The following is a 72,089-nucleotide window of genomic DNA, read 5'->3' on the forward strand; positions in this document are numbered from 1 at the left end:
ACCACATAGAGCATGCATCATGATGGTGATGTGTTTCCGCCATTGTGGGATGAACTTCTTGTGAAGAGTGGCTTTATTTATGAGAAATTCCAACTCTTCCGTAGAAGAAGAAACTTTACAATCATCCATTGAATTCTTCTCTTCTTGGCAATGCCAATTCCTTCATTTTCAGCCTCTTTTGGTGCTTGTTGATGGCAAGCTTCCTCGGCTGCGCACCAAAAACATGGAGCCCCGAGAGGAACACCAAAGAAAAAGGAATTCTCTTGCAAGAAAATCTATCTTATAACATCAACAAGCTTGTTTATCATATTTCATATTATCACAATGAAGAAAAGAACACCAGGCACAACAAATCTTCATGCAGCATCATGTAAATCTCCCACGGTTTTTAATAGAATCAACCATATTCTTCAACATCCTCATAGAATCCATCAATGGAACAAAGAAAACAAAGAAGTACACCATCTTAGAATGGAAATACATCACATAGTATTCATCTTCAATATCTTCATATAGTCTTCTCTCTCAATCTCTCATATACAATCACTCTGTTTCAGTAGAATTGGCTATCTCTGACTCTCTCTCACACACTCCATCAATAATACATCATATCCTCACTACAATCTCTCAAAAATTACTCTCAATCATCACTCTTAGGTCGTGGATACCCCTCCCAAGAGGTATGTCTGATATGAAGGGTCACCAGAGCCACTACAGTGTCTCTTCACAGCTCACTACTGTCACTTCACTCTAGTCTTCTCTTGAGTCTTCAGCAGCTACTTCTTCCACTTCCTTCAGCTCTTTTGCACTTGTATTCACCTCTTTCCAAGGCTAGAAAACTTTCCCAAAATCACACATACATTCCACAGAACACTTACAGAACAGTCTACAGAACAGTACCAGAACAGTTATAGTACAGAAACAGAACAGAAGCAGAAGCTCTACAGAAGACCTACAGAAGGTTACAGAAGGTCATCAAAACCACATAACTTATACTCAAACCATTCAAAACTCTCACAAACCATTCAATAAGCTTTCACAATATCTCATTCTTCATCAATCAATACTCCTTCCCTCCTTACATAAGACAATCAGAACAAAACAGACCAAAACAGAACAAAACAGAAGGTATACAGAACCTATCAGAACCTATCAGAACATCACAGAACCATCAACAAACATCATAATCTTCCAAAACACAATCAATATCATCCAAAACACTCTCAAACCACTTCCAAATCAATCAATCATCCCTTAAAATCAACCATTCAGCTCTCAAAAACAACAAAAATCATCCAAAAAATAAGTCATTTCAACACTCAACACCTATGGCCCGCGGGCGGGGAGGGATATTACATCCTCTCCCCCTTAGAGAACTCGAGATAAGGAGGTTTGGCCGTGAACATTTGGTTGCGAGGCAGACTCGAGAAACCTTAGGTGACGAACCCCACGACATTCCATGGGAGTGTCGGGCGACATTGCTTACACTCGTCTCTCAATGAACCACTAAAAACATGCCTGGACAGCCGATAGGTGGGCACGTTATAGTTGGTATCAGAGCAAAACTTTGTAATGAGGTGTGATTGATTAATTATTTCATTGACATAACCTAAATAGAATAAGCTAAGTGTTATGGCTTGATTGTTAAGTACCTTCTGCACCCACAAATACTGACATGCAAGAGAAGAAATTCCTTCTCAAGTAAATTTAGGCACCCGAGCTTGGTGGAGAGGGGATAGACATCGCAGCGGAGGCAGAGATAAGGATTTAGTTGATGAATGATTATTTCTCTACTTTAGGAAGTGCTTCTGCCAATCAAGCAATGATAGCACCTTAAGTTAGTTGGCCAGGCTTGGATATATCAAATACAATAAGTTGTTGGTGGTGGTCAGAGTGTCACAATGAATGTATGATGGGTCCTACCCCACCGATTCCAGAACGAAATCCCTAGTTCTTCCGAGATGAGGAAATCTTGAGTTCTCTAAGGGGAGAGGATGTAATATCCCTCCCGGCTCGCTGGCCATAGGAAATTCCCCCCTTTTTATTAAAGGAAAATTTTAAAAAAAATCATTTCCCCCTCTCATCGCCAGACATGTGGCAAGGGGGAAGGAAGAAGAAGATGGCAGATGACATGGACGAGGGGAAGATGACGCGAAGGAAGAAGCACTTGACGTGGAGGAAGGGGAAGATGGCATGAGAGGAGGGAGGAAGCCGTCAATGATGACAAGGAAGGAGGGAAGGAAGTAGGCGACGATGACAGTAGGGAGGTAGCTGAAGTAGGTGATGATGCCAACTATAGCGCCACCATGCAAAACAGACGTGAGGTGGAGGCTCCGCCACCACTCCACCTTCTCTCCACACCCCCCCAATAACACCACCCTCCTCCCTATACCCCCCCCCCCCATTGTAAAGAAAAAAGGGACATACTACTTTCTTTTCCCCCCCTTACTGAGAGAGAGAGAGAGAGAGAGAGAGAGTGTGTGTGTGTGTGTGTGTGTGTGTGTGTGTGTGAGAGTGACAGAGAGAGGGAGGGAGAAAGAGGGTGAGAGAGAGAGAGAGAAAGGAGGAATATTCTAAGGATCTCCTTCTCTTCCCATCCTTCGAGGGTGACCACACGTGATTACCCTTAGCCTCATCTCCACGAGTTTATCTCCCCCCCATTTCGCAATGGAAGAGAGTCACCTCGACACGCTATTCTCTTTGATGAGATAGAGAGAGAATAGAGAGAGAATAGAGAGAGAATAGAGAGAGAATAGAGAGAGAGAGAGAGAGAGAGAAAGAGAGAGAGATTTATAGGCTAAAGGTATGGCTCCCAAACGGAGGGAGACACACACCAATGGTAAACATGCGTCCAACATTGGAGCCACCGGTCAGGACATTACCGTTAATGTGCATACAATGTTGGGTATAGATAATTCATCTCCGAATACCCAGGTACTAATTGTCATCTTCTCTATTCGTGAGTCATAGGCTATATCACTTTGGCATGCGCATGAATTCATATAAAGGAGTAGCTTGAATTTATTCCTATTATTATGATTTGGCATATTGATTGTTCCTTTTAACCCAACTTAGTTGCATATGGCTTATTTGCTGATAGAGCAATTACAAGGAAGAATTAGTCAAGGGTTATGAATGGTATAGTCATTAAAAGAATGATATTAAATAATTGTGCATATAAGTGCTAGGTTAAAGCATCGTCAAGGATTACAAATAGCATAATTGCTAAATGTTTTGAGACAGTGACTTATCAGTTGGTTCCTCGTCTCCATGGAATCGTTTGTGGATTTGTTGGCAAATTGTGCGTTTGTTAAGGATGTATTTCTCAATTATGGTCCTAAGAGGTTATGAGAATTGTTTGATCTTATTAGCCCAGTACTACTATAGGGACTTCTTGCTGACATGTCTTGTTATGGCCGCCAATGTTAGTATGGGTGATGAGCTAGGTACCAATTGACCATCTTCCTATTCTTTCATGGACACATAGGATTGTTCAATGACATATTCTTCGGACACCCCTTGCCATTTATACAGGGGGACTAGCTAATAATTTGATGCATTTAGTGTAGGGCCTAAGTGGCCCATCCCTTAGTCTAGTTTGTGATTCAGTAGAGTTTATGTGGGGACCAAGGGTTTGCTTTCAGTAGTAGGTTGTTGCATGGTGTGCTGTATGGTTATATTTCATAAGGCCAAGAGGGCCATTTCTTTTGGCATGAAATGCTTTATTTCTTTAGAACAAGAGGGCCATGTGTCTATTTGGGTGCGGGTGCGTTTGATGGTTTTTTGTTTTAGTGTTGCACCAGATAGGTCTAAAAAAGTGCGTAGATAGAGCCTCTTGTTGTTTAGAAGCTTCTTATGGCCAAGTCTAGGTGTTATTCTTCCTTTCCAAGATTTTTACCTCTTAATTTGAATGTATGTGTGTTTGTGCATAATTTTCTTCTTTTGGGGATCGGCAAGTCAAGGCATGAAGTCCTAGGGTTAGGTTAAGTGTGTCTAGTGAGGTTTGAGTAGTTATCCACCTCCTATAAAGGCATTGTTAGACATTTAAAGATCTGTTTTGAGAGTAGTCCTTATAGAAAAACAATACCAGACACTACAACAAAAAGGCCTCATAAATGCACATTTAGACGCAATTTTTGAATATAGAGAAATTCTTACGGGCGCGTCTATCCGCACGTCTATTTGCACGTCTACCATTTTGCATCTATAACCGCATGTATCAATGAAGTTACACACACAAATAGACGCGCAATAGACGCACATATACAAGCGCATATAGACACGCTGGTAGACGTGCTTTTACAAGCACTGGTAGATGCAAACGGAAAAAAATGTCCTTTAAAAATATATATATTTAATTTCTTTTTTAAATTTGAATTATGACGCCCCTCCTCCAGCCTCCGCAGTTAGTCCCTGGCCCGTGTCATGAGGTGGGATCTTTTGTTGTGAAGCATATCCCTCACTTTTGTGCGTCCCCAATCATCCGAGAATCGCTGACCCTTAGGATTTGGGTACCTTCTATGGACTGCCCTCAACACCTCCTCCCACAAGCCTCTTTTCTGATTTTTGAAGGCAATGAAACAATCTTTATACATCGCATGCACGACGCTCCTCATGTACGCCATTACATCCCTTCCTTCATCATCATGAAAGATGCCACCAGCATTTGTAACTCTATAGTACTGGCGTACAACCTCCTCTACGTGATCTACTGGTGAGGGTGATCGTTTGCCACCTCCTAGGCAACCCCCACACAAGCCTCGCCCTCCCCCTCGACTCTCCCTCCTCCCTCTCTGTCGACTACCCTCTGCCTTGTTGGACGCACGAGCTTCTGCAGATACACGTGCTTCTGCAGATTCTTATGCTTCAGCCGATGCATGTGGAGCACGTGGAGTACCTGCATATGGAGTACCTGCATGTGGAGTCTGGGAAGTAGTGCCAGGCAAAGACGTTAGAGGCGTCCCAGACATGACACTGAACACCTCGTCCGATGTGAGAGAGCGGCCAAGGTGTCTGGTCATCTCTCCCATGAAGTCTTCCCTACTAGGAAAACCTCCAAAAAATGCATTGACCCCCCTACCAAAGTGTTAGAGTTACGGGATCTAGAGCATGGCAGTGAGTTATGGTGGATGGAAGGAGAAGTGTGGACTCATGATGGAGAAGACAAAGACACTGTTTGTTACACAAGTGAATTAGGTTCCAAGATTGAGACTTGGACTCATAAACACAATCTTGTGTATGTGGACAATGACACTGACACTTCACTGAAAAGAAAAGAGTACTATCATTGCATTAAGAAAGGGAAGTAAGTACAATGCTTTATAGGAAAGTAGGAAACCACAGTAGGCACCACTGTGCATATGGGATAGGTTAGCCTGCATGTCCTTGGCCCTGAAGCTCCATACAAAGAGGCTGTTTAGTGAGTGTGATTCCTGATTCTCGACACCCCTCCTCAATCACAACTAGAAAGGCACAAAGTGTGTAGAGGCTGTAATGAGAACCACCTGCAAAGTGTGGGCACACCACAAACATGGTAGACACCAGAGGCTGTCGCAGAAAAGAGTGTGGGCACCAAAACATGATGGACATCCACAGGCTGTAACAGGGGCCTCACAAAGTGTACAGGGACTGTAATGCCAAGTTACATGAGGAGTTTACAAAGCTTATGGCAGGAAGAATTAGGGCAAGGAAATACAAAACTAAAAAATTCTATCTGAATAGAATGACTGATGAGGTTTGCTTGGTGGTCTTCTTCTTCTTCTTCTTTTGCTCCATTTTCTTCTTCTTCTTTGACTGCGACTAGATAGGCCTTTTGGGATCTCTTTCTTGCGTGGCAGAACTTCTCGGTGTGTCGGGTCCTTTTGTAGAAGTCATAGAAGAGCTTATCCTTCTTGCCTTTGAACCTGTTGCCAATATATAATGCATGCTCATCTCTAGAGGTACTTGGTTCTTCCTTAGTTTTTAGCTTCTTTTCCTCTTCTAACAGTGATGCCTTGATATCAACAAGTTCAGGATTTGGCTGGCTGATTAAAGTTGTTGATACATTATTATATTCAGGAGGCAAACTCTTAAGTAGAACATCGATGCAAACATCTTCGTCCATTTTAATGTTGATTCCTGCAAGTTGGGTTAGGAGTCCTTCCATGTAATTTAGATGTGTGGCAAGTGATGTGCTGGACTTCATTTCAAGCCTGAAGAACTCAATCAGGAGACCATACTTTGATGATTTAGATTGTGCACCAAACAAGGTGTCAAGTCTCTTCCATGTATCCTGTGAGGTCTCACAGTTATCCACATGGTGGATATAACTGTCGTCTAGCTCCAGTTTGATAATGGCCTAGGCTCTGTCATCATTCTTTTGCCAAGTAGTTGCAAGGTCCACGTCCCGAGGTTTCTTCTCTTTGCCATTTGTGATGGCCCAGAGACCCTTTTTCATCAAGATGAGCTTGATGCGGGTTTGTCAGGTGTGAAACCCGACTCCTTTGAATCGAGCATTTGGAGAGTCTTTTCCCATGTTGAGGTTGCAAGATCAGCAGCAAATCAACACTATAATTTTGAGATTTTATCAGTAGAAGAGCAGATTGCAATGTGTCAAGAGACACAGTTAATGACAGTGTGAAAACACACTATGTCAGTGTTGATGTTGAGCTTGATTCTTCTTGTTCGGGATCGTTCGATCGTTCTTCAATCTTCTCAGGTCCTTCCCCTCCTTGATTTGATGCTGGGTCAATGGATTAGAGTGGGCTTTAGCTTGGTTTAGTGTCAGGAGTGAGAAAAATGAGGAAAAAAGAAGCTTGAGAGATTTTGGCTATGGCTAACAGTTTAGGGTTTTAGAGAGAGGCCTGGTTTTTTGCAGATTGCAGGAGCTATGGTTGATCATTTCCAAAACTTTTTTTATGGAAATGTAGCTCTTTCCAAGGCCTATCAAAGCCCTATGATCTTCATCAGCATCGCGATGTGTGCAGGCAGAATATGACGTACGAATCAGCAGCAGTGTAGTCTGGACAACGACGATGAATTTTCGCAATGCTGAAGTTACGGGTCACCAATCTTATGGATTGAGGTGCTGGGATGAAGCGCCTTGAAGTGAGAAACAATTTCTCAAAAGGAAGCAAGTGAAGATATGCCCTATAAGTGGAGATCCAGCTCCTCCAACAGAGGTAGATTGCAAGTTGGCTATGGCTACCAAGGGGTAGAGAGTGAAAATGGAGTTGGAGATAAAGTCAAACACTTGAGCTAAGCTGGATAGAGATTGTGAGAAACTGAGAGAGCAGAGAGAGGACCTGAACCATGCTAAGCCATGCTCAGCTGCACTCTGATACCATGTTAGAGTTACGGGATCTAGAGCATGGCAGTGAGTTATGGTGGATGGAAGGAGAAGTGTGGACTCATGATGGAGAAGACAAAGACACTGTTTGTTACACAAGTGAATTAGGTTCCAAGATTGAGTCTTGGACTCATAAACACAATCTTGTGTATGTGGACAATGACACTGACACTTCACTAAAAAGAAAAGAGTACTATCATTGCATTAAGAAAAGGAAGTAAGTACAATGCTTTATAGGAAAGTAGGAAACTGCAGTAGGCACCACTGTGCATATGGGATAGGTTAGCCTACATGTCCTTGGCCCTGAAGCTCCATACAAAGAGGCTGTTTAGTGAGTGTGATTGCTGATTCTCAACACAAAGGAGGCCAATGTATCATTCATGCGATCCACATCCGAGTCATTGCTAGATGAACCAGGATACGACATCTGCAAAAAAAACACAGGAAAAAGATAAATTACCTACATTTTCAAAGAGCTTTCTTTAGACATTGAGCATAACACTTAAGTGCTAATGCTTCTCTTAAACAAGAAAACTGATAAACATAAACATGGGATTGGTCACATTCATCATTGCAAAAATATATTGTTTACTATCAGAACTGGGAGACTTGGCGCGTGTATCCCCACGTCTAAATTGCAGGTTAGACAAGCCCTCAGACGTGCTCCAGAGTGAACCTTCTGTCCAGCGCGTCTATCTGCACATCTAAGATGCAGCATAGACACGCTGTCACACGCGCATTCCAAGTCAATGCGCGTGTATCATCGCGTGTAGACTGCAGCTCAACCTTCTCTGCCGCGCGTGTATCATCGCGTGTACACTGTAGAGCACATGCCCACTAAGACGCGCCCTCAGACGCTATGAGGAAATATTTTTTGTGTCTATATCTGCATCTACACTGAAATGTAGACGCGCTATCAGACGCGCTCGGTCGGTTGATTTTAGGCCGATGACCGCCATTGATGATTTACAAAATGCAATACATAATGGAATCACAAATACTAAATACACAGACAGAGCAGAGAGAGGAGGAGAGAAACAAAGAGAGAGAGAGAGAGAGAGAGAGAGAGAGAGAGAGAGAGACTCACCTTGGGTGTTTGGTGTGGTGGGTGGTGGCGCTTCTTCCTTCTCCTTCTTCCTCTCCTTGGTAAGTTACCCTCCCTTGATGCTTGCTTGCTTGCTTGCTGCTTCTTCTTGTTCTCCTCTCTCTTGTTCTCTCTTTCTTCCTCTCCTTGGCTTTCCTTTTTCCCTTCTTGTGTGTTTGAAATGAAAGAAGAGGTGAGTCATGAGGAGGTGAGGCATGAAGAGACTGCATGTCGGCTAAACTCAAGCTTCAGAACCGCAAAAAACGCAGGAAAGGAAATGCGCAGTTTGAAAAGAAATGATTTAAGTATGGTTTGAATTTTGACGTGTGCGTCTATTTTTGCGCATCTATTTTTCAGGTAGACGCGAGTATAGACGCGAACATAGACACGGAAATAGATGCCAATATAGACGTGTAGGTAAACGCGGATATAGACGCGCATTTAGGCTTTATCATAATTTTTTATTTTTAAGATAAGTTTTGATAGTGAATTCTTATCATAAGTTTTAATGTATTTATGATGATTTTTGTGTATTTAAAATTGAGATCTTATGTAAACATATGAATGATAAATATTTTGATGTTGTCATGAATTAGGTTTAACCATGTCGACGTCGTCATCACCTAGTGCAGTGCAAGCTGATGAGTCAATGTTTCATCCTCAAGTGAGGATGAAACATTGCGTCTTCATAATCGAGATGCATGGCTACGACGAAAAATTAAATGCATGTGTGATCATTGTCGAGGGTGTATTTTTCGAGCACGTTGAATTGCAATGTCACACCTCAGCTTGTATGGAGAATAGGACCGAGAAAAATCACCGGTATTCATTGTTTTTTTTACCACTAAGATTGCATGTCTATGTTATGAGAATTATATATCAACGTACATGAAACTCCCTTTTGTGTTTGAGAAGGATGCGGTGCCACATCCTCAGATGCTCCCTCCCGAGCGTCGAGAGGCTGCAAAACGTCAACACAAGGAGGCAGAGTCTTCAAGAAGAGTAGAGACTGACGACCATGATAGTAGCCCTCATGAAATGCCCCATCAAGTCGTAGAGGATGAGATTTTGGACAACAGGGTACACCATCTATTTTCGCAACCGGTTCAGGGAGAAGGTCACTCTACGAAGCTAGATGATCCACTATATGTAGCATCATCTACTCCGTTGTATGAAGGTTGTACGTACTCCGTTCTTTGTGCGTCCCTCGAGATACTTGCAAACAATTTATGGATGGAGTAATGTCAGTTTGGATGACGCGGTGCATCCCCCCACCCCACCTGAAAAAACCCCGCTCCATCCACATCACCCCACCACACCTCAAAAAACCCTGCTCAACCCACTCCACCTCACCTCACACCCCCCCATGACACAGCACACCCCCGCACCCCACCTCAGGAAACCCCGCTCAACCCACCACATGTCACCTCACCCCCCCACGACACGGCACACCCCCCCACCCCACCTCACCCCCCCATGCCATAGTGCATCCCCCCCGCACCCCACCTTGAAAAACCCTGCTCCATCCACACCACCCCACCCCACCTCAAAAAACCCCGCTCAATCCACCCCCCCTCACCTCACCCCCCCACGACACGGCACACCTCCCCCACCCCACCTCACCCCCCCACAACACGGTGCATCCCCCTCGCACCCCACCTCGAAAAACCCCCCTCCATCCATACCACTCCACCACACCTCAAAAAACCCCGCTTAACCCACCCCACCTCACCTCACCCCCCCCACGACACGGCATACCCCCGCCACCCCACCTCACCCCCCCATGACACAGCACACCCCCCCACCCCACCTCACCCTCCCACAACATGGCACACCCTCCCTCCTCAGAAACCGCGCTCCTCCACAATGACATGGCACACACGCCCCACTGCACACAACCCCCTCCCGCGACATGGAACCACCCACCCCCTGGCGGACCTCCTCAAAAAACCCCCCCATGACATGGCACCACCCAACCCCCCCACGACATGGCACACCCTCCCTCCTCAGAAAACCCCGCTCCAGAATCCCCTCCCCCAAAACATGGCACACCCTCCCTCCTCGGAAAACCCTGCTCCACCGAGCCCCCGACGACATGGCACACCCTCCCTCCTCAAAAACCCCACTCCGCAATGACATGGCACACACGCCCCACTGCACAACCCCCTCCCACGACATGGAACCACCCACCCCCCGGCGGACCTCCTTAAAAAACCCCCCACGATATGGCACCACCCAACCCCCCTGTGACATGGCACACCCTCCCTCCTCAGAAACCCCCGCTGCAACAACCCCCCCGCACAACATGGCACACCCTCCCTCCTCGAAAAACCCTGCTCCACCGAACCCTCCCACAACATGGTACACCCTCCTCTCCAAAAAAACCTCGCATAGTGAGGAGGGGGTATCACGTGAAAGCGAGGCACAGGGAGGGACCGTGCACGACGTACACAAAGACCATCGCGATGAGGAGAGGAGGCGCCATGCCATGGTGCTGCACCCTTTTGCATGCTTGTCTCGAGACATGGCAAAGCGAGGGGATTGCCATGCCATGGTCTCGAGACAAGCATGCAAAAGGGTGCAGCACCAGGACTTCCCGGGAGGTCACCCATCCCAATACTATTCTGGCCCAAGCGCGCTTAAATGCAGAGTTCTGATGGGATTCAATGTATTAGCGCTGATATGAAGGCACCAAAAACACAAAGGAATTCCAAAGAGCTCTTGTATACTCACAAAGTGGCACGAGAGAGCTCAAGAGCGAGGCATGGCAGTTGCATGCCATGCCGTTCATGCCACAGAGGATGCGACTCAATGCGAACCCTAAACCCCGCGCACATGGAGGCAACACACAAAAGATTGGATGCCGCCGTCAAATGCCATTTGTAACACGAAGGGCAAGCATCCACGTGAAGAGAACCCCGTGCGCACATAGGTGACGACGTAGAAAAGATCAAGCCGCAGAATATGTGCCATGGAGGACACGTGCCCATAGCATGCCACAAGGCGGTGGGGGAGAGGGGGGCATGCCACGACATGCCATTCATACCACGGAGAACCCGTGTCCACGCGAGCACTAAACCCTGTGCACATGAGATTAAATCATAGAATCCATGCTATGGACGAACTCGGAATGCCATCGGGTACCCTTTATGACACCGAGGGCGAGCATCCACGCGAAGAGAACCTCGCGCACATAAAGGCAAGGAGGTACAAAAGATCAAGTCATAGAATCCACGTCGCGGAGGGCGCATGTCCATGTGAAGAAGAGAACCCCACGCACATGGAGGCGATGTACAGAAGATCCGAGTGTCATAGAATCCATGCCACGACGGGTGGACTTGAAATGCCACGGATGCCAACGAGGCGAGACAAGCAAGAAAACCGCACTAACGCAAGCGAGCGAAGGCAAGGAATGTGAAGAGAAGGCGATCAAACCGCCCACATGAGCTAGGCTAGATTGGGTGCACCGTGTGCGCGAGGACTTGGGAGCGTGCCATGACACACAAGGGCCGAGGCCAAGAAAACCCTGTTGAACCAAGCGGAAGGGGGACAAATCGGTGCGGCGGGAGGCTGAATCTCAGTGGATCGTAGCAGCAAGGCTAATCTGCCACTTGTTGAATTATCGAGCTCCACTCGTGATACGCCAGGGTGACCGTTGTGCATTTATGTCACCGACGTGTCAGTTGCAGATGCGGTTGGTACACCGCCCATGAATAATAGCTACATGATAGCTATCCTTATCTACTCTAGTTCGTGGCTCAGTTAGTATGCCACCTTAGTTAGTTGAGTTTGGTTTGAGACCCATATAGAGGGTTCTTCTATTTCTTTGTACGAGAGTTCTTTTGGCTTACACAACTAAGAAGAGGAAAACTGTTTTCAGCCTCCACCCTTGTGTGTCTTCCCCCATTGTGCAAGCAAGAAAGCTTCAAGCGAGACTCCTTCCTTCTCTCCCACAATCTTGACATGGTATCAGAGCCTTGTTCGTGGTAAGGAGCTCAAGAAAGCAAGCCAAGCTCGCGGTGTTCTAGTAAGAGGAGCAGTGTTGCTTTCATTTTCTGTTTTGGGAGCAGATCTCTGCAGGTAGCACAGCCGGAAATTGCAGGAGTGCATTGTCTCAGGTTGAGACGACCCTGTTTTTTTGATTTGAGGCCATTTCGGGGCCTGTTTTGGAGGCGGAAGTTTTCTGCACGCACTCAGGAAAAAGCCCTGTTTTATGCTGTGCGACCACTGTTCTACAGGTCGGTGAAAAGTTACCACAGAAATTGCATCGTATGCTTGTGCGCAGAGACATTGGGAGTTACAGAATCATCCTTGGTTTCTGTTTATGCAAAATCGTCACTAGGAAGTGACTGTGTGGTCAAATACCACTTTCGCCAGTTTTGCAGATTTGCCCTTGTGAGGGTGAAGCTGTGTTTTTTGCAGTGACAGAATTTTTTGCAGTATTCTGTAATGGCATCTGATTCTCTCTCACAGATTGTCACTGAAAAGCTTGACAAGAACAACTTCCAAGCATGGAAGTTTAGAATGATGAATTTCCTTATGGGAAAAGGATATTGGGAATTTGTTGCAGGAAATGAAGAAGAACCAGTTCTTCCTGATGTTCCCAATCAACAGCAAATACAAGCATTCAAAGCATGGCATGAGAGAGCCAGGAAAGTTATGTACTGGCTGTCTATCAGCATTTCAGACTCTATGATTGTGCATATTCAGGATGCAAGTACGCCAAAGGAGGCATGGGATACTCTGTCAAAGATGTATAGCACAAATACGCAAGCCAGGAAAATGCAGCTCAAGCAAGAGTTGCACAATGTGCAAAGAGAAAATATGAGCATCAATGACTACCACATGAAGGTGAAGAAGATTGCAGATGCACTTGCTTCCATTGGGTCGCCAGTGGAAGATGATGATTTAGTTTCCGTGACCTTGAATGGTCTAGGAAAGGATTATGCACAGTTCCGAACATCCATTTCCGTCCGTGAAAGATTTCCTGATTTTGAGGAGTTGATTGCTCTTATAATTTCTGAGGAGCAGAGAAATGGTGGTGCATCTTCTTCAGGAGGAACTTCAAAAGAAACTGTCTTCTACTCAAATGCTGGAAGAGGTAGAGGCAGAGGTAGAGGAGGCCGATTTGGAGGCCGTGGTAGAAATCAGAATATGCAGCAAACTCAAGAAAACCAGTCCTATGGAGGAGGACGTGGTAACTCTAGAGGCAGGGGGAGCCAAAGAGGTCGTGGTGGATGGCAAAGAGGCCAAAATGCAAACAGTAATGTTGAATGCTACTACTGTGGTAAAATGGGTCATATGGCTAAAGACTGCTATAAAAAGCAGAATGACATTATGAATGGAAAACTGCAACAAGGGAATTATGCATCTTCTAGTAGACAGGGTGATGACAGAAATGAGCATTTGTTCATGGTGCAGCACATGAACAATTCTGTGACAAGTGTAGAAGAAAGCAATGATGTATGGTATGTTGACTCAGGTGCATCAAACCACATGACAGGTCATGCAGAATGGATGGAGGATGCAAGGAAAATGAAAAAACCAGGATTTGTGGAGACTGGTGATGATACTGCACATCCTATTGTGCAGATTGGAAAAATTCCTTTGTCTATGCAGGATGGGAAAAAGAAATACATGTCCGATGTATTTCATGTCCCGAATATCACCAAGAATCTGGTTTCTGTTGGTCAAATGGTTGAATAGGGCTTGCAGGTCAGATTTAATCCTCATGGATGCTTTGTTGAGGATATGAAAAATAAAGGTCGCTTGATAGCAAAAGGAAAGAAGAAGGGCAGAATGTTTACATTGGATGCAGACATGTCTGAATTGAGTGCAGCAATGTTTGCACATGGGACCGGTGTAGTTGCAGATATTGATATCTGGCATAAACGCATTGGTCATGTTAATGTACAGTGACTTAAATCAATGCAGGCCCAAAATATTGTTGCAGGATTGCCTAAATTCAAGGTTGCAGAAATGCATAAGGTATGTGAAGCCTGTCAGTTTGGAAAACAGGCAAGGAAACCATTTCCTAGACATGTTCAAGAGAGTAAGAAGCCATTGGAATTAATCCACTCTGATGTGTGGACTACTAAAGCTGCATCTCTTGGAGGCTGTCATTATTTTGTCAGTTTTATTGATGACTATAGCAGAAAAGTTTGGGTGTATTTTATGAAAAAGAAAAGTGAAGTTTTTGGGCATTTTAAAACTCTTAAAGCTATGGTTGAAAAAGAAACAGGCCTGCAAGTAAAATGCCTAAGGTCAGATGGAGGGGGAGAGTACCTCTCAAATGAGTTTGCAAGGTTCTTGCAGGAGCATGGCATAAAGCAGCAATATTCATGCAGTCATACCCCACAGCAAAATGGAATTGCAGAAAGAAAAAACAGACATATTGGAGAGGTGTCTCGTGCCATGCTCAATGAAAAAGACCTGCCAGATTTTTATTGGCTTGAAGCAGTTGCTACAGCAGTCTACATAATGAACAGGACTCCCACTGCAGCAATACATGGAATAACTCCAGAGGAGAGGTATACTGGTAGGAAACCAGATATTTCTCATTTGAAAATTTTTGGTTGCATTGCCTATGTACATGTGCCAGATGAGTTGAGATCCAAGTTGGATCCAAAAGCTGAGAAGTGCATCTTTATTGGTTACTCTCTGCAGCAAAAAGGGTATAGATGCTATAACCCTTCTACTCGTAAGTTTACAGTGAGCAGAGATGTTGTTTTTGATGAGATGAGTAGCTGGTATAAACCAGTAAATGTGATTGATGATGTAGATGCACAGAATGGTAATGCTGCACAGAATTCACAGCAGCAGTCACAAAATATTAGTGGACCTGGAGCGTCCTCTAGTAGTGGTTCACATTCTTCGCCATGGACAGGCAGATTGAGATCAGGAGAATCTTCTGAAGGCAGCGCAAATAGTGGTATGCAGGTATCACGAAAAGGAAAAGAGAAGGTAGATCAGCCCATGTTTGATGTGAATGCAGGTCACTCTTATGTGGATGGTGAATCCAGTGGCTCAGAACAGAGCATTGATGATGAGTTGGGTATTCCTTCTATTGTTACACCTGGAGTAAGGAAGACCAGGGATGTTTTGAGAGCACCTGGGAGTGAACCCACTTTGCGCAGGTCTACCAGAGTTAGGTATCCTGTGGATAGGCTGAAATATGATGGATTTACAGCCATTCACTATGCATATATGGTCAAGGTGATACAGGAACCAGAACCCACTTCTTTTGAGCAAGCCATGGGAAAAGAAAAATGGGAGAAAGCCATGGATGAAGAAATGGATGCCTTGGAAGCAAATGCTACATGGGAATTGGTACCTTTGCCTAAAGGTAAGAATGCAATTGGCTGTAAGTGGGTTTATAAGGTGAAGCACAATGCAGATGGTTCTGTGAACAGATACAAGGCAAGATTAGTAGTCAAGGGGTATGCACAAACATATGGCATTGACTATGAAGAAACATTCAGTCCGATTGCAAGGATGGCAACCGTAAGAGCAGTCATTGCTATGGCTGCATCAAAGGAATGGTCTTTACATCAGATGGATGTAAAGAATGCCTTCTTGCATGGTGACTTGCAAGAAGAGGTCTATATGGAGCAGCCACCAGGTTATGTGCATGATGTTCATCCTGAGTTTGTTTGCAGGTTGAAGAAAGCCTTGTATGGCTTGAAGCAAGCACCTAGAGCATGGTCTGACAAGATAGGACAGTATCTTGTCACTATTGGCTTTCAGATTTCCAAGGCAGATTTCTCACTTTATGTGAGAAAAACAGAGAAAGGTATTATGCTACTTGTCATTTATGTTGATGATTTGATTATGACAGGTGACAGTGATGAAGATATCCTTCATGTGAAAATGCTATTGAAGCAGAAGTTTGAGATGAAGGATTTGGAAGAGCTGCGTTATTTCTTGGGCATTGAGGTGATTAGATCACCAAGTGGGATACAGCTCTTGCAGAGGCAGTATGGATTGGACATGCTGTCCAAATATGGGATGACAGGCTGTAAGCCTATTTCAGTTCCTTTGGAGCAGAATGTGAAGCTAAGCGCAGATGCAGGTGAGCTTCTGGAAGACCCTACTATGTACAGACGCATAGTAGGAAGCTTGATTTATATGACTATTACCAGGCCAGATTTGAGCTATGCTGTTGGATTGGTAAGTCAGTTTATGCAGGCTCCAAGGAAACCGCATTTGGATGCAGCTAGACGCATACTCAGGTATGTGAAGTCCACATTGCAGTATGGACTATTTTATGAGACTGGGGTTCAGATACAGTTGCATGGATACACTGATGCTGATTGGGCTGGTAGTATTTCTGATAGACGATCTACCAGTGGATATGTGTTCTTTTTTGGGAGTGCTGCAGTCACTTGGAGCAGCAAGAAACAGCCTACAGTTGCCTTGTCGAGCACAGAGGCTGAGTACAGGGGTGCAGCAATGGCTGCATGTGAGGTAGCTTGGTTGCATAAGCTACTTTATGATATGCATCAGTCTACAGATGGACCAGTTGTCATTTATTGTGACAACATGAGTAGTATACACTTGGCAAATAACCCAGTCTATCATGCTAGAACAAAGCACATTGAGGTGCATTATCACTATGTGCGAGAGAGGGTTTTACTAGGTCTTATTGATCTAGTTTATGTCAGCACAGAGGATCAGGTAGCTGACATATTCACGAAGGCATTGGGCGCAGAGAAGCTGCGCAAGTTTAGAGACCTGCTTGGTGTGCAGGAATTGGGATTGAGCTCGAGGGGGAGTGTTGAATTATCGAGCTCCACTCGTGATACGCCAGGGTGACCGTTGTGCATTTATGTCACCGACGTGTCAGTTGCAGATGCGGTTGGTACACCGCCCATGAATAATAGCTACATGATAGCTATCCTTATCTACTCTAGTTCGTGGCTCAGTTAGTATGCCACCTTAGTTAGTTGAGTTTGGTTTGAGACCCATATAGAGGGTTCTTCTATTTCTTTGTACGAGAGTTCTTTTGGCTTACACAACTAAGAAGAGGAAAACTGTTTTCAGCCTCCACCCTTGTGTGTCTTCCCCCATTGTGCAAGCAAGAAAGCTTCAAGCGAGACTCCTTCCTTCTCTCCCACAATCTTGACACCACTTACAATACCCAGCCACATATTTAAGTCGTCTGCAAAGGATTCATCTCCCCAATCATTTAGAATTTCCATTCAGAGTCCTCGTGGTAACCACTTTCGGCATCTCAAGGGAGACTCTCAACACATGCTCTTGGGGACGCCAAGCGCCCCTACTATCAATCGAGTAACAACCAGAGAGATAGAGAGCGCCACGTCTAGCATGGATTCTGACTTAGAGGCGTTCAATCATAATCCTACACATGGTAGCTTCGCGCCACTGGCTTTTCAACCAAGCGTAATGACCAATTATATGAATCAACGGTTCCTCTCGTACTAAGTTGAATTACTATTGCGGCACTGCTCATCAGTAGGGTAAAACTAACCTGTCTCATGACGGTCTAAACCCAGCTCACGTTCCCTATTGGTGGGTGAACAATCCAACACTTGGCAAATTCTGCTTCACAATGATAGGAAGAGCCGACATCGAAGGATCAAAAAGCAACGTCACTATGAACGCTTGGTTGCCACAAGCCAGTTATCCCTGTAGTAACTTTTCTAACGCCTCTAGCTTCAAATTTCGAAACACTAAAGGATCGATAGGCCATGCTTTCACAATTTGTATTCATACTGAAAATCAAAATCAAATGAGCTTTTACCCTTTTGTTCCACACGAGATTTCGGTTCTCGTTGAGCTCATCCTAGGATACCTACGTTATCTTTTAACAAATGTGCCACCCCAACCAAACTCCCCACCTAACAATGTCTTCCGCGTGGATCGGCACATGAGTGTGCCTTAAGACTAGAAGGAGGGGCCGAGCAGAGCCTCCACCTCACAGAGTAAGTAAAATAACGTTAAAAGTAGTTGCATTTCACTTACGCCAAAGGCTCCCACTTATTCTACACCTCTCAAGTCATTTCACAAAGTCAAGCTCAAGAGGGTCTTCTTTCCCCGCTGATTCTTCCAAGTCCGTTCCCTTGGCTATGGTTTTGCTAGATAGTAGATAGGAATAGTGAGAATCTCATTAATCCATTCATTCGTGTCACTAATTAGATGATGAGGCATTTGGCTACCTAAAGAGAGTCATAGTTACTCCCGCCATTTACTAGTGCTTGGTTGAATTTCTTCACTTTGACATTCAGAGCACTGGGCAAAAATCACATTGCGTCAACATCCGCAGGGACCATCACAATGCTTTGTTTTAATTAAAAAGTAGGATTCTCCTTGTCCATACCAGTTCTGAGACGGCTGTTCACCACCTAGGGAGGGCCGCCCCGCGAGGGACGACGTTCTGTCCCCGTCACCCGATCGGCACACAGAGGTCCGCCCTCGCCCATTGGGGCAACTCGGGCAGACCTTCGACAGCCTCCGAGGTCAAGAAGTAGACCCCTAGACCCAAAGCCAATCCTTTCCGAAGTTACGGATCCGTTTTGCCAACTTCCCTTACCTACATTGTTCTATCGACGAGAGGCTATTCACCTTGGAGACCTGATGCGGTTATGAGTACGACCGGGCGTGATCGGCATTCCCTCCTCCAGATTATCACAGGCCGTCGGGGCCGCACCAGACACTGCGAGACGTGTGGTGCTTTATCAGCCGCTGGACCCTATCTCGGGGTGATCCGATTTCAGGGTGGGCGGGCTGTTAAAAAGAAAAGAGAACTCTTTCCGGGGCCCCTACTGGTGTCTCCGGATTCGATCACGTTGCCCTCCACCGCCATGTCCCGGTTTAGAAATATTAACCCGATTCCCTTTCGATGAGCGGTGCACATTGCGCCCTTGACACAGGACTGCCCCATCTCTTAGGATCAACTAACCCATGTCCAATTGCTGTTCACATGGTACCTTTCTCCACTTCGGTCTTCCAAGTTCTCATTTGAATATTTGCTACTACCACCAAGATCTGCACTGGGGCCCGTTTCACTCGTTCTTGCGCTGAGAGCTGCGCCACGACCCCCACGCCCTCTTACTCATCGGGGCCTCACACTCGCCCCGATGGTCGGGTACAGGTCGCGCGCTTCAGCGCCATCCATTTTCGGGGCTAGTTGATTCGGCAGATGAGTTGTTACACACTCCTTAGCGGATTTTGACTTCCATGACAACCATCCTGCTGTCTTAATCAATCAACACCCTTTGTGGGATCTAGGTTAGTGCGCAGTTCGGCACCATAACCTGGCTTTTGGTTCATCCCGCATCGCTAGTTCTGCTTACTAAAAATGGCCCACTTGGAGCTCGCATTCTGCGTCGGGGTTCAATCGAGCAACCCTGGTTGCTTACCTATTTAAAGTTTAAGAATAGGTCGAGGGTTTTTCAGCCCCGATGCCTCTAATCATTCGCTTTACTTGATAAAACTGCAAGGAGCTCCAGCTATCCTGAGGGAAACTTTAGAGGGAACCAGCTACTAGATGGTTTGATTATTCTTTCGCCCCTATACCCAAGTCTGACGAACGATTTGCACGTGAGTATCACTACAAGCCTCCACCATAGTTTCCTCTGGCTTCGCCCTGCTCAGGCATAGTTCACCATCTTTCGGGTCCCAGTAGGTATGCTCCCACTCAAACCTTTCACAGAAGATCATGGTCGGTCAATGGTGCACCCCGTGAAGGGGATCCTACCTGTCAGGTTCCTTGCACCTCCATGGGTTTGCCACCCACCGGCTCGTGTACATGTTAGACTCCTTGGTCCATGTTTCAAGACGGGTCGAATGGAAAGCCCAAAGCGCCAGCGTCCCGAGCGTGCAGGTGCAAAGCCTGCCACAAGTGGCGCACGCTTCGTTCCTTGATCGACGCGACGGCATCGGCAAGCCATCTAAAGCCCGCTCTTGTCCCGCCGCACCGGCCCATGCTGACCAGCGCCCTGCATCGAGCGGCGGACCAATTCGCACCATTCCGCATCCAATCGGGGCGCACCCGCGGCCTCCATTCGCTTCCCTCCCAACAATTTCAAGCACTTTTTAACTCTCTTTTCAAAGTCCTTTTCATCTTTCCCTCACGGTACTTTTGCTATTGGTCTTTTTCCCATATTTAGCCTTGGATGGAATTTACCACGCACTTAGGGCTGCATTCCCAAACAGCCCAACTCATTGACGGCGCCTCGTAGAGCGACAGGGTCCGAGCTCGACGGGGCTCTCACCCTCTCTAACGCTCCTTTCCAGGGGGACTTGGGCTCGGTCCGCCGTAGAAGACGTCTCTCCAGACTACAATTCGCACGAAAAAGCTATGCAATTTCCAAGTTGGGTACTTTCGGGTTCGCTCGCAGCTACTAGGGAAATCCTAGTTAGTTTCTTTTTCTCCACTTAGTGATATGCTTAAACTCAGCGGGCAGCCTTGCTTGATTTAAGGTCCGAGTTCCATTTCTGGTCGCCGAGGGCAAGCCCCAGTTCCAAGGAGCGCGATCCGACATGTGCACCCTAGAAGAGGCACCTGCAAATAGCCACCACCTTGACGAGGAGACGAACCACCCTTGCGGAGCAACGTCACCACATGGTGCTGCCAATTCCACCCTTCCCCGAAGAAGGGGAGAGGGTGTAGGGGAGTTAGGGACGCTGAAGCAGGCATGCCCTTGGATGAGCCACGGGTGCAAGTTGCGTTCAAAGACTCAATAATTTGCGAAATTTTGCAATTCACACTACGTATCGCATTTCGCTGCGTTCATCATTGCAAGAGCCAAAATATCCGTTTTGCTGAGAGTCATTGCGTGCGGGTAAACTCTATCCCCATCACGATGAAATTTCAAAAGTTTATCCAGACCTCTCGGCCCAGGTGGTAAACTCGTTGAATTCATCAGTGTAGCGCGCGTGCGGCCTAGAACATCTAAGGGCATCACAGACATGTTATTGCCTCAAACTTCCATGGCCTAGACGACCATAGTCCCTCTAAGAAGTTGGCCACGAAGAGGATCCTTCGTGTAACTAGTTAGCAAGCTGAGGTCTCGTTCGTTAACGGAATTAACCAGAAAAATCACTCCACCAACTAAGAACGGCCATGCACCACCACCCATAGAATCAAGAAAGAGCTCTCAATCTGTCAATCCTTACTACGTCTGGACCTAGTAAGTTTCCCCATGTTGATTCAAATTAAGCCGCAGGCTCCACTCTTGGTGGTGCCCTTCTCTCAATTCCTTTAAGTTTCAGCCTTGCGACCACACTCCCCCCGGAACCCAAAAACTTTGATTTCTCATAAGATGCTGGCGAAGTCATCAAAATAACATCTGCCAATCCCTAGTCGGCATCGTTTATGGTTGAGACTAGGATGGTATCTGATCATCTTCGAGTCCCCCAACTTTCGTTCTTAATTAATGAAAACATCCTTGGCAAATGCTTTCACAGTAGTTCGTCTTTCATAAATCCAAGAATTTCACCTCTGACAATGAAATACGAATGCCCCCAACAATCCCTATTAATCATTACTCTTGTCCCAAAGACCAATACAATAAGACCAGAGTCGTATCGTGTTATTCCATGCTAATGTATTCAGAGCATAGGCTTGCTTTGAGCACTCTATTTTTTTCAAAGTAACATCACCGAATCCACATCCAAGCCAATTAAGTCCAGGAGCGCGTCTCCGACAGAAAGGGCGGGGCGATCAGTGCACACCAAAGGAGGCGGACCGCATGCCCCACCCCGAGATCCAACTATGAGCTTTTTAACTGCAACAACTTAAATCTACGGTATTGGAGCTGGAAATACCACGGCTCCTGGCACCAGACTTGCCCTCCAATGGATTCTCGTTAAGGGATTTAGATTGTACTCATTCCAATTACTAGACTTGTAAAAGCCCAGTATTGTTATTTATTGTCACTACCTCCTCGTGTCGGGATTGGGTAATTTGCGTGCATGCTGCCTTCCTTGGATGTGGTAGCCGTTTCTCAGGCTCCCTCTTCAGAATCGAACCCTAATTCTCCATCACCACCATGGTAGGCCTCTATCCTCCCATGGAAAGTTGATAGGGCAGAAATTTGAATGAAGCATCGCCGGCGCTGAGGCTGTGCGATTCGGGAAGTTATCATGATTCACCGCATTATCGGGAAAGCCCTTTATCTAATAAATGTGTCCCTTCCAGAAGTTGGGAGTTGGTGCACGTATTAGCTCTAGAATTACTACGATTATCCGAGTAGCAAGGTACCATCAAAGAAACTATAACTGATTTAATGAGCCATTCGCAATTTCACAGTACAAGAGAGTTTATACTTACACATGCATGGCTTAATCTTTGAGACAAGCATATAACTACTTTCAGGATCAACTGGGTAGCTATCTTTTGTCACACGAGCAGCACCGCTGTTGCTGCCCCTTCTAACTCCACATCAAGTGTGGCTGCAGAGCAAAAAGGCACGACCTCATCACCAATGTGTTGTTCTTGATGTAAAGAGAAAGAGGGGAGGAGCACAAAGGCTCGAGAGTTTATGGGGAGAAAAAGAAAACGACAAATGGGGATGGGACGAGGGCATGCTTTCATCTCCCACCGTGGACAAAGCCGCACACGAGCACATGCATCGGCCATCGCCACCACCACCCACGAGGCATGCTCCGCGTTGTCTTGTCTACCACATTCCGAGCTCGTGTTGAGTCGAAAGACGATGGAGACGCTCATCCATTCCACCCTTTTGCGTCAACAAGAGCCCATCATGAGGTGTACTCAACCCCACCGGGAACAAGCCCCGCCGATGAAGAAGCACCTCGATCACATCGTTCCATCGGTTTCGGTCCATCCTTATCGATACAAGCCGCACAATATTCACGACGAGATTCGCTGTTAGCATTGAGAACCATGGAGCTCGAACACAATCTCGTCACCAAGGAGACACATGTTCAAGGCACCGCTCTTCGCTCCTCACCGCCGTTGTGGGCTCATGTTGACCGCCACGACGCGATGTCCTCGGAAGGATCACCACAAGTCGCTTGAGCCTAACCGTTTGGCGAGGGGTACATGGCATTTGCTCAGGAGGCACTCCTCGCGCAACAAGACGGATGTTGGAGGGGGGGAGGGCGTGTCGCGTCGTGACATGGTGTGTGTTGTGGAAGGGGGGGTCGAGGAGGGGCCGATTTTTTTTCGGGGGGGCGGGGGGGAGGGGGGGGGGAAAGACCCGTCGTGATGGGTGTGTATGTGTGTTGAGGGGAGGGGGATGTCATGCTATGTTGGGGAGGGGGCGCGGCACGTTGCGTCGTGTCATGGGAGGGGGGGCGAGGGAGGGGGGGATGTCATGTTATATTGGGGATGGGGAGGGGGGCGCGTTGCGTCGTGTCGTGTCATGGGGGGGGGGGGGGGGGGGGGGGGGGGCGGGGGCAATGTCCTGTTATGTTGGGGAGGGGGAGGGGGGCACGTCGCGTCGTGTCGTATCATAGGGTTTAGGGTTTAGGGGCAATGTCATGTTATGTTGGGGAGGGGGAGGGGGGCGCGGCACGTCGCGTCGTGTCATTGGGGGAGGGGGGGGGGGGGGGAGGGAGAGGGGGAGGGAACGATGTCATGTTATGTTGGGGAGGGGGAGGGGGGCGCATCGCGTCGTGTCGCGTCCTGTCATGGGGAGGGGGGGGATGTCATGTTATGTTGGGGAGGGGGAGGGGGAGGGGGGCGCGTTGCGTCGTGTCGTGTCATGGGGGGAGGAATGTCATGTTATGTTGGGGAGGGGAAGGGGGGTGCGGCACGTTGTGTCGTGTCATTGGGGAGGGGTCCCATCGTGTCGTGCCATGCTCTGTTTGGAAGGGGGTCATGTTATGTCATGGCACTCAATCCCCTCCCACCATGACATGGCACCAACCAAACCCCCCCCCCCCCCCCCGAACCAAAAAAAAAAAACCACTCCCCCGAAGTCTCCCCCCCCCCCAAAAAAACCCTGCTCCAACCAAGTCCCCCCCTTCCCCCCACGACATGGAAACCCCCTGAAAAAACCTAGCTCCATCCATCCCACCCCACCTCACCTTAAAAAACCCCGCTCAACCCACCTCACCCCCCCCACGATATGGCACACCCTCATTCCCCCCCACCTCTCAAAAAACCCCCAACCCTTCCCCACCTCACCTCATCCCACCCCACCCCACCTCGCCTCACCCCCCACGACATGGCGCACCTTCCCCCCTTAAGAAAACCCCGCTCCACCTAAGCCCCCGTCCCCCCCCCCCACGACATGGCACAACCCCACCCCACCTCACCTCCCCACGACACGGCACACCCTCATCCCCCTCCCCCAACCTCTCAAAAAACCCCCCACCTCACCTCAACTCAAAAAACTCCCGCTCAACGCACCCCGCCTCACCCCCCCCCCCCAAAAAAAAAACCCACTCCACTCCACTCCACCTGACCCTCCCCCCCTCCCCACCTCACCTCACCTCACACCATCCCACCCCACCTCACCTCACCCCCCCACGACATGGTGCACCTTCCCCCCCTAAGAAAACTGCGCTCCACCCAACCCCCCGCACTCCCCCCCAAGTCATGGCACAACCCCCCCTCCCTAAAAAAAAAACCCACTCCATCCATCCCACCCCACCTCACCTCAAAAAACCTCGCTCAACCCACCTCACCCCCCACGACACATCACACCCTCATCCCCCCCCCCTCCCCACCCCACCCCACCTCACCTCACCTCACCTCAAAAAACCCTGCTCAACCCACCACACCTCACCCCCCCAAAAAACTTCACTCCACCCTAAACCCCCCCCTCCCACCTCACCTCACCCCCCCACGACATGGTGCACCTTCCCCCTAAGAAAACCTCGCTCTACCCAACCCCCCCGCCCTCCCCCCCCCCAAAACACCTCACACCACCCCACCCCACCCCACCCCACCTCACCTCACCCCCCACGACATGGTGCACCTTCCCCCTTAAACCCCGCTCCACCCAACCCCCTGCCCCCCAAAAAAAAAACCCCCACTCTACCCAAGTCCATCCTCCCAAAAAAAAAAAAAAACCCCCACTCCACCCAAGTCCGTTCCCCCCACCCCTCCCCCCCCAAAAAAAAAAGCCACTCCACCCAAGGCCCCCTCCCCCCCCAAGACATGGAAACCCCATGAACCCCCCCCAGGCATGGCACAAAACCCCCCCCCCCCCAATGCCATGGCAAGAAAAATCTATATCTTCATACCTCGCTCGTGAAAGCATATCAGCTACTGGGTTGTCTTTACCTACTATGTGCCTGAACTCAGGGTTCATGGATTTTATGTACCCAAACCACCTAAGCATGGCAATATCTGGAGTAGAGCAACTCATGATCATACCTAGAAGAGGCAAACAATCTATTTCAACCACCACAGTAGCTCCAATAAAGTGCTATCTCTATCATTCTTGAGAGCCGTAACAACTCCCAAGATCTCTCTTTTAATTTGTGGATACCTTCGTTGTCGCTCATTTAGGACTTTCGCCCCAAACTGAATAGCATACCTATTCCCATCTGCATCATCTTGGCCAATATCCCATCCAATGCCAATAGGATTAGTATCAACAGTAAGCATAATAGGTCTTCCACACTCATAATTTGCCTTTCGAAGAGTCGGAGTGACTCTCAATAATTTCTTCAATTTCTGCATGCCTTTAGTATGTTTCATCTCCCAAGAAAAACATTGTCCTTTTCTCAAGAGTTGATAAAGATCATCTACAATATGAGCAAAGTGAGGAATCCAAATAAGATAAAATGCAAAATCTCCAAGAAACCTGCGAACCTCCGAAATAAAGGAGCAAGTCTCCACAATCTTTTCTATGGCATCAATCTTCATAGGAGAAGGCTTCTTGCCATAATATCCACACATATGACCAACAATCAGAACTTCTCTGGCACCAAAAATAGACTTCAACCGTGACAAGGTCAAATTCACTTCTTCCAGTCTACAAAGAATCTTCTCAACATCTTGAATATGTGAAGTCACAAAGAATTTGCACCATGGCCATCTAAAGAATCATCTTTACCTTCTTCCATACAACCCTTGATAGGTAAGTCATCAATGAAAGGCATAGTAAGCTCATAGATAAAATCTCGTAGAACCTTGTTCATCCCATTCATCATATGAGCAACCAAATTAGTAGCTCCTTGTGGAATCATACACATTCGGACAAGGCCTAAAGGTGTCTTCATCATAGTCAAATCTCTGCTTTCAAGGGCAAGCTGCAACTAATTATATCCCAAATAAAGATCACCAAGAGAATAGATAGCAGGTCCAGCAAAAGCCTTAGAAAACTCATCCACAATAGGCCCTGCACCAACATTTTGAATAGTGACCTTATTTACTGGCTGTAGGTCCTGTATGAATCTGAGTGTCCCATTCTTTTTAGGAATTGTGAACCACCTGTTGGAATATGGAGCTGAAGATGGCCCTAGAATTCCCATCCTGATCCACTCATTCAAGAGCTCTATCAGTTTTGGCAAGTGAGCCCTCGGTACAAGAATTGGCCGTAGATTCCAAGGAACATGCGGAATGGTAAAAATAACCATAGGCGTCACAACCCTAGGATCAACACATCCAATCTCATGTGAAAAGAAAGCAAAAAAAAATTCATGTTTGCATAGCATCTCTTCAAAACATCTTACCTCTCCAAGAAGTAGGAAATCTTCAGTCCCAATCTTCATCTCTTTCAATGTCTTAGCTGAAAACTTATGTCCAATACTTGAAGCATCTCGCAAAGGAGGTTTCTTAGCAGCTCTTCTAATCATCTCATCACTGTCCAAAGGTAGTGCTCCTGCAAACTGGTTGAACCTTCTTGCCAATTGTCTTATATTTTGTCTGAACTCAGGCTTCATTGCTACAACCTGCAGATTTCACCTCATGATGAGAAAACCCTCGAAAGCACAAATTTTGCTGTGTACAAACAGCAACACCCAAATCTTTTTGCTGAATTATGTCGGCAAGGAATACTTTTTGCTAAGAATCCTCAGCACCTAAATTCTTTTAAAGCATGAAATCAGCAATCTCACAATACATCACCAGAGAATGAACGTGTAAGACATATGACATCTCTTGATTATTAGCATTTAGCAAAACCAAAAGTTCTTCCATGGTATCTGAGCATGAAAGGCCATCATAGTGACCATCTATCCGATCTTCTTCCTGCAAAACACCTACAATCATTAATTCTTTTTCTTTTCTTTTTACATACTACATAGCAGCTCTATGCATATAAAAAATATGCTGAAAACACAAAGTACTTTCAATGGATACACCATAAACACATGAGGAAAAACTGTTGATGCCAAGAGGCGAGAGCTTCCCCTGACTTGTACCACCATCGTCTCGCAAGACAGTGGTATCTAGCAAAAAACTGGCTCTCCTACTGGAAGAGGGGAACCCCTCAAGGAATCTTTATTCTGTTGATGACTAATACAAATAGTCATGAACTGAACAGCTCTCTTCCCATCCTTGCTTTGGATCCATGCATAGGCAACAAGAGTTTTGTATAAAGAAATGATAGGACTCACCCACATCTCCAATGGAAATCTTCAAATTTAGGCAAGCAGCATATAAATCCCCTGCAGTGTTGTTGGCCGCACGCATGCGCCAACCATGATCAACATCAAACTGGCCATCTACCAGTATCATATAAACCTTGCACAATTACATTAATCTCGGAACCATGATCCAAAAGTGCAACGCAAGGAGTTTCAGTTTCACCAAGCTTAACAATAGTTTCTGTAGTCGCACGAGCCCAAAGACTTCGAGAAAAATGGCTTCGGGACACCAATCTAGGTGCATCGTTGCTCTCATCATACTGCACAGGCTGAAGTAAAGGATGAAGAGATTTCTTAGACTGCATAAATAGAAATCCATCTGTAGATTCCTCGATGATCTCTTCTTGAGAATCAACCTCCTCAATCTCTAATCCATAGAGAATAGCCTCGGCAACAACTAAAGCCTCTCGATGGATCATATCTTGCAATAGTTCTTGAATAATTTGGCGCTTTCTTTTTATGATGTCAATAATAACATCATGGAACTCTCTTTTGGCAATACCCAAAACTTCTCCAAGTATAAATTCAAGTACCTTTTTCAAGTTTGTGGAAATCTCGATATCGGATAGCAGCTTGAATCCAAATTGCTTTTTCGGCTTCGAATCCTTTAACTTTGAGCCCTTTTGGTCTTCTTGCATCTTTGGCTTTTGCACATCAGCTATGCTTTGCTCCAGTCTTGAAGAAGAAGGCTGAAGAACTGGCTCACTCTTCCTAGTTGCTTTCTTTGATCCTTCAGGTTGATCATTATCTCTTTTGCGCTTTTCTTCAAGAAGTGCTTCAAATCCTTGAGATTTTGCAATATAAGCATAGATAGAGAAGACATCTACGCGATCATATTTACGGGCAATGACATGGCGAAAGCATGTTTTGTCCACAAGGCATTGAACTAAAAGAATCCTCATGGCCTTCATACATACTTTAATGATGTACATACTTTAATCCTCATTGCCCTAACCACATTGACATATGCATGCAGATGTTCTAGCTATACATTCAAAACCGTAGGAACACCCAATGTCAAATCGAGAACCATCGTGCAAATACACAGAAATACAAGTACGTAACGTCAAACCAAATGAGAATGGCAAATGTCGCCGGGCAAAAGCCACCAACATACGTCAATGGCTTCTCAATGTACAACGATCACCAAAAATTGATAGCCACATCCACTCAAATTCTTGACAACGAACGATGTCTTTCATCAAATGACAAGATCGCAAATGGTACACAACCTTCTACCGATTACGCAACCTTCATTCTTACTTGAAATAATAATGCTAAGTCATATGCACTGAATATGCAGGACTCCTCAAAGATATATACTCGACAAACTCAAAGTTGAGTATGAAGACTTGGTTGACAATCCGCTACAAACAACATTCTCCAAACACTTTTGGACATAAGAACAAAGGGTATCAGAACATATCCAATTGAGCTGCTACACTACGGATTTAACATCATGCTCAACCAATTGATAGAAGTCATAAAAGAACCACTACGATCACGATCGTGACAATCCTGCAATAACGATCGAGAAGGTCACATACCTTTTGAGCAAAGATGTCTACATCCAAAAATATGGTTCCAACTGCAATCCATTTATAGCAACATAAACTACATAGTAACAGGCAAGTTCTCAAAAACGATTCTTCTCAAACATTTTAAAAAATAATAACAATATCAACTTTTCTTGCAAAAATGCAGATAGAAGCAAACAAGGAAGAAACCAAACTTCTGTTAGTGCCAAACTTGCAACCTCAACCACTGCAAGTCTTGCCACCAACTCAAATACTTTCATATCATCCGGAAGTGTATGCAACTAAAACCCACGAGCCAGTCCTCCAAAAGCACCAAGGTAGAGACATAAAACCAAGTACTTCATCTATAGTATAAGATGTAAGAAAAACGACAAGGAATACGTAGGACAAATGACCAATATCGAGATAAGAATCCAACAACATCGAAGAAATCCCATCAAGAAACTGAAGAAAGACCTAGAAACATTCCAACCATTCAAGGATAATTTCAAGGTTAACATAGAAGAAATTGTTGATAGCATATACAAGGCTAGGAATTTTGAGGAGGCCACCATCCATAAGAAAAATAGAACTGTGCCAAGTTACAATAACCTATACAGACACCCAACAAGATGTAAAAAGTTGTTTTTTTAAAGAGAAGAAACCTAATTTAACACAGCAAAAAATGAGAATGTTCAAACTCATGATCATTGACTCGAACTATAGAAGTATACATATTCTCCTTTCGAGATTCTCCATGTATTTAATCGACATTGTACTTCACTTTAAAACATGTCACACGTCTAAACACCATCAGTAAACTGCTACATAACAAACATGCAAGATTTGCATATGGAACTTCATAGTCCTTTACTTACCTGCACCGTCAACCTAGTTCTTAAAGGGGATATTTCTCACACATTTGGGGTTTTTCTATTTACTTTAAATTTTCTCTAAAGTTCATCTCTAAAATTTGGGGCTTTTTGCATTAGAGCCGTTCGACATCCAATCAAGACCCCTCATGATACTATCAAAACCATCGGAGCACTCACCTTTGAGATTGAGTAAAAAATGACTCACCAAGCATTGAGTGCTTGGCAACACTCTTGCAAGCGGTAAACATTCACCATGTCACCCTCAACATCAACATTAAGAGAGAATTTTAATCTTTTTAAAAAAAATTAATATAAAATAAAAATAATTTAAAATTTTTCAAAAGATAAAAATGTGGTTGGAATTAGACATTGGCCACACTCACTCATGCGCTAAGACATTCCTATCATAAGCATATCAAATAAATGTGTGGGATTTTTCGCTCAAATTTTAATCCAAAACAAGTTGTATTTCTTTCTATTTCGAGTTCTATTTCTTTCTATTTTCTTTCCTTTGATTCACAAAGAAGTTATGTTTCGAGGGAGAATTGTAATCACTTCATATGTGACCTTTGACTTGAGCCTAAAAGCTATATCCATAGATTTGACCCCTGGTCATTTGCCTAGTGCCTCTAAGCCACGCTCGCTTTTGATAAAAATGTGGTTGGAATTAGACATTGGCCACACTCACTCATGCGCTAAGACATTCCTATCATAAGCATATCAAATAAATGTGTGGGATTTTTCGCTCAAATTTTAATCCAAAACAAGTTGTATTTCTTTCTATTTCGAGTTCTATTTCTTTCTATTTTCTTTCCTTTGATTCACAAAGAAGTTATGTTTCGAGGGAGAATTGTAATCACTTCATATGTGACCTTTGACTTGAGCCTAAAAGCTATATCCATAGATTTGACCCCTGGTCATTTGCCTAGTGCCTCTAAGCCACGCTCGCTTTTGATCAACCTCTATGCTACATACACACATATCTAAACCATGTCTTACTTTGGGTCCTCGAGCTTGTCCAAAAACCACGTTGTGACTATCCTCACGTTGCACCCCTCTCACTTTTGTATCTCCATTCTAGAATTCGTATAGGATTAGACACTGCCCCTTCTAGGTAAGACATTCCCATTTTCTTTTTTTGTAGGTTTCATATCACAAGTTCAATCATACATTACCCCAATGGAAAATTTATTACTTATTATTCATCCTTGTGTGTGAACACACAATTTTGTGTGTAAAAGTATGTGTCTAGGTATGAACACCTTTTAGACCACTTGGCATTAAATAAGATTCAAAGGGTTCACTATCATCTCACCTATCATTTTCAATCTACCTTTCAATTTGTGTGCATGGAAAAGCTCTCTCTCTCTCTCTCTCTCTCTCTCTCTCTCTCTCTCTCTCTCTCTCTCTCTCTCTCTCTCTCTCTCTCTCTCTCTCTCTCTCTCTCTCTCTCTCTCTCTCTCTCTCTCTCTCTCTCTCTCGTAGCCTATTGGTTACATGAGAACTCCATCACCAATAGGAACACAAAAAATCAATTGTATATTGAGCATATATGAGCATAATGCTCCTCTAACTTCAATTCTTGATAGCAAACCTTACATATCTTGTCCTCACTGATCACTTGTGATGCTCTACATATCTCAATCTCAAGGGTGATGTGTGTGAGATAATACTATAACCTAGCTAATAGCAATCATCATAGCATAGAACATATGTACTATCCATGTAGCTTTGCCATCTAACAAGCCTATCATCTACGAATCCAAGGAGGTGATATATGTAATGGTACATCTTGGTGGGTATGAAACCTAACCGAGTCTATCAAGTATGTGTACGTATCACATCCTATCTTGGACCTCTATTTCTCTCCTCTTATGAGAGTTTAAGATTTGGGAAGTCCTCATTGGATCCTATCATGCTCAAAAGAGTAGACATCTATATATATATATATATATATATATATATATATATATATATATATATATATATATATATATATATATATATATATAGCCGTCATTTTAAGAACCCTTTTAGTTTTCTAACATACTATGATAGGTGGCAATTATGCATAGCAATACTTTGTGATGCCCCTAGTGCTTGACATGGTAGCTTGTCTAGGCTCATGGATCTAATTCCTCTAATTTAGGTGAAATGGTCTAGAACACGGTCCCCACTAGCATGGGGGACGTTGCAAGCCCTGCTTAGATAATCTCTCGTGGTATTGACGATTTACTATGGATCAACCTAGAAAGAAAATGGAAAAAAATTCTCCCCATTTGTCACTACTCATAAATGGAGAGTCTAAGAGTGCATATAGGTATTACACACATGATAGAAAGAATGTATAATATATCAAATAATTGTACTTACATGTAAAATTATTGAAAATGGGCAACTACATTGCATGTATGTAGTCTGGCAAATCCTCGTATCAAAATGTCTTAATGATCCTAAACAATGAAAAATATCTCATTGTGCTAGTAAAAGTGATGCCAAAGTATAAAATGAGTCTATACATGCACCTAGTTGCCTTTGTATGTGATGATTATCTCTCGTAGTAACCCTCTTGGTGGATGTGTAAAAGACCACCTTAGTTATCACAAAACTTATTAAGAGCCCAATGTGTACAAAAATATATAAACATACATATGGCATTATAATCTTGCCTAAGTAAAATATCAAGATGGCATATAATACTAAAGTGGCTTATAATCTAGAGTGATGCACCACTCCCACCTTCTCTATCTGTAACTACACAAGCTTTTATAAGTGTGTCAAAAAGTATCATGCTTCACCTCCATGATTTCTCTCTCCTCTAATAGAACACCTAAGCATCTAACCCTCCCTACTACTCACTCATACAATGCAATGATGCCCCATACTATCTTTGATGGTATCCTAAGTATTTGTAATCTCAATAAAAAATACTCCAATTGGACTATACCAAAGACTTTGCAAAATCCACAAAGCATCGATAAAGTCTACACCCTTATGAGTTGATCAATCAGACCCCTTCAAGTAGAAATATGGTCTAGAGCAAGAGTTACTGCAAAAACCAAGCTATCCAAGGGCTTGAACACCCTTCTACTCTATTGAGTCCGTGGGCTCATTTTCAAGTGTTGGTCCATGATACTTGGTTAATATATGTAACACTTTGATAGTCCTCTAATTAGGTAGATTCCTATGGTCACCAAAATTTGTGGAATGGGGATAATAGAGTTGTAAGAGAAAAACTCCCTTGGAATCCTAAATGATTTGTGGACCTTCCATAATGTAGCATCCTAGTAATTCTCAATGCAAGCTATAAGCAAAAAGTGTCAAAATGGTGGATCTAGGATCAAGTTTGCTATTATAGGGGTGCTACTGTTGTGGGGATCACGATTCCATCTCCAAGCCTCCTTCAAGTTTTGATGGTAAAAAATAATCTGTAATTTCTAGTATTACTTATCTTATGTTGCCACTTTTGTAGTGAGTTTGCGCCACATTCAAAAATCAAGTTTCAAAATGTCCCCCTAAATCCTTTTTCCATTTGAGATGCGCACGTCTCACAACTCTCACCATATAACCACCACTCTAGGGCATTATTCCTAGCTTGGCTTTAGAGGATGAATGTGGTATGTGAGAAGCTAGCAATACGAATGTGTAATACATTTATAGTTGCAATGTAAGCTCATCTAGTGGTGCCTCTAGATTCGATATCATCAAGCCCACGATAGAAGGCATCATCATATATGTGACTACCCTGGAGTGTGGAAATAGTAATAATACGATAAGTGGATATAGATGTCTAAGTATGGGGGAAGGGGGATTGTTTGGGGTGGGATGGGGGATAATCTAGATATGGTAGAAGGATGCAACATAAGTTTGCCAAAAGGTGAGATTGGATATGGATCATGGCTCTCATATCTACTCTAAGCCTCTCAAGTTGATACTCAAGAGTAGCTAGTGCAATTGCTACTACCCTTTATCTTGTGTCCACATCTTTTATAATGAGTTATGACTACACTTAAAACATCTTTTACAATGAGTTAAGGCTACACTTGAGCATCGAGCTTTGCGTTCAAAGATCTCCCCGAACTCCTTTTGCCACTTGCAACATGCACACATCTCACCACATTGGTCATACCAACCATTCTAAAGCCAAGCTAGAATTTGTAGCTTGGCTTTAGAAGAATTGATGCGATACAAGCTAGCAATGGCAAATGAGTGCAACACATTAGTAAGTTACGATGTAAGTATATCCAATTAACGTGGCTATGCTTGTGTGAAAGGAGCAATAATGCCATGGGCGGATGTTGATGACTAAGCATGTGGGAGGGGGTGGCAGTGGAAAGTTAGTACGTGTGAAATGCTTCGATATATAAAGGAGGTATTAACACATCATGTATGAGCAAAAGCTACCTCCCAAGATCCCGATATACAATGCACTATATTTCTCTAATTCATGTTGAAGGCATATGTGTGCGCACCTGATTGTAAAATTCTTCCCATCATAAATGAGGAGATGGTGGCATGATCTTGACTCCAATAGCTCCCAACCTTAATGTAGGGTTGCCCAAGTATCAACTTCTTTATGACACAATCCTTCTCCATAATAGGCAATTGTATCAAAACCACCTCGAAATCCACTGTAGAATAGTTATCTCATCACATCATCCTCATATTGAAATCTCCAATTGATAGAACATGTCCTTTGTGTGATTTCATTAGAAAGAGTGTTACATGATATATTTCCTCTCACAATGTCATGTGGTAATGTCATTAGAAAGAGTGTTACATGATGATGTATTTCCTCCTATCACATTCCCTACTTCCTTGCCTCATCTCTCTCTATATCATCTACCTTGGCATATTTGGAGCTATCGGCTGTGAAGTAGCACACAACAATTCCAACCCTTACCTCTATGAACAAAGAGAGCGACGATATTTTAAAATCCACAACCAGCAATGTTACTAAGATATTTATTTAACTATATGGAAAACACAATTAACTTGTAGCCACTGGTTACAAGGATACCTCCATTCTAGCCTTAGCAAAGAAATGAGTCGTGCAAAACAGGCTAGCAACAATGAATAAGCATAATAACTAGTCAGTTCTTGTGTTAATATATCTGGTTATACTCCTAAATTAAATATCATCAAAACCATGGTAGAGGGCGTCCCTACACACGAGATTAATCTCCCATGAAAGGAACAATAACATAATGGGTGTACATAGATATTTAAGCATGCACCAAATGGATGTTGCATGGCAAAAGAGAGCTCTATCATTGGAAGCGATTGGAAGCTGCAATTCTCTGAACTAAATTGTATCTGCTTGCATTAATTTACTTCTCTGGAGTGACTCATCCGTTTCAGCACAATACAGACAAATGTGTGCACTGGCTATGTAAATCTAGGTCTCTTTTGTTGGTTACATGTAGAACTGTATTGTGCACAAAATTGATTTGATTCACCAGGCTGCATGCTTGCAGTGTCTGTGCTGCACATCAAGGCAATAGTGAACAATTTTGTGACCAAGGCAACATGTGGGGTATTTATATGCCATCGCTGTCATTTAACTCTGTTTGACTGTTCTCACTAGAGATTATCCACATTCCAAAAGTATACCAGCAATCTTTATTACATTGCATAGACTTTCACTGTACCTGCCAGTCTTTGTACAGTGAGCTGAGAACTGCATGGCCTTTCTCATAGTATAGGGGTGATTATAAATGGTCAACAAACATAGAAACCCACAAATAACATCTCCAAGCTTGGGTAGAGAATTGGGACTTGAAATGGTCTGCTATGAGAAGGGAAAGATCCTTGACCGAGCAAACAAATATACTCCCTTGGCCATCTCCTGAACTACAAATAAATGTTTTTACAGTTGACTGAGCCAGCATTCATCTTACATGGAGCGCACGGTATTGTGTTGGTGGTTTTTTTTGGGGGGGGAGGGGGAGCACACGCAGTGTGTGTGGTGGAACCCAGGCCTTACCAATGGACAAAAAGCTAGTCTGCCATTGTGGTTTCACCTAAGACTTTAATAAAGCTGTTGGAGAAAAAAATTGTTGCATTTTCACCAGGTGGGATATCATTTAGCAGTTAAGTTGTAGGGTCACCTTTTTACTTTGATCATTTTGATTCCAGGGTCTATTGACCGTCTTACAATATCTCACGAGTCAGAAGCATACCTCTACATTGGAGCTTTCGAGTAATGTTTTAAGTCATTGAAAAACAAGATTAAATAAATGATGCGAATTCTGCTCAAACAATGTGAAACCTGTACGACTCCTTGTTTAACAGCATTTGAACCTTTATATGAGAACACTTCTAACTTCCACAATCATTGATGCTACAACTCTGACTTATCTGAGAAACACTGTAATTTTCGGTCATTCACATTGTTAGTATTACTTGCACCACTGATTTGTAAAATCAATAAGGAATCCCAGCTAACATTTACATGATAGGAGTTAACAGCAAACTGAAAACAAGATTTCAAGTAGCAAAGCCAGCTAGCTACTCCTCGCACTGATCTGCTGTCCCCTTTTCATCATTTGCAGCAGCCATCAGTTCGTTAAATCGCTCTGATTTCTTCAGAACAAAATCATACTGCAAGGAATAAACTTTAGCTGAGACGAAAACCACCACTGGACTACCAAAGGGTAAGTATCCGTGACCCTCATATAGAAATTTGCCCTCCACCCCATCAAAGAACCAAACAAGCACATGCATACTGGATGCCACCCTGAATCTTCAGGAACTACATGACTAGAGCAGTTATTTCACACGTTAAAGTACCAACATGCAAAGGAAGCAAAGATGTAGTAATCCCTAACAGATTGTTTGTTCTTGAGCCACACTGACAGAATACGAGCAGCAATGTGCCAAGTCTGCTACAGAGATGATGCCATACTTGTTGCAGCCATAAATAACATTTAGAAGAGCAATGAAAAGCATCGGGCTCACTGCTACAGGAAAACAAAAGCACATCCATGAGATGGTTGCTCACCTTGACTCGCTGCACTATCCCACCATGTGCCTCATCCCTAATGTCTATCAAAGATGAGTAGATATCTGTAGCAAACACCGGTAAAAGATATGAAAAGTCCATATGCCATGTCACACCATAACACAATTATCAGTACATAGAAGTATACACCATACACCATCAAAGATAAAGATGATGGATGCTTGTTAGCTTGTATGAGAAGATTTGAGCTGCAGGACATTACAATCACAGGAGCTTTAAATGTGAACTAATACTGCTGACTCTCCTGAGTTGTCTCCAGCTTACAAAGCAGACTGTTTAAGTGAAAACTTTATCAGCTACCTGGTAAGTAAGGCTCCTATCAGTTTCCTAAGAGAGACATTAACCAGTCATGCAGATTTCATCACTTTGAGAGATGCATGAGCCTTCACAAGGTCAGTCCTGGAAGCAAATACTGTTGTAGGTATGGTGATCGAGCAAATGAGCCATGATATTAGCTTCTAACACAAAAGTAGACAATCAAAAGTAAAGTACTTATGGAACAAGCATCTACATTAGCCTCTCAACCAGCAAATCTGGCTGACAAGTTCCACCAAGACATTGTTGCAACTTCTATAGTTGAAGAACCATGCCATGATCAACTAGCTCCCTAGTCAAGAACAGCAATAATGAGGGGAAAGGCCCAAATCCTTTCCTAGATTCGAAGTTCGAAACGATGCCAGAAACATAAGAGCGAGCAACTTTTTATTAAGAAGCAGCTATAAACAAACTCAGAAAGCTCTATCATGTCAGCAGCTTCACCATTAGACCAAGGCATCATTTCACAGAGATCAATGCAGGGAGTACTTTTGCTTACCCTTCACAACAGCAAGTCCACTGCTCGTCAAGATCTCTAAGGCTGTCAGAAATATTCCAAACGCTGCATAGAAAAGCTTTATAAGCACCACGTTGCCAATGCAAAAAGGCCTTCCTATCCTTTCCTATTAACCCTCCGCATCATCACGTCTACTTCTTGGCCTTCATCTCCTGTGTCTGTTTAAAAACGTTACTACCCTATTTATTTGCCTTGTTTTACAAGCAGGTGACAATAGCAATGTTACAAACCCTCGCAAACACGGATGCTAGCAAGAGACTTCAGAGCTTGAACAATCAAGAAATTATAATAGGCTATTGCTTACACTTTCCCCATGCAGAAAACTCCAGTTCATCATACTGTTGCTGCATAAGGCACTGTAATTATAAAACAAAAAGCCATTAGGGGTACATGCTACTAAGCAGACACAGATTCCTATTCTGGCAGGTCCACAATCTCATCAGACTGTCAGCATACTAATTGACATGAAAACAAGTTGAGGTCCACCGAGCTGCATTGAAAGATCAACACTAAAACAGACACATCGAGCAGCTCGTACACTGTTATGATCTTAAAGCAAAAGTCCCAGAGACCACAAGCATATGTAGTTCTTGCTTGACCACTGACCGGTGCATTTTGCTTTAGAAAAGCCGAAAGCAGCTCTCAAGTGAGAGTGCGCTATTATTTCAAACTGACAGGAGAGAATTGTGGGGGGAGGGGGGACAATCTGAAAATATATTTCCGCAATTGCAAAATTCTATAGTGTTTCTGTTTCCAGATTGCAAAATTCTATAGTGTTTCCGCAATTGTGGGGGACAATCTGAAAATATATTTCCGCAATTGCAAAATTCTAGTGTTTCTGTTTCCAGAGTGCACGCAGGCACACGCAATTTTTGCAGAATACGTGCTTCATTCGAGATTTTTACAGGCACGCACGCGCAGAAAGGGAAAAAGAACGGCAGAAGAGGCCGTTTTTTGCTTTCCTTTTAACGCCCGGGGGGGTTAGTAGGATGTCGTACCTTGGCAAGATTGACGTAGAAGAGGGGCGTTTTGGTGCTGGAGACCACGATCCTGTTTTGCCGAACGTTCTCAATCTCCTGATCTGTTGCCGCGCCGCCGTGATTGCTGAGCTGCGCCATGTCCGGCTGGAAACCCTAGCACAAGGAACTTTCAATCGTTCCCCACATAGGCAATTTGGTGAAATAGAGGAAATTCTCCAATATTTCCTATGTAGACAAGTACGTATTCCCCATCTATAACTAGGAAATTGCATTCCCTACATCTTATAATAGGGAATATAGAGCATTCCCTACATTTCTTTGAAAGTCCCTACGTTCTCTACATCTTATAATAGGGAATATAGACCATTCCCCACATTCCTTTGAAAATCCCTACATAAGGAATTATAAAGATGTGATTCCCTACTTTTATGTAATAGGGAATTAAAGGTAAAATGAGGATAAGATAAAGATGATGTTTATCACAATTCTCTATTTCTCAATTCAAGTTGATAATGATGGTTTCGAGAAGGTAAGGACAAAGGTCACAAGAAACTCTAAACCACTTACTATATAGAAAGTTCACATTATAACTAAGAAGATTACTAACCAAACTAGGAAGAATGTAGAATTTTCTAGTTATAACTAGATAATTTTGCCATCACTAGTCTCTTCTAACTAGTAACATCCTTTTCCTAGATAGTATCTAGAAAATTGAAGCCCTATCTAGCAACATTATCTAGCAAGTTATTGTATAACTAGTAATAATATCAACCTAATTAGAAAATTTTACTTTTTACTAGTCATAACTAGCAAGTACTATCCTCTAACTAGGGAATTATAGATATTATATCAAGTTAACTTGGAACTCATGATTTTTCTAGGTATAATTAGTAAATAAATATTCATTGATTAGGCATTTACATTTGTATAATACTTACTCACAGCTAAGCTTTTCACATTGACACAAAAGCAAGACCACAATTGTTGAAAGGTAATCACAATAACAAAAAAGAAAATTAAAAGAAAGATGTTTAGTACACATGAATAACACAAACTGTGTGGCCCCAACAATAGAGTCATTGCATTTAGCAACAATAACACTTACAATGTTGAGCAAAGTACATGGCCACATTGACCAAGCATATATCATGGCTATGACATCCATCTTATTGCAAAGCTCATGATTATATTAGTGAGAAAAAAGCATATTGCACCAATGGATTAAATAGAAACTCCACACACTAACATCATATTCCGTACTTTCCAAATGAGCAACAAGAGCAAACATTCAAAGTGCATGGCAAGAAAACCACACAATCATATATACCCCATCATGAAAATTAGATAGACATATTAAAAAGGAAAGCACATTACCAAGTGCATGACCATATTGGTCATGGAAGTGCACATGGAAAAAAATAACCACCAAGGCAAAGCGCGTAGCCATAATGAGAAAAAGCTAAATTGCATTGCCCAAAACATGTGGCTATAGAAAATGAAGCAAACTACATTGCTAGTTGTATGATGAAATATTATCACCTTTCAAACTAGCACTAAACTTATAAACTTCATGTCTTAACACAAAAATATAAGTACCAAGGATTCTAGTGATTGCCAACTATTGTAGCTAGCTCTATGTGGAAGCTTGCAACATGATAGATGGGAAGCTACTTTAAGGTTCACTATGAGGTGACTTGAATAACAAGAAGGCTACACCTAAATAGCCTTACAAGGGTGGAAGTATATTACCTTTACAAAGAACTAGTGCTCCAAAACAAAGAAATCCTCATTGGATATTCTCATTTTATTAGGGTTTGAAGTTGAGAAATTCCATAGAAAAGTATTGATGGGAGCATATCAAATTCTCACCAATCTCAAAGGTAGGTGAAATAATTCAAACAATGTAGAAACTCTTGCAAATTCTCAACGGAACATTGAAAGTGCATCATAATAAAAGGAAAACACAAGAGGAAAAGAAGAACAAATTAAGATTGGAAAAATTTTGAATTTATCTTTTGAGAAAAAATAAGAGAGCTAAAAGAAAAGCATGCTTTTTGTGCTAAGAACATGCTCAACAAGGCCAATATTAAAATAGAGCACTATAAAAAGCAAGGAGGGGAGGAAAGCATGTTGGGCTATTCTCTCCTTTACATCTTAAACCTTCCATGTTGGGTAAAAAACCATAGGTTTGAATCTCTACAAGAGAGGCTGAACCCCTAGAGGATCTTAATGTACTCTCCATGAGGATTTCAATTTTGCTATGCATTTGGCAATTCAAAAATTATGATGTGTGCAATCTTGTGTAGCAACTTCTCCTATAGGCACCTATTTAGCTAGTATCATCTTGTGGCCATAACAAACATCAAGTGTAACATCCATGACAAGTCTATTTATGCTACCCTCTAATCCCTCCTAACTTGCTCTAGCCCTTATTCCTATAAGTCAAGCCTTAAAGGTAATTCAAAGCTCCCAAAAATCTTGGAACAACTCAAAAAATTTCATGAGCACTATCATATCCCTTTTCTACCCTTAGAAATAATAGACACTTGAATTTTTAGCAAGACCATTCATATATACCTGTGAAGATCATATCCCAACGACTATATTTATGGCCCCAAAAAACATTATTACAAATATTTTAAAATTACTCTATGAAATTATCATTTTGTCTAATTATAACAAATATTTTGAAATTATTCTCTAAAATTATTGTTTTTCATGGAACAATCTGACAAAATTTTTATCATTGTAGTTCAAGCCATTGGCATTTCCATCCCAATATGCCTTAGCATCCTATAAGATGCCAAAATACTCACTAGTGGGTTGGGATCCCATAATCTTTTAGGAGATAGGTGTTTTTGATTACATGAGTGCTTGAGAAGGCAAAAGGCCAAGTGACCCTATTATATAGGATACCTTTAATGCTGAGGGAAGCTTATCATGGCTCTAAGTTAATAAGTTCCCTACTGTGTGTTGTTGACAGAAGTAGTGTAATCACATACAACCCAATCTTATGGGGTTGGAAGCTCATATCCTAGGCTAGACAATTGTTTTCTCTGTAGGGAGATGGATTTTATACTACTTCATGGAATTGTGTTTTTATATATTATCTTTTGTGCAATAGAATGTTGTTTTTCAAAGTGTTTGTCATGTGCTAGATGTTGTGTTAATGGACCCTATGTAACATGATAATAAAAGGAAGCTACTTTTTTATGTTGTAATAGTATGGTACCTTTGCTAATTAGATAAGTAAAATAAATCCCATCAAGGAACGTGAGAATACCTCAATCCTAATGACCAATCATCTATGGCTAGATGGACCTAATAATTTGGGTAGCTTTTCTAAACATTAGATGGAGTTATTAATACATGATCCTCCAAATTCAGTAGGATATATATGAGGCTCAACTTCATTTTTGGGGGGCTAATGTGAGATGATGCCTTATCGGCAAGGGGATCAACATTTTATTCTCTTCCACTTCTCACTCTCTTTGAACCAAGTGCCAATGTCATTCACCTTCTTATGTGCAACCAGATGGTGCGAAGCTGCAGAGCAAGAAGGATGCAGTTCCTGCTATATATGTTGATTGCCTCCAGATTGTCGCCTCCAAATTGCTGAGCTTTGCAACCTCATCCAGAGTTTGGAACGTACCATACATCCATAAGCCGGTTGACAACAGATTATTCAAAGGCAGTATAGGTTGGTTGTATCTTTTGAGAAACTTTGCTACAATCTTCATGCTCAAGGTGTGCTAGTGGCCAATATTAAATGAAGATCATTGTAACTTCAGTTATGCTTTTGCATGTCTTAGACATTGTGGATTTATGTAGCTATTGTGACTTGTACATTCAGTCTATCATTCCTTTGTCAACATGGTGGTCATTTAATTCACTTTCAAAGTTCATGTTTTTGAGGTAGATATATTTTTTCTTATGCTATTGAAGAGTTTGTCTTATAGAGTACTTCTTTGAGCACGCTTAATTTTTGAATTTAGGAACTTTGATGTCATTGAGACATGAGATGATCATTCAGCTTCAATCAGTGCAGCAAAATTTGCTTATGGTGGTTTCAATTTGCTGAGTGACATGGAGTAAGCAAGGGGCTTCCTATACCATTAAGAAGACACTTGGTCTCCCAATTCTTTGCCAACAATAACTTACCAATATTGTGCAAGTAGAGAGGCAACTAGTGGATGTATTTGATGAAAGTGTATGAAAGTTTTCTAGAGCTATCTGGGGTTGTGACTAATGTGAGCAAAAGCAAGCTCATTTACCTAAGATTGAAATAGTTAGCAAAGTTGCTAAGGGATCTAGGCTTCCAAGTAGTAAAATTGGAGCTGTAGTTGCTTGATTCTAAAGAATTTGGGTGTTTTCAAGATTTTTAGCATTAGACCTTAATTACTGAGCATATGATGGAGGAATTTATTTGATTATCTTGTACATTATGTATATTGTTGTGAGTCAAGTAACATGTAATAGTGTGACCAAAAATACATGCACAGGAAAGGCCTAATTTTGGCATCATGAATCCAGTGAGATTAATGAAGGTTGAAGATCCATAGCCTAGATTATCATATAAGACACTAGAAGTGAAGTAGGACTCTTGTTTCACCATGGAATATGCCTCCTGGCATCAATGATCCTAATGTGATTGAGTTGCTAGTCAATGTAGAATTCTCTCTCTTCTTGGTTACAGCCTTTATATGCAAAGAACGTGGGTGCTTTGCAAAGGAATGGAGCTAAGAAGTGCCCAAGGAGAAAAGAGTGAAGATAAGGAAGAACTTCATGCAACATAGTCACAAAAGAAGTAAAAAGAAAAAAGCTCATAGATTGAGAAGGGTAAATCCAAGAAAACAAACAACCCTCAAAAGGAGGAACCCAAATCCTAGAGATGTCAAAGTTAAAGCAAGATGGAAACAAAGAAATTACTTTCATAAAACTTTTCATAAAACCCAAATTACTTTCATAAAACTTTTCAAATCATAAGTGAGGTTGGAAAAACTTAAAGCTTGAAATGAATAATAGAGAAAGATTAAAAGATGGAGTGCCATCAATGTTATGCAAAAAATTAAAAGAGATATGTTCAAGATAATAATTAGGAATATTATTTGAGTCCTTGAATATTGATGAGTTAACTACACTTTTATAATAAGATACCAACAATGGATCGTTAGGTTACTTGTTGATATTTAAAGGTGCCAATGTCAACAACTTGTGCTTAGGCATGCCTAGTTTTGGCATCATGAATCCAATGAGATTAATGAAGATTGAAGATCCATAGCCTAGATTATCGTATAAGACACTAGAAGTGAAGTAGGACTCTTGTTTCCCACATTGTAACTAGGGCAATGGCCAACAATTAGAGAGGGATGGTCAATGCCAGCTCCAGACCACCTATAGGTGGATACACCTGAATTTGTGTGTTATCTTAAAGATAACAACTAAAAAAATTTAATGACGCCCTTTATGTAGTGATTAATGCTTGCAAATCTAAAGCCTAACATGCAATTATCTATATCTTTTTCTATCAAAATAGCTTGAAGAAATTCTAGTAAATGACTAAAGCATGTGTACAATTCTAGATCACTAGGAGGAGACTTAGCCTCATTGCATAAATTCATGTAATGCATTGTTCACCACATTGTCCTCTGAACATAGTCCCCTAGCATAGTCCTTTGAGCTTGGTTCATGCAGGCTATCTAGTACACTCCTCAACCTATCCTCTTGAGAAGCTTGGTACAAGTAGGTTGTGTGGTAATCCTCTTGAGAAGCTGGGTACAAGTAAGTTGCTTTGGGTTTCAATAAGCATCCATCTTAAGTAGTAGCTTTGAGAATGATGTCATTTTTGGGAGAGGGTCATGCAAACCCCCAAATAAATGTCTTGACTCACTGATGCATGAGGTGCTTGCTACATTGAAGCCACTTTGTTGGGCTCAATAGATTTTCAAGCTCGCTATTACATGAGTGATTAACCAAACAACAATAGTACACAATGCATTGCTTAAGTGTACACCTAATTCATACAATTCACATCCATGTGAGTAGTTAAAAGTCTACTATTAACACCCTTATCATACTATCGGAAAGAAAAACAAGCATAGAATAAACTCTTGATGGGTTTGTTAGGAATGCTTTGATAAATGGGAAGTTTTCTTATGAGGTTGATTAGGAATTGAGTAATTTACCGCGGGGTATCTCAATAATAACGTCAGGACGAAGTGAATCACACAGCACGATGTAGAGGGATCTATATAAAGGGTGTCGGATATGTAATAATATAAAAAATAATCATTAAGGACATATCTCTCTTTCCGACTGTCTGTCTCTGTTTGCACACGCAGCGCGAAAGGCAGGAAAATGGAAATCATGTTACGCCGATTTCTGATGCATGAAATAGAGCCGCTGAGGGCGAGGAACGAGGAGCTACAGAAGAACGTGGAGAGGCTCGAGGGGAGGCTGAGGGCAAGCTAGGGAGGAGGGCGAGGGCGAGAGGCGGGAGCTAAGGGCGAGGAACGAGGAGCTAGAGAAGAGCGTGGAGAGCCTCAAGGGGAGGCTGAAGGCCAGGGAGGAGGAGCTAGAGAAGAGCGCGGAGAGCCTCGCGGACAAGACGCGGGAGCTGAGGGAGAAGAACGAGGAGCTGGAGAAGAGAGTGGAGACCCTGCAGATCAGGTCTGGCTGCAGTGGAAGGCCAAGGTGTAGGCGCTCCGGTTCGCCCTCGTCTCCAAGAGCCCTGATTCCCATGTCAGGCAGCTTGTGAAGGACTGCATGAGCAACTATTTCAGGTCAGGCTTCACACACTTTTTATTTGTTGCATTCCTTGTGGATTGCATTAACTTGTATTGAATTGTGCCGTTGCGAGACTCTTAGGTCCATAAGCCCATACAACAAGAAGAATTCCTTCATTATTCCATTTTTCCCATAAGTCCATACGACAAGAAGAATTCCTTCACAATTCCATTTGTCCCCATGGCCTGCATTTCAGCAAATGAAAACTTAGAAATTTTCTGCAACACATCCTGTGAAAGAGAACAGAATAAACATATAGCGATGGTTGTCCAGGAGAATTGCCTGACACAAATGTACTCTAAGCTAGCATTAAAAAAGCACTAATAATATTCTATTTGAATTAGATACTGCATGACTTACCTTCATTGCATTAGGGAGCCATGTATAGAGTACTTTCAGTACACAGTTGGTAGTCATTCTATCCAAACATGCACAGAATACTAATCTAAACACGCTCAATGGCTTACTTTCATTGCCTCAAGATGGGCTTATTGATTGCTCAAACCATTCAAACACTCTAGCTTGTTTCTCAAAGTTATTCTTAGCACATATTATATCTCTTCTTTCCAAAACTCTCATCAGGAAAATTGTCTTGACTAACAGCCTGGCTTACACATATTGTGTCTAGTAAGTAAAACATTCAAGCTAAAATGATAAATTTCAGAGAATCTGTTGTATATACGTGTGTAGGTGATAGAGTGAGATTTCAATCCACTTTTGGGTGGCCAAGAAGAGAATGCAAGTATTCTTTGGCTTTATTGTGTTTGATTCTTTCTACTTGCCCCCACTAAATAGAGTTTTGTGTTGAGGCATGTTTTCTAGTATTGGTTAAGGTTTTTTCCTGCAGGGCGTCATTCCTCTGCTCTTGAAGCAGCATTTATGTGGATAGGTGCTTGGAGGCCCACATCAGCTATAACACTCGTGTACTCAAAAATGGGTATTGATGTGCAGAAGCTTAATGGTTGCATAAGCCATGATGATGTGACATGCCTGTTGTCAAAGACACAGTTAGCTTCAATGGATGCTTTGCAGCATTACATGCACCAGGCAGAGATGGAGCTTTCAAATCAACTAGCAACCATGCAGGTGAACCTTTGCTTCTTGAGTTTTCTGTTGCAATTTATCCTGTTTCTGCCAAGCCATTTTGAAGCTGTCTGCCATGGTCTGGCATGATGCACACAAGAACTTTTCAACAAATTCTCACTATACTTCCCACATTGTGAATTACGACAACATCATGAGCTTCTGCAAGGGAGGGACCACATACCTAGCTCAGTGTGGTTGCTCCCTGCCCCCGACCAAGTATGTGGTCCCTCCCTCACAGGAGCTCATGATGTTGAATACTATAAGGAAAAACAAGGGAAAAGATCCCCTTTTCCCAGTGACACGGGAAAGTGTCTAAAGCTACTTGTGATTCATAATATTCTAGCTTTTCTAGGTTTGCTAAGCCTGACTACTACTTTGGGTTCTTTCAGATGCTTATTGCAGATCAAAGCATGAAAGAAGCCATAGGGATTGGGAGCTCTTCTTTCATCATGTCACACAACATAGTGCAAGGACAACAATTAATGGAGTCAAAGCTTGAAACTTTGAGTTCGCTGTTAAAGCGATCAAACTCTCTCAGGCTGCATACCCTCCAAGAGCTACAAAACCTGCTGACCCAGTACAGGCAGCCCATTGCACACTTGCAGCCTTTGAGCTGGTTTTTGCTTTGAAAACATTGGACCTAAAAACCAAAGCAAAGATGGAGGATGATAGAGAGAACCACCAAGTATTGTCTGTGTCTCCTCCCTGTTCTGCAGATGCTGCTTGCAGACCACCTTATTGCCAGGGAAAATATCATGCTGATGGAAGAGAATCACCAGTGGCTTATTGCAAAGAAGCCGCATTACTTGATGGAATCAAACACACATTAGCTGACTATGAAGAAACCATCTTACTTGATGACCAAGTATATACTTCAGCTGGTGCAGAAGAAAATGCATGTACCTGTGAAGGTGAAGACAGGAGAGGGACAGAGCATGTAGATTGGTTGAGTTCCACAGCTTGCAGTAAGCCTGCATAAGTCCAGATTATAAGCTTGTGCATGGATGAGCTATCATGGGCTGCCATGTGTTTCAAAGTGCTCACAGCAATTGCAGTCATGTTTTTCCCACAGCAATTGCAGTTATGTTATTCCCATCAAGCTCTTGCATGAGTTGAGATAGAGTGATTACTAGACAAATCGACATGTTGCTTTTTCACTGATTTCCTGATTTCCTGATTGTGGGCGAGAACCAGTAGGCATTTGACATGCAGGGAGACAGTGGCAGCCTAGTACTGATGCTTGAGGAAGGCAAGGAAAAGCCTAGCCCTGTGGGAATAATATGGGGAGGCACAATGAATCGTGGGTGCCTGAAACTTCAGAATGGAGATGCACTTGTGAATTGGACAAGTGCAGTGGATCTTGGGTGCCTCCTCAACTGTCTTCAACTTGATTTAATCACTAGCGATGTTGAGCACTATATGGAAAAACAAGAGAGAGCAGCCCCTTTCCCCACATGAGAACATGTCAAAAACTTCTTGACATGCTAGTATTCTATATTGCTGCACCATTTTTTGATAATCGGTGTAGCTCGAAGTCCTCGAGAATATTTAATAGAAACATGTGCATGGTTTTCAGTTTAACAAAATAAGGAGAATTTCAGTGATTCAGGATTTCAAAGGTGTGCTGAAGCTAAGGAGTTGTTAATGTTAGAAGTTAGTGTTTATGCATCTCCTCTCTTGAAGATAACTGTCCCTTTGAATTGCTGTCAATAGGAATTCTGAGTGCAGGAGAATCAAGCTCACGGTTCTTTGGCACCATGCAATTTGCAGAACCCAATCAGCATGCCTTTGAAAGTTCGAAGGTGAAGATTGGCAGATTTTTAGTTGCAATATATGTAAATAATTGTTGCATCATTACTAGTTTGAAAATTCTGATACATTTCTCTCTCTAGTGAATTTCATAGGTTGCAGGTCAGGAGACATTTGGTACACTTGGAGCCATAGTACAGAGTAGGACAGGGACTCCTCAGGTTGGGTTTCTGACAAATCGACATGTTGTGGTTGATTTGGACTACGCCAACCAGACAGATGCTGATGGCTTTCCCCAGCGGTCGCATCTTCCGAGATCCCTGCTGTGTTGTGCCAATCAGATCATCCCCTTGGTAGCAGCAGTAGCTCTAGCGCCGGCACATCCAGCAGCACCGAGATGTATTTCTCCAGAGAGGAGATCGACAGGTGCTGTCCATCCCAGCGAGACGGCATCAACGTCCAAGCAGAGATGTTCCTCAGACACTCCTAGCTAGCACCACCTCATGGTAAGCCCTGCTGTGATGCTTCTCTGCTACATCTGGGGGAGATGGCGGCACTGGAAACAATGGTAATGGCACCGATGGTGGTGATTCCCGCAGGAGTTCCCCCTTCCGAAGCTGTAAGAGAAGGTGATAAGGTACCTAGGGAAGCCGTTCTGAGGCAGAAGCAGGGGCCCGACTGGGTGTTCTTGCCTTCTATTTGTTGGCACAGCAAGGGCGAGAGGTCGATGGTAGGGACCTCGTGTAGGACGATTGAGGCATCACCATAGGGGCGATAGGGAGGGGGCAATATGAAGGGAGCAGGGACGTGATCGGCTTGATGAAGATGATGATCTGCATGGCCATGGCCATCTTTTTCTTCCTTTGTCCCTGCCCCTACCCTCGCCTCTCTGCCTCTAGCGGCAGCTCTCTGTGCAGTGCACATCTACAGCAGGGCGACTACAGATCTCAGTACCCTGCTGTGGCACTACCATCCACGTTTTACATATATGATCCTAATGGTAGTGCAAAGATGGTTCAAAACTGGAAACTATTTTTTTGCGTTGGAGTAGGGCTTTGGGCAGGGTTGGTAATTGGCTATGTTACAGAGTATTTCACCAACAATACATACAGACCAGTCAAGGATGTTGCTGATTCTTGTAGGACAGGAGCTGCTACCAATGTCATCTTTGGTTTGGCACTTGGCTACAAGTCTGTAATTGTTCCAATATTTGCTATTGATGTTGCTATCTATGTCATCCATACCCTTGCAACCATGTACGGGATCACAGTTGCAGCTCTTGGAATGCTTTGTACCATTGCCACCTGTCTAGCCATAGATGCATATGGTCCCATAAGTGATAATGCTGGTATTGCAACCGGTCTCTGGATGACCATGATACTTCTTACACATCTCTCCACAAGAAGCGCAGCCGCAGTATAGACTATGAGGCCGTGAAGGCTTTTGAGATGGACAGATTCCTCAACCATAGGACTTCTTCAAAGTTCAGCTTGCAGCATTAACAGCCCCCAGTTGACAGCACTTTGGGGGAGCGCTTTCTTAGATTGGTCTCCTTGATCCACACTTTGGGGGAGCGCTCTCTCAGATTAGAAGAGATGAAACTGCAGATGCAGAGAGAGTCTGAGCAATTTCGTGATGATCTGGAGGCTAGGCGTACAAAGATGTTCCTAGAGTCCCAGAAGCAGATTGCTGAGATGTTTGCTTGGGCTCTGAGCAGCAATAAGAAAACTGATGAGCTCTTGCTGATGATTGTCAGTATTTTGTTCATCATTTGATTATTCTAAATGTTTCTTTCTTCCAGCTGATTTTTGGCTCTTCATGCTACGTTTCATATCATTTCATCTATATTACAGCTAATGCGTTGAAATTATTCCACGCTTTGTTTATAAGAAATGTTTCGAGCTCATGGGATGATATTTCATTTCATTCTTATTCCAGCTGTTGAAATGTTCCAGCTGATGTTTCATTATTATTCTAGCTGTTGAGTTGTTCTAGCTGATGTTTCATTGTTTCCAGTTGTTGTTTGTTTATTTTCAGTTGATTCGTCTGTTCAAGCTTATGTTTATTCTACTTGATGTTTTATCTATTCTAGCTAAGGAGCTGATGTTGCAGCTAATGTGTGCTCACTTGATGCACTTCTGGGGTTCCACTTCCGATGTCTCGTGTCTCTCTTCTCTTCTCTCTTCCTCCGTTCCTCGTCTCCCTCGCGCATTGTTCAACAGGAAGTTTGTAAGATGCTTCAAACCAGAAGGAGAAGTTGGTGAGCCCATAAAAGTATAAACAATGAATTCCTTGTTTTCATCTGCTCAATTTACTATTAGATGGTGTAAAGAACATGGCAAAAAAGGTATGCGTGTTTTGATGTTTTGATGTTTTACAAATGCGTGTTTTGATGTTTTACAAATGTCTCTTATGTTTCTAAACTTTGGTTTATTATGTGTACATAAAGGTAACAAAATCACAAATGATGGTACAAGAGATAATGGAACAATGAAAGCTAAGGAGGTCATTGGCCCTAATGTCTCTTCAAATCATGATACAGGTATATGTCTTTTGAAAATTAAAATTTGTACATATTTTACATCTTTCTTTATTAGGTGATTCATTTTGAGATTAACTAGCTTTAATTAGTCTCTTTGTCTAATTTAAAATGTTCATAGTTATTCATATTTTTAAACTTTGAGTAATTGTGTGTATATATATAAATATAGATTAAAGAACAACAAAAGGTGGGAAAAGAGGTAATGTAAGAAAGGGAGATCAGGAGGTTACTCGCAATAATGTTTCTTCAAGTCAAGATGCAGGTACCAACTTTAAGGATAAAAAACTTGTACAAATTTAGTGACCCAAATTGATAAAAAATATCTAATTACTTTCTTTTGTGTTATTGAAATTTTTCATAACCTTGTATTATCGTGAGCTTTGGTTAACTCTATGTATATATAGGTAAACAAGTTACTAAAGATGACACAAGAAAAAATGCAAGAAAGGAAGACATTGAGATTGCTTGCCTTAACACTTCTTCAAGCCAAGAATCAGGTATTACTAGCTTTGTTGATAATGAGTCATTTTTTGAAATGGTTATACTAACTAATGATATTTGATCACTTGAGTATCAATAGGAGTGATACGCATAATCAAAGGGAATACACCAAGATCAAATGGAAATCCATCAACTAGCTCATAAGACTAATCTGGCTTAAGATCCTCATCATGCTCTTCAAACTCAATGGCACTCTTCATTCACATCCTCAAGTACTATCATGTTGTAATTCTTGTCATTATTGTAAGTACACTTAGATGAATGATGAATCGTATATTTTTTACCACATTTGAAGCATAGACCTTTCTCTTTGTGCTCTCTAAAAAGATCCATAGGTATAAACTTGCCATTTTTTTCTGAATTATTTATGGGTTTACTATCACCCTTTTATGGTGGCTAATTATTGGTTTTGAATCAACTTGCTATCTTGAGGTATTAAGTAGGGTATGTAGGGACTTTTGGGCTACCAAATAAAGTAGTGGACCTATCATGATTGCCACCAGAGTTTCCCTATTTACAAATATCCCTTTGCTATCCAAAAAGAAGTTTTTATGGAAATATCCTTCTTGTACTTGCGAGAATCCTCTCTACTAGCTCAATATTTTGGAATAATGTGGTAGGTTTCTGGGCTATAACATTTGCAAGAAAATTAGACTCCAAACCATATATGTACTCATGCAATTTTGCATCCACATACATGGTAAGGTTCAAGAACTAGTTGATATACTCTCTAACTAATAGGCTTGTTTTGTCTAACTGATACCATCTTCTAACTAACTTCTCTTTCTCAATGGGAGAGACGAATACTTGAGCCATCTTAGCTTTGAAATCCCAACTGTCAATCTGCTGATTTTTCCTTTTTATGTGCCTCCACCACATATGAGCAAAGCCCTCAAGGTGAAGTGTAGCAAAGTGAATATTTTGGTTAAATGACCTAGGGAAAATATCAAAATAAGATTCTAACTTTGAAGTCCACTCCTCCAAATCAATTTGTGATGTGATGAATGGCCACTATATTTTGTCAACACAATCTTATCATGGTGTTCCCTCTCAACAAAGCCTTACTACCCATAAGATGCTTGGGGTTACATATCCATGTAACTACCAATGGGGGCTTAAAGATTAAAGGCACTCCTATGATAATTGGTTTGGAAAATGTGCTTGGAGGATTAGGTGGAGGACTTTTAGCTCTTGGAGGAGGATTAGACCCATGAAAACTAAAAACAAGCTCATCAATCCTAAAAGGAGTCTCTTCAATATCATAAGTGGTAGGTTGTATAGCCTTCTTTCTAATAATACTTGGTTGAGGATTATTATTCAATGGTTGAAATGGTTGTTTGTCTTACTCTCTTTATCTGCCATTTGTGTTGCCACAAGCATAGAGATTTGTGACAAATGCGGGATCTAGAGCATGGCAAAGGCGGAAGCTATGGAGGATGGAAGGAGAAGTGTGGACTCATGATGGAAAAGACACTGTTTGTTACACAAGTGAATTAGGTTCCAAGATTGAGACTTGGACTCATAAACACAATCTTGTGTATGTGGACAATGACATTGACACTTCACTGAAAAGAAAAGAGTACTATCATTTCATTAAGAAAAGGAAGCAAGTACAATGCTTTATAGGAAAGTAGGAAACTGCAGTAGGCACCATTGTGCATATGGGATAGGTTAGCCTGCATATCCTTGACCCTAAAGCTCCATACAAAGAGGCTGTTTTAGTGAGGTACTTGGTTCTTCCTTAGTTTTTAGCTTCTTTTCCTCTTCTAACAGTGATGCCTGGATATCAACAAGTTCAGGATTTGGCATGTTGATTAAAGTTGTTGATACATTATTATATTCAGGAGGCAAACTCTTAAGTAGAACACCGATGCAAACATCTTCATCCATTTTAATGTTGATTCCTACAAGTTGGGTTAGGAGTCCTTCCATGTAATTGAGATGTGTGGCAAGTGATGTGCTGGACTTCATTTCAAGCCTGAAGAACTCAATCAGGAGACCATACTTTGATGATTTAGATTGTGCACCGAACAGGGTGTCAAGTCTTTTCCATGTATCCTGTGAGGTCTCACAGTTATCCACATGGTGGATATAACTGTCGTCTAGCTCTAGTTTGATAATGGCCTGGGCTCTGTCATCGTTCTTTTGCCAAGTAGTTGCAAGGTCCGCGTCTCGAGGTTTCTTCTCTTTGCCATTTGTGATGGCCTAGAGACCCTTTTTCATCAAGATGAGCTTGATGCGGGTTTGCCAAGTGTGAAACCCGACTCCTTTGAATCGAGCATTTGGAGAGTCTTTTCCCATGTTGAGGTTTCAAGATCAGTAGCAAATCAACACTAGAATTATGAGATTTTATCAGTAGAAGAGCAGAATGTAGTGTGTCAAGAGACACAGTTAGTGACAGTGTGAAAACACACTATGTCAGTGTTGATGTTGAGCTTGATTCTTCTTGTTCGGGATCGTTCGGTCGTTCTTCAATCTTCTCATGTCCTTCCCCTCCTTGATTTGATGCTGGGTCAATGGATTAGAGTGACAGAGGCTTGGGTTGAGTGTCAGGAGAAAGAAAAACTGAGGAAAAACAAGCTTGAGAAATTTTGGCTATGGTGGAATTAGGGTTTCTGAGACAGGGGCCTGGTTTTTCTTAGATTGCAGGAGCTATACTTGATCATTTTCAAAAATTTTTACATGCCTAGGAAGCTGACTTCATGGGCTATGAAAGCCCTATGAAAATCGTCAAGATCGTGGACTGTATGACGTGCGCAGGCAGCTCGAACAGATTCGGTGCAGTTCAGGACAACGATGACGAATTTGTGCAATGCCGGGGTCAGGGCACAGCAATGTGATCGATTTTCGTGCCAAGATGAAGCGTCTTGAGTAGAAGAACAACCCCCTAGAAGGAATCAAGAGCTGAAATAGCTTGATTGAGAAGTTATTGAAGCTCTAAGTGAGGTAGGTCTTGTCTAGCTATGGCACACACAGAGCAGAGATTGAGAATTTTCACAATGCTGAGCTTTAGATGGTCAAATGTCCTAGATTGATGTGATACAGGGAAGCTTTGTGAGTTGGGGAATACTTTTCCAGAAGGAAGCTCCAAGAGATTTGACCTGTGGAGTGAGATATAAGCAGCTCAATCTGACAGGGTGCTGCTGGCTATGGCTGCCATGGAAGCTTCAGTGAGAGTAGAGTTGGGAGATGAAGTCATGAGCTGACATTGAGCTAGATTGAGGTTGAGAGGAATCAAGAGAGGCTGGAGAAGCAATGCCATGCCCAACTAGGCTCTGATACCATGTGACAAATGTGGGATCTAGAGCATGGCAAAGGCGGAAGCTATGGAGGATGGAAGGAGAACTGTGGACTCATGATGGAAAAGACACTGTTTGTTACACGAGTGAATTAGGTTCCAAGATTGAGACTTGGACTCATAAACACAATCTTGTGTATGTGGACAATGACATTGACACTTCACTGAAAAGAAAAGAGTACTATCATTTCATTAAGAAAAGGAAGCAAGTACAATGCTTTATAGGAAAGTAGGAAACTGCAGTAGGCACCATTGTGCATATGGGATAGGTTAGCCTGCATATCCTTGACCCTAAAGCTCCATACAAAGAGGCTGTTTTAGTGAGTGTGATTGTTGATTCTCAACAAGATTTGAGCACTAAGTTTGTCCAATGAATCTCTAATGGAAGAGGCAAACTTCTCCAAGGAATCCTTAATAGAATGGGCCATCTATTGCATAGCTTTCTTGTTTTGAATGTTGGAATGAACCATCTACTCAACCACTTGATCCAATTTAGAGACTAACTCCATGTGTCTGATAGAGTGCTTAGTTTTATGGTAACAAAGAGTGGCATTATGAGTACTATATGTGCCATACTCTTGGGATTCTTCCTCATCATGATGTATCTCATGTATTGCTTCACATTCTTCCTTGATTTCATTAGCCTTGTTCTTTCCTTTGTTTCCAACCCTTTCTGCTCACTATTATAGTGCAGTCCTAGTAAACCACCTGTCACTAAATGGATTTAACTTTTTGCTCTAATTTTGGAATCAAGAAATTTTTTATGGAAAATAAATGAAAGAAACCCTTCCACGAATAAAAACAACCACAAAACTAGTGAGAGCACACAAAATCTATGTGTATGGCTATGCCATTGATCTCAAAACTGAAAAGAAACCATACATCTCTCTTAATAATGAACAAATTCATCATCTTCATCCATAGCTTTAATCATTATGCACAAAAGACAGAGGAGAGAGGAGAGAGAAATATTGGCACCATAAAAAAGGGAAATGTGTGAATCTTGGAAGAAAGGGAGAGAAAGAGGCACATAATCAGTCGTGCACTCTGCCCCACCTTTTCCCTAAAAGATACACAACCCTTCATATTTTTATTATTTCTTTGATTTTTTAATACATTTGTATTCATAAGGCTTTAGCTTTTACATTTCAATTCTTTCTAATCTTTTGCAAATGCATGCACGTACACTTTTATGCATATCATTTATTAATGATGGATGTGGATGTGCCCCCCCCCCCCCCCCCCCCCATGTGTAAGGGTGTATGTTAGTGCTTTTGGAACAATATAAATGTTATCCCCTTTACAAAAGATGAAATTGTGATATATGCATGGATATTTTTGTGCACTACTTTTATGCTTCTTTTGGTGTCATCAATAAAGCTAAGGAATAGCCCTTTAGGATGGAATATAGTAGTCCACTTCAAAATTAAAAAAGAATATTCTAGGATTCTTTTTGCTATAGAGAACAATTTTGCACCTTGTAAAAATACTTTTTTGGTCTATCCACCTCCCTTAGGTCCAAACTAAGGACTTTAAACCCTGGTCTACACTAGATATGACCTATAGACTGAATATGACCTAGATATGCACCCTGTAAAAATACTTTTTTGGTCTATCCACCTCCCTTAGGTCCAAACTAAGGACTTCAAACCCTGGTCTACACTAGATATGACCTATAGGGACTAAATATGACCTATAATACCTTATATAGACCCTAGAAAATTTTTGAATTACTCTACAACACCTATAACCAAGTAGAAAGTACCCCAAAATGGGTCCCAATTTCCTTTTTGATTGAAATAGCCTATACACAATCTGTAATCAACCTAGGATAACTTGTAGCACCTGCAAAAGGCTAGATAATAGCCCCAATCACTACCCAAGTGCCTTGTTACTCCCATATGTACATGTACCTTGCTAGTAAAGATTGAAATAGGCTAAAATACCATATAATCAACATGTAATAGACTTATATAATCCTTGTAAATGATCAATGCTCTTCAACTAAAATCTTTGGGTCTTCCATGTCTCCATTTGTGGTACCTTTGTGAGGGATAAAGCAGTATGATGTGCTCTCTACATGAGCTCCAAATCAGTAGGAGGTGTGTAAAGTTTCCCTCGAGTTGGTTGGTTGCATCTAATAGTGGGGGGGTGTCACCTCTCTATTGTCACATTATCTCCCATGGCATCCACCCTTTTTTTTGGGTCAGAATCTCAAATGGCAAGAGGATTCTATTTTAAGCAAAGTTGGATTATGTGCATAATTGAAGTAATTCTTTCAGCCCTCAATGAGGTGCAAGGATTTTGATCAGTGAAAATGGAATCAAGAAATTGGCATTTGACTAAGGGTCTTACCAATGCAATTTAGTGACTCATTGATTGCATACATACCCTTTGCAATATTTCTTTCTTGTGGGTATAAAAGAATCACAAAATCAAATCAGGGTTTCAATTGATAGGCTATGATTAATGAAGAGAAGCACTAATCTATAATCTGCTGATCAATTTTAGGCTTAATTGACCAAGAATCTCCCATCAACAAGTGAAAATCTTGAAACAAGTGTATGTAGAGAGATATTTAGAGATTAAGCAAATGGAATACCTCTTATTGACTTGAAGAAGATGATTGATTTGCTTATAATCAAACTTCAATCCATTGGTTGAAGAAATTGTCCCAAATTCATTCATAACACTTCACACTTCAATGAATCCATTGAATTCATCCCATACATGCTTGAAGAATCAATGCCATCAGTCCTCTTGAACACTTGAATGCCAAAGATTCAAGCTCTCTAACCAAAAGCCCCAAAATGTAGCTCCATTATGCACTCCAAGAAGCTTGAAATGCTGAAATCTTGCAAATGTCATCAAACTTGAAGCCAATCTTCCTTGATAATAGCAATAAAGAAGCTTTAGAAGTCAGGAAGAGCCAAATGTTGAATAAATTGAAGCTTCAAACAAGTGGTTATGGTTGCCCTATTGGTTTTTAGGGTTTCAGAGAAGAAGAATGAAGATCAAAGGCTTAAAGAAGTTAATCATCCTGCTAAGAATGATGCCAAACACTTGTTCAAAGAGTATGCAAGTTGTAGGTAAGTGACCAATGGCTACCATGGATTATGGAAGAGAGGAGGAAAATTTTAGTGTAAAATGTGGCACAAAATTTGGGCCTACTTTTGGTGTCTATGGAGTGTCATGCTTCCACATTGGTAGTTGGAATGATCGGTGAGAGTTGAAGAATCAATGCCTTATGCTTTCAAAGAGAAATGGAGTGGCTACTGATCAATAGGAGAGGATTCTTGTTGTCCACCATGAAAGCTTCTCCAAAAGCTTAAAAGAAAGAGGAAAGCGAAAGCCTATCCTGAAAAGTAATTGGACTACTAACCCAGACTAACTCTTATTTTTCTTTCTTTTACCATTTTACCTTCAAAATAGTTTTTTTCTTACCACGACCTTCCATTTTATCCATGATGCCTCCAAATTTTCCTTCATATACTCCATTTAGCTCTGACTAAGGCTGCCCTTGTTCTCTACACCTGTCCACTTTCAAGTTGACAACTTGTCCTTGAGTAACCAGAATACAATTAGTCTGAGAAGGAAATCTAGAGAAATATTGAACCAAATGGATCAAAATACCAATGCTCTAATACCACTTGTCAACAAGATGGCTAAGAGGTAAGAGAAAGGAGAACAAAATAAGAGAGAGAAAATAGGAGAGAGAAATACTAGAAAGATAGGAGAGAAGAGAGAGAAGCCATGAAAGCTATGAAAAAGAAGGTGAGATGAGAGATAGTAATTGTATTATTGCAAAAAGTGATAAGATTTTATGTCTAATACCTTTTATACCTATGTCAGTGTGACAAGGTATTATCAATAATCTCTCACTAAAATATGTCTTTTTAGCTTCTTATAGTCATCAAATATGTGGCCAAGGCACAAAGGGTTGTTCTAAAGAGCCCCAAAGTAAAGGTTAATTGCACACATACTAGGTACAATATAATAAACTATGGTAGTACACTTACTCCCATTTTTGTTTTCATTGTAGAAATGTCCCTCCATGAGGTCCTGCCACCATGCAAAGAGCTACTTACACTATCCAAGGATTCAAGTGAAGACACCATAGAAAGAGAAAAGGGGTGAAGAGAAGAGGAAGGGAATCCTAGCCCTTGTGCCGACCCAAGCAAGAAGAAGAAAAAGCAAAGAGAAGAGAAAGAAGTAAGGTCATCCTTAGAGGACTCCAATGAAGGAGACACTGAAGAGGAGCAATCGATTGTTTATGCTACTAAGAAGACGTCAAAGAAAGAATGGAAGAAATTATAAGCTAGAATGAAGTAATCACAATAAGAGTATAAAAGGGCCGTCATAGCATCTATAGAAGAGTCCATGCATAGCAAGGACTAGACCATTGCACAACAACTGGCAAATCTCATACCCTAAAAAGGAAAAAACATGTCTTGTAGACAGAAGGAGAAGGTGACAGAGCAAGTAAACACTGATTTAATGACCCCTCCAAGAATTGATGGTTCAAATAGGAACCATGTATGCATAGATCAATATATTGACAAAAGCAAGATCTACACCTAAATCTATCATCATTAATCTAGCAAAGAGCTCTCACCCAATAGATACGACAACAAATACACAAGAATCTCCCAAGGGACAGAATGAATTAGGAAGAATAGAAGCTCTTGAGAAACTATGTGAAGAGCTTAAAGAAGACAAAGCCAATTCACTCAAGGCCGCACTCAAGGCCAACCAACTAATACCTTGGAAAGTATGGAAAATATTCAAGGGATCAATCTAATGATGGAATGGAGCCCCAAGAGGAACACCAAGGAAAAGGGAATTCTCTTGCAAGAAAATCTATCTTGTAACATCAACAAGATTTACTCAAGGCCAACCAATTAATACCTTGGAAAGTATGGAAAATATTCAAGGGATCAATCTAATGATGGAATGGAGCCCCAAGAGGAACTCCCAAGTTCAATATGCTTCTGTTTTGTTCTGATTATCTTCTGTATGAAGCATGGATTGATGATTGATGAATATTGAGATATTTTGGAAGCCTATTGAATAGTTTTTGATAGTTTGGAATGGTTTGAGTATGAGTTATGAGGTTCTGATGACCTTCTGTAACCCTCTGTAGACCTTCTGTAGAGCCTCTGTCTCTGCTCTATCTCTGTACTGTAACTGTACTGTAGCTGCTCTGGTACTGTACTGTAACTATTCTGTAGACCTTCTATAAGTGTTCTGTAGAAAGTATGTGTGACTTTAGGAAAGTTTTCTAACCTTTGGAAAGGATGAATCTAAGTTCAAAAGAGCTAAAACAAGTGGAAGAAGTAGCTGCTAAAGACTGAAGAGAAGACTAAGTGACAGTGACAGTAGTGAGCTGTGAAGAGACACTGTAGTGGCTCTGGTGACTCTTCATATCAGACATACCTCTTGGGAGGTGCATCCACGACCTAATAAGGATTATTGAGAGTTATTATGATAGTATTTTAGTGAGGATATGATATACTATTGATAGAGAGAGAGAGAGAGAGAGAGAGCCAAAGATAGTCAATTCTATCAAAACAGTGTAACTATATATGAGAGATTGAGAGAGAAAACTATGAAGACATTGAAGATGAATACTATGTGATTGATTTCCATTAAAAATGGTGTATTCCTTTGTGTTCTTTGTTATATTGGTGGATTCTATGAAGATGTTGAAGATTATGGTTGATTCTATGAAATCAGTGGGAGAAATCTACTATGATGCTGCATGAAGAATTGTTGTTTTCTTTGTTTTGATGATCAAAAGAATGAAATAAAAGCTTTTTGATGTTACAAGATAGATTTTCTTGCAAGAGAATTCCCTTTTCCTTGGTGTTCCTCTTGGGGCTCCATTCCATCATTAGATTGATCCCTTGAATATTTTCCATACTTTCCAAGGTATTAGTTGGTTGGCCTTGAGTAAAGCTTGTTGATGTTACAAGATAGATTTTCTTGCAAGAGAATTCCCTTTTCCTTGGTGTTCCTCTTGGGGCTCCATTCCATCATTAGATTGATCCCTTGAATATTTTCCATACTTTCCAAGGTATTAGTTGGTTGGCCTTGAGTGCGGCCTTGAGTGAATTGGCTTTGTCTTCTTTAAGCTCTTCACATAGTTTCTCAAGAGCTTCTATTCTTCCTAATTCATTCTGTCCCTTGGGAGATTCTTGTGTATTTGTTGTCGTATCTATTGGGTGAGAGCTCTTTGCTAGATTAATGATGATAGATTTAGGTGTAGATCTTGCTTTTGTCAATATATTGATCTATGCATACATGGTTCCTATTTGAACCATCAATTCTTGGAGGGGTCATTAAATCAGTGTTTACTTGCTCTGTCACCTTCTCCTTCTGTCTACAAGACATGTTTTTTCCTTTTTAGGGTATGAGATTTGCCAGTTGTTGTGCAATGGTCTAGTCCTTGCTATGCATGGACTCTTCTATAGATGCTATGACGGCCCTTTTATACTCTTATTGTGATTACTTCATTCTAGCTTATAATTTCTTCCATTCTTTCTTTGACGTCTTCTTAGTAGCATAAACAATCGATTGCTCCTCTTCAGTGTCTCCTTCATTGGAGTCCTCTAAGGATGACCTTACTTCTTTCTCTTCTCTTTGCTTTTTCTTCTTCTTGCTTGGGTCAGCACAAGGGCTAGGATTCCCTTCCTCTTCTCTTCACCCCTTTTCTCTTTCTATGGTGTCTTCACTTGAATCCTTGGATAGTGTAAGTAGCTCTTTGCATGGTGGCAGGACCTCATGGAGGGACATTTCTACAATGAAAACAATGATGGGAGTAAGTGTACTACCATAGTTTATTATATTGTACCTAGTATGTGTGCAATTAACCTTTACTTTGGGGCTCTTTAGAACAACCCTTTGTGCCTTGGCCACATATTTGATGACTATAAGAAGCTAAAAAGACATATTTTAGTGAGAGATTATTGATAATACCTTGTCACACTGACATAGGTATAAAAGGTATTAGACATAAAATCTTGTCACTTTTTGCAATAATACAATTACTATCTCTCATCTCACCTTCTTTTTCATAGCTTTCATGGCTTCTCTCTCTTCTCTCCTATCTTTCTAGTCTTTCTCTCTCCTATTTTCTCTCTCTTATTTTGTTCTCCTTTCTCTTACCTCTTAGCCATCTTGTTGACAAGTGGTATTAGAGCATTGGTATTTTGATCCATTTGGTTCAATATTTCTCTAGATTTCCTTCTCAGACTAATTGTATTCTGGTTACTCAAGGACAAGTTGTCAACTTGAAAGTGGACAAGTGTAGAGAACAAGGGCAGCCTTAGTCAGAGCTAAATGGAGTATATGAAGGAAAATTTGGAGGCATCATGGACAAAATGGAAGGTCGTGGTAAAAAAAATACTATTTTGAAGGTAAAATGGTAAAAGAAAGAAAAGTAAGAGTTAGTCTAGGTTAGTAGTCCAATTACTTTTCAAGATAGGCTTTCACTTTCCTCTTTCTTTTAAGCTTTTGGAGAAGCTTTCATGGTGGACAACAAGAATCCTCTCCTATTGATCAGTAGCCACTCCATTTCTCTTTGAAAGCATAAGGCATTGATTCTTCAACTCTCACCGATCATTCCAACTACCAATGTGGAAGCATGACACTCCATAGACACCAAAAGCAGGCCCAAATTTTGTGCCACATTTTACACTAAAATTTTCCTCCTCTCTTCCATAATCCATGGTAGCCATTGGTCACTTACCTACAACTTTCATACTCTTTGAACAAGTGTTTGGCATCATTCTTAGCAGGATGATTAACTTCTTTAAGCCTTTGATCTTCATTCTTGTTCTCCATAATCCATGCTCAACAGAACATCATAGAGCTTCATATCTCCACTGAGAATCATCATGAACTTCCAAAACATAATCAATATAATCCAAATCACTCTCAAACACTTCCTTTAACAACCATACATCACTCTAAATCCATAAAAAATCAATCATTGAGACCTCAAAATCAACAAAAATCAATAAAAAATTCAGCCTTTTTCCACTCTCAACATATCCCCACACTTAGAAAGGAAGCATCCTCGCGACCTAAGGAAAAGAAGAATATAAGTTCATTAAATATCTCAATTTTATCTTCCGTCAGATCTTCAATAATCTTTCCAAAACATGACCCCAACTTATCACCTGTATCTGATAGAAAATACTACTAAAGGAAAACTTTCGTTATTCATTAACTCATCTAATTAATCATTTAAAAAGTCATAACAAATTTGTAAAGGATATAAGAGGTTCTCTTCAGTTTTCCACCATAGGCTTTCCATCCACCATCAATAGTTTAAAAAGAGCTCTCGAACCAATGATTTTCAATCAACACGATCTCATCACATACAATTATTACAACACACACACACGCACACTAACACAACCATCTGAATGACACCTCCAAAAAGAGAGATATCTATCATTAAGAATCATCCAAAATACATTGCAAAGGCATCAATGAAGGTGATCCCTTTTGAAGGATTGGTGGCTTCGAAAACGATCCATGGAGAAGGATTCATCTACAAATGTCTTTGGAGGATTTTGAAAGAACTGCAGGTAGCACATCCTTTCTAGCAAAACAAGCTATCTGCTAGGTAGACATAGGGCATGAAAATACAGGACATCCAACTGGTGGGAGTCAATGTTCACATTGACATTCATACAAAGCTTTAGAATGGCCTTTTAATCATTATGGGATTGCCTATGCATGTATGCTAGATACCAAGCAAAATGAGTTGTTAATCTCACTAAAGGATCTAGAGATTGTGAATATTGGTGAGTAAAATGAAGGTAGTTTTGGTATGCTTGACTGGCAGTCATCCAATCTCTTGGAATTATTGGCTAGTTTATCTGAGGTCCTGTAAGAGAATCAGTCGAGCTCCATCCTCTTCTTCTGGGAATTTGCTGATCAAACCCTTCATATTCACTAACCAACTAAGGGGGTTGAGAAATAGAAGTGGTAGGAGATGGAAGTGGAATAAGTAAAAGTGGATGAAGAGATGGGTAGGCAAAATCATAAAAGGAGGAATAAGTTAAAGAAGGAGTGGCTGAAAATGTAAGGAAATCAGTTAGGAAATGTGTTAATTGATAAATAGGAAAAGTAGAAGGTATATGGATGGATGGTGAAGGGCACTGTGGAGAAGGGAAAAATACTCTATCTTCAATAAAAGAACAATATATAAATATGGGAATTTGAGGAAAAGATTGAGGTTGGAAAAGAAGGGGTAAGATTGCTGTTGAATTGGTTTGATAAAGGGAAAAATAGATATCATAGCAATGAGACATTTGTTGGTAATATAATAGGCTAGGAACAGAGGGACCTAAGACAGATCTTCTTTGATAGGCATAAAAAAAGGTTGAATCAAATGGATGGTTTTTGGAAAGGTGAGCTAAGAGATCCACCCTCGATTGGTTAGTGCTTTGTACATAGGTAGAAGTGTTTTGACATTGATTCAGGACCACAAGATCAATCATTGAGTGCGAGGAATTGTCAGGGCAAGTAGCCACTTTTGAGGAGTAACACTGGAACATGTCATCTATCTGCAACTCCAAATAGTTGACATATAAAATAGCTTGCAAAACCACATCCCCCACATACCAGGCCATATCTACTTCATCTGGAATCAACAGATCTCCCCATAGATACATATATGACAGCAACATGGTATTCGTCGTCACAGAATCTTCAAACACCATACGGACCACTTCTATCAGCAAATCAGGAGACCAAGCCCCACTCCAACCATCCTCTGGAAGAAGAAGATCCATCGTTGAGAGCTTCATGTAAAAGGCCAACTTCTGCAATTGATAATGGACAAAGAAAGAATGGTCCAAAGGAACATATTCCTGAAAATGCTCAAATGTAGACCATAGCAAATTCATCCTGGACTGCAATCTTTCCACTTTATCTTGGAACAAAGGACACAATGTGTCATGTCTCTGGAGAACTGCCAAGTCCTGCTTTGAGAGAGAGGGAATCAGTGGAACATTGGGGCTTGAAGGAACAGACCGTGACTCCGTCAGTTGGTCTTGCAACTGCTTGATTTGGGAAGCTTGTGATTCCACTGTGTCATGAGCCGTCTGTAAGGCTGAGAGTTTTGCATCTAAAAGAGTGTGAAAGTCTTGCGCTTCTTTGGACATCCTCTCTTTCTCCTCTGAGATTTTAGTGACCTCTAATTGAGCTTCTGTTAACTGAATCTTCAAAGAAGATATCTCTTCTCTTTGGGTCTCAATCATTTAGGTTTGTTGCTCCATCTGCTTGAACAGATCTGCAAGTGTGTCTTTAGCAAAGGCTAACTCTGATGTTGCCTTATGCAACTGGTCTTTGGACTGCATTAGTTCTTCATAAAAGGAAGCATACAGCTGTTGAACACAAGCCGTCACTGAAAGTTCAATTGAACTCTGGATGTCTTTACAAAGTAATGGAATGGCATCTCCCGACACTAAACTGTTCAGTGAAGGGACTGATATGTCCAAGGAACCCTCTCTATGTGCTCTGAACAGGTTGTTACATGTGAGATAAGCAGGGAGGTCACTGCCAGAGGTAGTAGGAATTGTAACTAAAGGAAGAACTAAAGGAGCTTTATCTGCTACATGCTTCAAGCGCTTTCGCTGAATGACCTCTCTATGTGCTCTGAACAGGTTGTTACATGTGAGATAAGCAGGGAGGTCACTGCCAGAGGTAGTAGGAATTGTAACTAAAGGAAGAACTAAAGGAGCTTTATCTGCTACATGCTTCAAGCGCTTTCACTGAATGACCAGTGGAGGAGGAGAATCAAGATCCTCTATATCAATAGGTTCTGACTCTTCTGAAGGTGGTGGGGGAGATAATGGATCAAATGGAGGAGGTGGTAGCACACCCTTCTTTAAGCCTGAGTATGTCAAGAAAGCATACAGGTAGGATCCATACGTAACATTTGTAACATTTCCTCGGGTTACTTTGATCCATCTTTGTAAGTAGGTAAGTGCTCCAATCAATAGCCACTCCTTTTTACACCATCCTGGAATCTATAAATAGCTCTTTGGACAAGTAATGGGATGGTGTTTTGGCAGGCATAAACCTGTCTTGGAGAAACTGGCAGACCAACTTCGATCAGTGATCATGGAAAAAGAGACTCCTGAAGTGTTGATCACTTTCTTGACATCCAGAATTTCCTTAGTCTGCTTCTGTAACAGCTTGAAAATCTCATCGTTAGAGAATAATTGTCTAGCTGTAACAAAGGGCTCTCCTTTGTAGGGAAGAGACAAAGCCTTCCCTAACCCTCGGGGTGTCAATGTCATAGAAGCACCATGGACCAGTCCCAACTTCTTGCTGTATGAGGCAAGGAACTCATCACACAAGGATGGATCATCTGGAATCAAGGGGAATGAAGCAGCCACGAAAGTTGCAAGTCCTGCTTTCGCTATAGGCTCAAAAGCCAGTAGGGAAGAGTAATCCCTACTAACCAACGGGACATACTGGATAGGAGGAGGAGCATGAGGCGCCATTCAGATGCAAAACACACACACCACAACACAGACAATCACAAAGAATGCCTACAAAATGTTGAGATATCGAGCTCCACTCGTGATATGCCAGGGTGACCGTTGTGCATTTATGTCACCGACGTGTTAGTTGCAGATGCGGTTGGTATACCGCCCATGAATAATAGCTACATGATAGCTATCCTTATCTACTCTAGTTCGTGGCTTGGTTAGTATGCCACCTTAGTTAGTTGAGTTTGGTTTAAGACCCATATATAGGGTTCTTCTATTTCTTTGTATGAGAGTTCTGTTGAGATATCGAGCTCCACTCGTGATATGCCAGGGTGACCGTTGTGCATTTATGTCACCGACGTGTTAGTTGCAGATGCGGTTGGTATACCGCCCATGAATAATAGCTACATGATAGCTATCCTTATCTACTCTAGTTCGTGGCTTGGTTAGTATGCCACCTTAGTTAGTTGAGTTTGGTTTAAGACCCATATATAGGGTTCTTCTATTTCTTTGTATGAGAGTTCTTTTGGCTTACACAACTAAGAAGAGGAAAATTGTTTTCAGCCTCCACCCTTGTGTGTATTCCCCCATTGTGCAAGCAAGAAAGCTTCAAGTGAGACTCCTTCCTTCTCTCCCACAATCTTGACACAAAACAATCAAAGGGCTATCAAAAAGAAATCTATCAAAATAAGGATACACGTACATAAACGTAGCTAACCCATTTACCACCCCAAACAATACATATCCTAGAAAAAATTCGGCATGACCTCTACACATATGCGACCAAAAACTTCATGCGATGCAACAAATAGGCACCCAAAACCCCGTATCAGGCAAGAAAGAAAAAACTACAAACCATACCCGTAATCGTAACACAAAATCTAAATCAAGACCTGACCATAACCTTGACCATCAGTGTCAACTTAGAAGACTTTACGCACCCATCCCACGAAGCATGCTTATTAAAAAGGAAAAAAAAGTGCAGTGAGGGGAAAATTATTGTAATGAAGGGTTCATTTTAAGAAATTATTAACAATGGATGACATTTTATTAAGTTATAAGCCTTAATAAGAAAACGGAGGTTCCTTCTTAAAATTTTAATTACAATTTATTAGGGTGAAACACTGCTTGAGGATCGAAACCCGGACTACGATTCCCAAACTGGGTCTCTAAATGCAAATTCATTAATTAAAAATTAATAGTGATGTGGAGCGCTTGTTTGCTAGTGCGTGCTTTTTTGTGACGGCTGGTTCATTTTTATTACAAATTAAGGTGCCTCTTAAGCGCACGTAGCGCGTGCAAAGTGAAAGACTGGTTTCTTTTTAAATTATTGAATTGTGTGTTTAGCGCAAATGCGAGTGGAAAAGGTGGATGAATATAGTTCATTTTAGCAATTAATTGTGGTTAAGGGGTAATGAAAATAAATAAAGCTCACAAAATAAATACCTAGTAGGGGTGTGTATGCAATAAACTGAAGGCGCACGGAGTAGTCCCCCAAAAGTAATGAATCCAGTCAAAAAAAACAAAGACCACTACAGAAAAAAATAAAGCACCTTAGTGTTTTTGTTTTATTTTTATTTTATTTTTATTTTTTATTTTATGTATTGTTTTTTTTATTTTAAGTGTGTTTGTATTGTGTAGATTGTTTGATTTGGTTAATTTGTTTTGTTTTTTTTTTCTGTTGTGTTGTGTTTTGTTTTTTGTTTTTTTAATAATTAATCAGGATATATAACACATGGATATGTTATGAAGTGTAAGAATGAATTTTCAGCTATCTTGTAAGTGTCCACAATGTATGTTAATTCAACCAGGATTTTCAGTTGATTTTTAGGATTTAAAATGAATATTTATGAAGTGTAGTATTACATTTAGGGTTTTTTGGCTTCAAAGAATATTTTACCTTTTATGGATTTTTTTAAATTTAAAATTTAGTGGAAAAAAAAATGGGATTTGTGGAATTTTTTAGATTTTTTGAATTTATTTTTGTATTTTTACTAATTTTAATAAAATTTACTCATTTTTCATGTAAATTTGATGTAATTTTTAGATTTTAAACTTTTTGCAATTTATTTGTTTTAATTTCCACTTTAAAAATACTCTAAATAATTTCAAAAATATTGGTGAATTTTTAGAATTTTTTGGAATTTTTTTCTAATTCTAAATGAAATTTTTAGAATTTTTTATGTTTTTTCTATTTATTTTTATGTATTTGTAGTACCCGAGCTGCGTGTGAACAGCGAAGGATGACTGCGTCTGAACGGCGGACTGCAATACACCACCGCATGGACAAGTTGAAAGCGCGTCCTCGCGCGTGAATACCTGCTAGCACACCCGTACTCAGCAGGAAAAAGAACGTAAGAGAAAGGCAGGAACGGGGGCGAACCGAGTAGATTAGGTGAATTAGGTTAGCTTAGTCGAATAAAGTTGATTAAGTTAATTTGGTTGAATAAATCAATTAAGTGAGTTAAAGAGTTAAATTAAGTTAGTTGGTTAAGTTAGGTCAAGTCAGGTCAATTAAGCCTGGTTAGTCTAGGTAGGTCAATTTAGTCAGGTTTGGTTAGTTAGGGCAGGTCTGGCTAGTTAGGTCTAGTTAAGTCAGGTAAGTCAGGGTAGTCAAGGTCTCGTTAGGTTTGGTTAGTTAATGCTGGTTAGTTAGGTCAATTCTAACTAGGTTAACTAGGTTAGGGGGTTAAACTAACTAAGGTCAATGGGTGGGGGGTTAACTAACCAAGGTTAGTTAGTGGGTGGATCAACTTAATTGGGGTTAAGGTAGTTGGGGAGGGGGGGGTCAACTAACTTTGGTTAAGTCAGTGGGGGGTCAACTAACTCTAGTTAGGTTAATGGGGGGTCAACTAACTCTAGTTAAGTTAGTAGGGGTTCAACTAACTCTGGTTAGGTTAATGGGGGGTCAACTAACCAGGGGTTAAGTTAGTAGGGTTAACTAACTATAGTTAATTTTGTGACTAACTAGGGTGAGTTAATTACTAACTAAGGTTAGTTAGGTTATTAACTAAGGTTAGTTAATTACTAACTAGGGTTAATTGGTGGGGGGTTAACTAACTGTGGGTGAAGTTGGGGGGGGGGTCAATTAACTATAGTTAGGTTAGTTGGGGCAGGGGGTCAATTAACTATAGTTAGGTTAGTGGGGGGTCAATTAACTATAGTTAAGTAGTGACTAACTAGGGTTAGTTAATTACTAACTAAGGTTAGTTAATGACTAACCATGGTGGAGGTGCAACAGGTGGTGGTGGCCGAGAAGGAGGAGGGGGAGGTGGAGGAGTAGGGTGGTGGGGGAGGTGGAGGAGGATGTGGAAGAGGAGGAGCAGGGTGGTGGGGGAGGTGAAGGAGGAGGTGGAAGAGGAGGAGCAGCGTGGTGGGGGAGGAGGAGGAGGAGGAGGAGGAGGAGGAGGAGGAGGAGGAGGAGGAGGAGGAGGGGGGAGGAGCAGGGTGGTGTAGCAGGTGGTGGTGGCCGAGAAGGAGGAGGGGGAGGCGGAGGTGGAGGAGGAAGAGGAGGAGGGAGAAGTGGTGGTGCTAGTGGCGGTGGCGTCGCCCAGAGGCCAAGCGGGGCGGTCGACCGCAGAGGGCGGCGTCACGGCGGCGCTGCGAGGCAGCAGACGGCGGGCGGCCGACGGGGAGCCGGGGCAGCAGACGGCGATGGAGACGTAGGAGGGCGGTGACAGAGACGTTGAGGGGCGGCCGACGGAGTGGCATTGCGGGACAACAGACGGCGAGTGGTCAACGGGGCTCACAAGGCCAAGGGGGGGTGAAGAGAAGAAGGAGTAGGAGGAGATGGAGAAGAGGAGAGAAGAGAAGAGAAAGGGGAAGAAGGAGGGAGGAAGGAGAAGAAGAAAAGCAAGAGGGGAGAAGAAGGCGATGACGAGGAGGCGCGGGCAAACGGTCAGTAGGTAGGTAAAATTTTTATTTTTTTTCTCTTTCTTTCTTTGTTTTCTTTTCTCTCTTTTTTTAATAATTATTTTCTTTATTGATGGCTTCTTTTTTTTCTTCCTTCTCTGTTGTTTTTTTTTTGGTTTTTTTTCTTCTTCTTATTCTTGTCTTCTGTTTTTTTTTCTTTTTTTTTTGTTTCTGCGTGCTTGGTTTTTTTTAAATTTTGTTTGCTTATTTTATTTATTTATGTATGTATGTATTTATTTATTTTTGTTTGTTTGGTTTTGTTTTGTGGATTTATGTATGATAATGATTATGTATGAGGTTGTGTTTGTTTGTGTTTTTTTTTTCTCTCTCTTTCTGGGCTTGTGGGTTGTGTTGATTTTTTTTTGTAAGAGAAAAAGAAAAAGAAAATAAATAATGAAATGGAAAATGGAGGGGCAAGAAACACACCTCTAGCCCACGCGCATGCGCGGGCAGGGATAAAAAAATTTGCAGTGACAGGGTCAAATGGGCAGGGATGGTGACGCGCAAGCCACGGATGCCACGGGGGCATCTCGAGGCACGTAAAACCAAAAACAGGCGCATTCACGCGCGAGGCGAGAAATGTGGTCACACGGGAAAAAGGAAGAAAAATTAATAAAATCCAAACTGTTCCTCGGATCAAAATTTCGTAAAAATGAAAAATGTGCCGCAAGACGAGGGGAAAATGTTGGAAACATGCAACACGAGTTCCGGGGCAGAATCTGGGTGTTCTCATGGGAAAAATGCACAAAACAAACCCGAAAACACATACGTGTATTAATATTGGAAAATCTGTGCATCAGAATGAAGTGTGAAAAGAAGGAAAAGTGTGTAGAATAAGGCCACCAACAACCCTATCATGATAAAACATAGTTCCGATCAAGATAGGATGCATTCACATGGGAAAAACCCCAAAAATGGGCTTGAAAATGAACTCGAAAATTAATACATGAAAAACCATACGCCAGAATAGAGGACATTAAAAAGGAAAAATGTATAGAAGAAATGGATTCACAAGACTGGTGCATCAAAACTCACTTTGGGGGAAATTAGGAGGGGTTCACGTGGAAAAAACACAAAAAATGCATCTGAAAACACTCGGAAAAATTAATAACTAAAAATTCGACAGTCGCAAGAGGGGGGAGGAAAAAGGAAAAAGTGGGAGAAAGGCTGGCAGGACACGACTGTCAAATCAAACTGGAATTCCGGTGAAAATAGGGCAGGTTCACATGGAGAATAGTGAAAAATAGTCACGAAAAAGTCTCGAAAACCCAGAAAAATTAATAACGGATGAATCGTGCATCGGAATGGCATGGAGTAAAAAGTAAAAATATCAGGAGGAAGGGGTAGGATAGGGCTGGTGCATCAAATCAGGGTTTCAAAGCAATAAAGACACGTTCACATGGAAAATCGTCCAATTTACGAAAATTGCTTCAAAAATTAATAACTTGAGAATTGTCTGTTGGAACAGGGGTTGGTAAAAAGGAAAAATAGATAGTTCAAAGGGACAAGCAGGGCTCTAAGGTT

The 72,089-nt window shown here is 41.9% G+C and overlaps 2 protein-coding genes, 1 non-coding gene and 1 pseudogene across 4 annotated transcripts; 1 reads left to right on the forward strand and 3 right to left on the reverse strand.

Annotated features, from left to right (window-relative positions):
- Positions 1 to 17,482: 17,482 nt before the first annotated feature.
- On the reverse strand, positions 17,483 to 20,859 carry LOC148034215 (25S ribosomal RNA). Its single transcript, XR_015691501.1, has one exon. It is a non-coding gene; the product is annotated as a 25S ribosomal RNA (ribosomal RNA).
- Positions 20,860 to 21,667: 808 nt separating this feature from the next.
- LOC148034216 (18S ribosomal RNA) lies at positions 21,668 to 22,762 on the reverse strand (annotated as a pseudogene).
- Positions 22,763 to 36,680: 13,918 nt separating this feature from the next.
- LOC148034217 (uncharacterized protein At2g34160-like) lies at positions 36,681 to 39,469 on the reverse strand. Of its 2 annotated transcripts, XM_087682214.1 has the most exons (5): positions 39,194 to 39,452; positions 38,500 to 38,551; positions 38,178 to 38,240; positions 37,343 to 37,407; positions 36,681 to 36,942 (listed from the first exon to the last, which is right to left on the reverse strand). In XM_087682214.1, the coding sequence occupies exons 1-5, from the start codon at positions 39,311 to 39,313 to the stop codon at positions 36,850 to 36,852; spliced, it is 393 nt and encodes a 130-aa protein (XP_087538340.1). In that variant the 5' UTR covers positions 39,314 to 39,452; the 3' UTR covers positions 36,681 to 36,849. The 2 variants fall into 2 exon arrangements, with proteins under 2 accessions (XP_087538340.1, XP_087538341.1); XM_087682215.1 differs by lacking the exon at positions 38,178 to 38,240 and having other exon boundaries at positions 39,194 to 39,469.
- An 11,399-nt stretch (positions 39,470 to 50,868) lies between these two features.
- LOC148034218 (uncharacterized) lies at positions 50,869 to 51,983 on the forward strand. The gene is made up of 4 exons (XM_087681026.1): positions 50,869 to 51,143; positions 51,246 to 51,338; positions 51,743 to 51,835; positions 51,919 to 51,983. The coding sequence occupies exons 1-4, from the start codon at positions 51,080 to 51,082 to the stop codon at positions 51,981 to 51,983; spliced, it is 315 nt and encodes a 104-aa protein (XP_087537152.1). The 5' UTR covers positions 50,869 to 51,079.
- The last annotated feature ends 20,106 nt before the right edge of the window (positions 51,984 to 72,089 follow it).

This window comes from Lygodium microphyllum, chromosome 7, assembly GCF_053477565.2.
Source record: "Lygodium microphyllum isolate KBCC chromosome 7, Lygodium_microphyllum_v1.1.10, whole genome shotgun sequence".
In the NCBI taxonomy this organism is placed as follows: Eukaryota; Viridiplantae; Streptophyta; class Polypodiopsida; order Schizaeales; family Lygodiaceae; genus Lygodium; species Lygodium microphyllum.

Bases quoted from the DNA above. Each gene is read 5' to 3' on its own strand.
- LOC148034218 (XM_087681026.1), top strand. From the start codon at position 51,080: ATGAATTCCTTGTTTTCATCTGCTCAATTTACTATTAGATGGTGTAAA. The intron at 51,144-51,245 runs GTATGCGTGTTT...GTGTACATAAAG, and splicing joins TAAAGAACATGGCAAAAAAG to GTAACAAAATCACAAATGAT. The intron at 51,836-51,918 runs GTATTACTAGCT...GAGTATCAATAG, and splicing joins TTCTTCAAGCCAAGAATCAG to GAGTGATACGCATAATCAAA.
- LOC148034217 (XM_087682214.1), bottom strand. From the start codon at position 39,313: ATGGCGCAGCTCAGCAATCACGGCGGCGCGGCAACAGATCAGGAGATT. The intron at 38,552-39,193 runs GTACGACATCCT...TTATAATTACAG, and splicing joins TCTACGTCAATCTTGCCAAG to TGCCTTATGCAGCAACAGTA. The intron at 38,241-38,499 runs GTAAGCAATAGC...TTTTCTATGCAG, and splicing joins GTTTTCTGCATGGGGAAAGT to CGTTTGGAATATTTCTGACA.